Raw genomic sequence first — 72089 nt, 5'->3', positions numbered from 1 at the left:
GGTACTAAAGCTATGCATAAATTTTCTTAACAATATCTACATCTTATAGAACAACAAGGGATATTAACTTCCCTTGTATTTCTATTTGTCAGAGGTAAACAATAGCAGCTCGAGCCAGTCACCAATACTGTCGCAATATATCCCATATTATTAAATCCATTCTTATTAGTAGTTTTACTGGCCTATTATTTCAAAGCTCAAGGTTGGAGCTGTTTAAACACCTGATGCTAACAGGATAAAAACCAGACAGAGTTATAGAAATATATTCAAATCCCTTATGGTTTGCAATAGCTTTTCTTTAGCTGTTGTTCAATGTGCACAGTGGGGTGGTGGTGGATGTTTAATAATATATAGATAGATCAATATTCTCTTCTGCCCAGTTTAAGGGGGGGGGTCATTACCAAATGGCATTATTTGTTATTTTTTTAAAAGAAAACTTTTGCGCTTTGGGCATCCCTAATTTTCCAGCTGATTATTCATGGCTACTTGAAACCCATTTAGTTCAGCACAGATGCACAAACATACACTTGCCTGGGGATCAGCTCCATTTAACTCAATGGGGTTGCTGCTGAGTAGACATGAATAGGTTCACTCTGTTAAGTTGCATTCTTCACATACTTTGCATGGGAGTAAGGCCTCTTCAACTCAGTGGAATTTACTTCTGAGTAAACAGGTTTAAGGTTGGGCCACTGGAAGCAATATGGTGACAGCTGGCAGTGTTTGCAAACTGGAGAGAGAGGCCTGTGCTAGAGCTGGCAGAAGGCAAGACAAACTTCAAGAGGCACAGCAGTCAGTCTGACAGACTGCTGTGCAGTCTGCTGTCCATCATAGCCTCTGCTGCCTCTAGCACAGAACTCTGAATTCAGCTACCAGTGTCTGCAAGTGGAAGAAATGGATATTGGTTAGTGGCCTAACTACTCTTTATGTTAATGACATGGCTAGTAATCACACTATGGTTTTAATAAATTAAGTGCCAGGCATGGGGGGTGGGGGCGGATGTTGACTATCTTCAGGAAAACATTTGAAGGAGTCTCCCCTTCTCAGTCCAGACTTTACAAAGCAATTTGTATTGAAATAAGACCTTCCTTTGGAACCAATTGAGTTTTCTGGCTGCTAATTGCCACAGGATTGTGGGGATTCTTTTCTTCTTTCTTTTAACTAATATCACATCTGAGGAAGAAATGCTCAAATCCCCCTTTTGCATGCACCCAGTTCCTGAGTCCCCTCCCTCCTCTGAGGCTGCTATGTTGTGTATGTATGTGTGTTTAGTATCACTATCGTAACCTGCCCTTCAGAACGTACATCACATAAAACATAACTAAATATAACGATAGCAATATAAAATGCCATATTGACAAGATGCAACATCCACAACATACTGAGAAGGTGGGGTTTTTTTGTTTTGTTTTTAAATTGATTGGTTCAAAAGCCTCAGCCCTTCCAAAGGTCTAGGTAATAGGTATGCCTTCAAGTGCTGCTGAAAGCGGAACAATGTTGGTGCTCAGAGGTAAGATCTTTTCAGAGGCTACCTAGAAGGCCCACAAAGTGCCATTCCACCCCCATGCTCCCAAGTGGCATAATCACCACCAGGCTTTAATTCATAGGCAGGTGAATTTGGAAGGAGACATTCCTTCAGATATATGGGTTCCTATTTGTTTAGGGCTTTACATGTCAACATAAACTCTTTGAATTGGACTCCGAAGTGGACTGGCCACTAGTGCTGGCCACTTTTTATAGGCAGTACCCACCAGCCACTGCAATTTGCAGCCACTGCAACTTTTAGACTGTCTTCTGGGACCTTCCTGTGTAGAGCACATTGTAGCTTGGAGTTTACCAAACCATGAATTAGGGCTTGTCCACACTTCCACTTGGACACTTGCTTTCTAGGTACAGGTCCAAGCAGTTTTGCCTTTACCCCATCATTTCCCCCTAGAAAACCCGCTCTTCAGTACAAAATCAGAACAAACAGCAATCCACAGAAAACCTATTTGCTGTTAGTTCCGATTCAGCACTCAACTGCGGGGTTTTCTGAGGGGAAGCAGAGTGTGGATCTGCCCTTACTGTGGCCAGGCTTCCCTATCCAAGAATGACTGTAGCTGGCAACAATGTATTTGCACTCTGCCTTGTAATCTAGTGCTCATTTGGCATCATTATGTAAGCCCTTAAAAGGTCTTTGGGCATCTCAGGTGAGGTGAACATGATGTATTTGGCAACAGACTAGGCTTTTTCCTCAGGCTGGCAACCTGGTTGCTGGAGCCCACATGAGTCCTGACAGTCTAGCCCTCTCTGTACTAAAGTCCAGTACTGGCATCATTCTGTGACTCTCTGCTTATCCTCCAGTTAAGGACTACAGATATGATAGCATCCTTCTCCAAGCTGGTGTATAAGCTATAGGTCAGGCCCATGGAAACAAACCTTACATAACCTTTCTGATACCTAGGCTAGAGCAGCTGTCCCTGTGACATTCCACCACAAAAGTGATGCAGAAAAGGAAGGTGGCAAGTGAAGACAGAAAATGTTGCACCTCTTACTGATAGCAAACTTTACCTGAGAGCAAACACCACTGAACAGAATGGGAGCAACTTCTGAGTAGATGTGCATAGAGTTTTGCTGTAAGCCTAAGAAGTACTTAATATGTTTGCTGTGGACACCCAAGTTTAAGTTTTCCCAAATAAATATTGGAAAAGTTTCTGAAAGTCATTCACATTGATAGAAACACAGATTAGTAAACAACAACAAAATGATCAGCTCTTGTAGTATATAACTTATAGGTGACCATACCCACAATCACACACTGAGAAAGTTTGTGTTTGGCTTTTTTATGGGGCAGGGCAGAGTTTTAACAGCTAAACAGAGAAAAAAGTATATTAATAAAGACCACAATTACATAAATTATTAGAACTTGATGAAACTGAATATTTGCAGCTAGTAATGATATAGCTATCTTAAAATAGAAGTAATTCAAATTTGCAGATTAAATGGTTAAGAAACAAACACTAAAGAACACAAACAAGCTGAGCAGATGGGGAGGATGTGAAGCCAATCATATTTAAGTAGCTGAGACCAATTAGAAAGGTATCAGTGAAAGTGTAAAACTGCAGCCCTAAAATGAAAAGCAAAAATTCAAATACAATGTCATGGTTGACAGCATCTAAGGCCTATAGAATGTCAAGAAGTAGCGAGAGTGTAATGTTACATCCTTAATAAGCAATTTATTAGCAATTCAGGCCAGGAGTATTCTGGTTTGGAAACCAGATTGAAATCTATGTGGAATGGAAAACAGTTGGACATTCCCATTAATTTCTGCAGATACCACATGCTCAGGTAGCTTCTGCACAAATAATAATTGGCAACAGACTACAAATGATGCATCATTACATCCTTAGGTTTTAGAAAAGTAAAAAAAAAAAGTAAAAAAGTGACATTGTGCACTTAAAGTCAAACGATACCCGGAGGATAGGGAATATTCAAATCAATTCATATACTGACTACACCACAGTAACTTAAAAGTGAACATCAGTATGTAGTCCAATCATACATAATACGGAATAATTTTGTAAAATAAAAAGGGAGAAGAAACCTGATAAACTAAGCACAACTGTTACTGTTATTTGTAGCTATCCAAGGGCAATTGCAAAGAGGCAAGAATGTCTGATGCAGGTAATACCTAAGCAACGCAGGACTCAACATTTAATGAAATTATTCCTGTTACGGCAGGAACTGGGAGCCTTTTTAAACCTGTGGATTGCATTCCCACATAGGGAATCTTGTGGGGGGTCACATGCCAGTAGTGAGTAAGGTGAGGGGCAAAAGTGGATGGAGCAATGGAGGCAACTCTTACCTTACATTCCAGCCACGTAGCCATTAGAAATTTTGTGTTGCCCAACTCTAGCTTGGAGTCAGACACTGGCTCCTTCAGAGTGAAATGGCAGTCTGCTGACAGCATGGCTGGGGGACCTGCGTCTCTCCAGATTTTGCTGGACTACAACTCCCATCATCAATGACCATTGGCCATACTGGCTGATAGAAATTGTAATCGGACAGCTTCTTGAGGGCCCCATGTAGACTGTCCCTGATCTAGCATATAATAAGGAGGAATAAGTTGAAACCCGTGTCCCTGGCATAGTAAGGGAGATGTTAAGGGATTTTATTTTATTTTTAACCAAATGGAAGAACATTTGATTCACAATCTCCCCTCTGTAGCCTGAACTGGAACAGTCAATAAAGACTATCTCTTGTGATGCTTGGATGGCCAGATCCATTTTTGTTCCATGTTTTATGGAGCCCTTAAACCATAGGAAACACAGCAAGAGACATCATAGTCAAAGAGAGTCCTGCCTCATCATATATCTGAGAAATCTGTTGAGGCAATTCTGTTTTACAACACAGCAAGATGAAGCCTTAGCCATCCAATGTATCAAGTAAGATGAGAGCAAATGATGCTCCCATTTGTTTTCCCATTGCCATTTTCATGTCTCTTCACAGATTGACCTCCTAGTTTAAGGCCCATCATTTGAATGTATTCCTGCATCCCTTTGACTCAGCTCTCTGCTTGACATTCAAGTACCTGAAATTCCCCATTAGCTTTCTTCTGGCAAAGAACTCATGTGCTCCATTGAGCTATATCTGTTGTTGTTTCTGCTGCTGCACACACCGGTTCTCAAGACTCTTCTCAAGACCAAGAAAACAAGGCTATACCGATACAAGCATCCTCAATTTCAGTGGCTGAAATTGCTTCGAGGGCATAGAAGAGATCTAATCCCCATAGCAATACTGCACACAGGTCTGCCTATTCTATGTGGGCACCTTCCTTTTTTTCTAATGTAAGTGAATGGCTGCAATTCACTAGGAAAAAGTAAAGGACTGTACTTGAGGACACAGTTACATTGAAGGAAGAAACTTCATTCTAATAGTGGGTGATCCAGCCCTCATTAAAAAAGATCCTGAAAGATGCACTGCAGGGTACCAGTTGTCCTTCGAAGGAGGAATACCATGCATTTCCAAAGAGCCTTTGCAACTCCTCACTCCATTCATACACTGCCCCCCCCAATAATAATGCATGTTTTCTTGGCAATTAATAAAATTTATACAAAGCTGCAGGGTAATAAACTGACATTCCAGCCATTCTAGTCCTTAAAAAAAAGCTTCACAAAGTTATAAAAATTGTTAGCTCAAGATGACCTTGTACTCAAAAAGCCTTTCAGAATATTAAGCACAGAGACCCAAATGGTTTGAGAAATAATGAGCTAGACATTGCTCTTACATTACTTTAAAGGTGATTAGTGCAAGTGGGTATGTTTCAAACTAATGGATCAGGCTAGGCCTGTAATACCAGCAATGATGGACTGCTTAGCATTGCGCTCAGGTATGTAAATAGCAGTTAAATCATTCAGGAGTAGTTGGCTGGTATCCAGAAATTGCCAAAGACTTATCCTGAGACCTTGATTAGAATTCTGTCTGCATTGCGGATGCTACTTTTGGATAAACCAGACATGCTTGCTGAATATTGCCCAATGTTGGGTATCTCAAGAATGAAAAATTCATTGTTTAAAATGATAATGGATGAACTGCTAGTTTTATTTAGATCATGAGATTAGATAAGAACTGTCAAGGGCCCCTCGGTTCCATCAGGATCTGGCATGGTTTGGCAGCTCCACAGGACGAGGAATGATACAAGGAGGGAGGGAGAAGGAGAAGGAGCAAAGTGGGATTGGAAGGTTAGAATCCAGAGATGTAGGGTGAATGTGACTCTAGGTGACTCTAGGTGGCTCATTCATTGCCCCTCCCACAGTGGCTCATTCATTGCCCCTCCACAGGGAGGGTGGAGGACTTTGAACACCCAGAGATAATACCTGAAGAGGAGGTGGCAGCAGAGCTGGAGTAAGAAGAGGAGGATGCAGTCTTGCCACCAAGAACCAGGTGCTACCTTTGTATGTGGAAGCAGGTGTGTGTTTTCATGGCAGACCCATAGAGCAAGAGAGTCTTGTGAGTGAATTCACTCCATCTCATCTTTAGAAACATGGCAGGTGGGATGTGTCAATGATTGGAACATCTTGGTAGCTTCCATTCAGTTATGGACCTCTCGCCTTACACATGTATTTTGGAATCTTTCCTTCTGGACCTTAGGCTTGCTAATAGCCTGTGCCACTAGTAGCCTGAATAACGATCTCTTCCCTGCTCACCACTATCATTGTGTTTGGGGATGGGAGCCTGACAAGAACAGGCCTTACATTCACCAACTTGTCTGCACCAACAGCAGACTTGCCCCCCCTCCCTGTGCCACTGCCACTGCAGCCGCTGTGGCTACCAACACAGCCTCTGACACCACCACAGTCTTCTCCTCCTTTGCCAATGCTGGTGTGTTACATATTTATTTCAGTTGACTTTGGCATAAGGAACCCAATCTAATTATCTCTGACCCTGAAGGGATCCCATGAATTCCTTTTTACCTTTCTATAAGAGAGTCAATACAACTTAACACAAGTCCTAAAACAGTTCTGCAGGAATCAGCGGCCTGTCCGTTGTTCCAGATGCCAAACAAAATGATTCTTGCAGCCAGCCAGCCAATTAGTCTGGCACTCACAACACTTGCTGCTACCATGCCGCTCATCAAACAGCCATTCAAGCATAGCAACCTCAGCTTCAGATTAATGCCACCAGTCCCTGGAGAGACTTCAGTAGAAATGAAACTCCTGAAGTTGGTGTGCATGATCAGGGACCTACTTTGGACTATCCACTTCAGAAGATACCTAGATTTTTTTCAAGCGGCTTTTATGAATTGTGGGGGCAAACATGCTCTCCCATGATCTGAAATTCATGTAAGAGCTATGAATATGTTCCATCACGTATTTGATCATGTGGCCAGTGAAAACAATAGATCTCATCAGGATAATGATGAGATGCTCAACTTTAGATCTGTTCTTAGATGAGAAAATCCATAAAACAATGACAATGAAAAATGAAAACTTCTCTCTTTATAAAGAGAAAGAGCTAGACCGTGGAAGAGATATGAGACAATGCTAGGATAAACTCAGAAGAAAAATAACAGAAACTTAGTAGAAGAAAAAGAAAAATGTCATAAAAAAGAAGGCAATCAGAAGACCACTGGGTTGATTTATACATTTTCTTCCTTATGACTGAGATACTCAACTCATTGACCTACATGCCAATGTTAAGTTATCAGTGTGTTCCAGAGGAATATAGCAAACCAAACAAGCTCAGAATGCCAAACAGGTGTGTTAAACCAAAGGCCTTTGTTCACTCAGCCAGTAAATATACTTACTGGCATATATGTTCAGGAAAATATTAAACAACTTGTCCCCAAAGGTGGGGGGGGGGGAGCTATTTTGCTTCTAACATTTGTTTTGCTGTTCACCCAATAAAGAAATAAATTGCACTTTTTGGTACTGAACATGTTCTAAAAGAACACATTTTATACATCAACATTAATTATGCCCAAAGTAGATTTATTATTGTGTTTTACATAAAGGTACTCCCCAAAGAGCTGTTTGCTTATGCAGTATAAAAGGCTTCTTAATAGTCTGGGAGCTATCATAATTGGAGTCACTGTGGGAGTCCTTGAAAATAAGTGTCTACAACAAAACATTCCTTGTTAAATGTTTAGCAAATATGGTACTGAAATTCTTCCTAAGATTATGATAATTTGGACAGTGTCCTTGTTAGAGTTTCATTACTTCTTGTTCTAACGGATGTAGCAAACACATGGCACTCCAAAAATGTTTTATTTGCATTTCAATAACATCTTTGTATTTTCTCTGTTACTTAATTTTTTTCCAGGTGGGAAGCTATTCTACTAACTTGATGACAGGAGATTAAAGATATTTTTTATCTAATGTGCCATGTAGCTTCTGGTCAAAGACACAGATATCAGATGAGATAAAGCAAGTGGCTGGTTCCAAGAACTGTTATCCAAAACTTTAAATCCCTTCTTTGGCACATTTGTCATATTTCCAAAGCCATGCATGTAACAGATGTGGAAGGAGATTTGATGGAAATTATGGAGATTTGTCCTCTTGTCTTTTCTGTTTTTTTCCTGGTTTGATCTGTGCTATTTTCCTCTCCTCTTGAATTCTGGTTTAACTAGGAGAATTTTATAAAACAAGTTAGGGAGTTGGAAAATGCATTCTTTTTAAAAATTCATTTCAATTTTACCCTCTGTCTCACTGATGTGCATGGCTTCATTGATAAACCATGCCCCAAAAAAAGAGAAAATAGTAAAACAAAAAACAAAAAACAGTTTAACTGCAGGGTCAGCAAGGTCACATGACTGTGGAGCTAAATATTTAGACTGGCCCCTTACTGTCACCGTGTAGATATTAGCATTTGCAGTGGGACATTTCATTCCCCCCCCCCTGCATTTAAACTGTGAAACCCCAGCTACGCAATGTTCTGGAACCAAGACTGATATATTTTTGGAAATGGATCTTGAGGTCCTAGTGGCAGCTGTGAATTCCATGCTAGAAAACATTGGGAAAGGGGTAAAAATGAGAGCCTCTGTTCACCAATCCAAAGATTCGTACCCCAAAATTAATTATCTGAAACTCAGTGAGGTTGGGAAGCAAGAAGACAAAACCTGCCAGAAATTATTTTTGGGAGGTAGGGCAAAATTGAAGTAACTCTTGGGGGTTAGGGCTTTCGGGGGGAATGCTAGTGGGAAAGCTCTTTATTCCCATTTTTCATCTTTGTTTTGCCACCATTGCAAACAGTAGTGGTGCCACTATGCAGCATCCCTCCCCACCAAACAGGGTGCCATTAGAACACTGCTAAAACATGATGCCAGGGGCATTGTTTGGTGGGGGAAGTGGTACATTAGAGAATCACTGTCTCTGCTTCTGGCAGCAGCAAGAGAAGCTTAGAGAGGGGGGAAGGAAGGAAAGAAGGAAGGAAGGAAGGAAGGAAGGAAGGAAGGAAGGAAGGAAGGAAGGAAGGAAGGAAATAATGGAAAGGTGCTCTTATCATAGCTCCCTGTTAAGTCATTGCCCCCAAAAGTCAGTAAGGATTTTGCCTTACTGGAAACATTGCCTATATGCGGCCCCCACCTACAGAGACTTCATATATGACTTTGAAAGTGGTGTGGCTGTCTTCACTAAGTCATTAGTGCTTTACGTAGATCTAGTGGTGCCAAGGGATGCAAGTCAACAGATAGCTGCACTAGTCACAAGCACAGCAGAGAGGATGAATCAGTTCCCCCCCACTTCAGCTTCAACTTTGAAGCACTCTCAGATTTACTAAGCCAGCACGATAAGATACTTCAGAAGGGCATAAAAGAATATGTGCTTTCATTGTCTTTTTCTATGACACAATCAAGCCATCTTTGTCTTCAGTCTTACATTGCATGCAAGTGACTTGAGCATTGAACACCCTATTCCCAAGAATGAGTGTGTGTATGTGTGTGTTTTATCTTTTATGCTAACATTTACCCCCTGCAAAGATAGGTGATACAGCCAGTGGCTATATGCATGGCAGGAAGTTACATCTCCTTCTGGGAAAGTGCCAGTGGTTTTATTCTCTTTCTTTAACCCGATCCTTACAAGCATTCCCAATAATTTTACCACCTGCGAAAACAGGCTTCAATTAATTCTACCCTAAGCTTAAAATATAGATGCAATATGCACTTTTGCCCTGAATTGAAAGTAAAACAATAAAAGGTTCTGGCTTCAAGCCAAAACACCAATCCATTATTTACAACCAAGATCCATGATACAGCCGCATATATATACACAGCACAAAGAATTTACATCAGGCATACCTTAGACTACTGTAACCACCTAACGAAGTTAAACAAATCAACTAGGCCTCTTCTACAGAACAAACCTGGAAGAAAAAAATGGCAGAACACAACTTGTTGTCACTTAGTGTTATATCAAAGGGGAACCCTTTTCAGTCGAAGGCCCAGAGGCAAAAGCAACAGACATGACTCTTAGTTTTGCACAGTAGGCTATATTACAGTCATGCAGATGTGAGAGGGGTCTACACTCATGCACCTCTGAATCAAAATAAAGAGTAGACATTATAGTTTGAGGCCACGTTTCAGCCTGGCAAATGTATTCAATGGGGTTTCAGAGCAGAGTAGGTGAGGGGTTTGGCCTGGTGACAGGACATGGCTTGAACACAGCCCCAAGGGCAGGCTATGAAAGCCTAGAGGGTCACATTCACCCCGCAAGCCTGAGATTCCCCACCCCTGCATTCTATAATACACATGTGACATGAACGTACTGTGTTTCCCCAACCACATTACATAATTTTCTGGTGCAGTGGAGGGAATAGGAGGTGAATGACGTGGTGATGTTATGCCATGCGCAATGTATTTCATTTTTTATTTATTATGTACAATTATTTATATCTCTCTTTTCTGGATCCTGCTGGGGCAGCACACCATTAGCATTCAATTATATATCCACATGTATTATTACACAAATTGTGTATTGTATTGCAAATTACCAAGAAGAGTGGAGGAAGAAATTTGGAGTAGGAGCTGCACTGCCTTTCTTGTGGCATCTGGTTCTGCCATATGATAAGCTGAACAATTAGAAGTATTTAGTACTGAGGGAACTTGTGTCGGTGCTTCAAGGACTGTCACATCATAGAAGAACTCTTTTTTGCATTTGCTCTTCTTCAAAAACTCTACTGTAGATTCATTCCTTTTTTATCATTTCAAGTTCTCATTTCTAGTCCTGATATGCCACATGAGTTCAGTCGTGAACTTGTCACAGGTGCAGGAGTAAATGTGCTTGTTCTGGGCTGTAAGCCAGTGTAAATTTCATGTTGGGTGGGAAGAAAAACCCACATTTAGTTGAGTTTTTGTTTGCTCGTTCATTTGATTAAATGGCGAGCATCCCAAGTTCCTTAGACAATTCCTGTCACAGGAATAAATTCCAGAGGAGCTCGAGTGAAGCCACCAAAAACACAGTTTCATGTGACATATCCCCTGGAACTACAACTAGGGTAGATGATGTTGATGGATTTTGTTTGTGCAAAGGGGGTTTGAGCTCCTGGGAGGTCTATGTAAGACACCATAGATCTTAAACTGGGTGTTTGCCAACAATGCTCTGCTCCTTATTCTATCTGCACCAAGGCCACTGGTCAAAATCAGGCCCATCATAAAAACTCTCTGGACTGAGGACTAAGTTGTTGAATGTTCACCCATCCATTGGACAGTTCAGTCGATTGTCTGAGTTCTAAAGATCCTTTTCATGCCTTGTCCCACTCCTTATGGATTGCTCTCCTGACCTTAACCCATTGCCTCTTTTCTTGAATTTGCCCTGGCTACTGCCACTTAAAATTGTTTTAACCTTCCATGAGCTCTGATTTTGTAGAGACTTTGGAGCTAACTATGTGTTAAATGCCAATCGCCCTGATGCACTCTATTAAAAAGAAAAGCAGTTTGGGAGGCTGTGATTTTGAGTAGAGAAGTGCTTAACCTTTTGTCTGATTTTTCCACTAAAAACTGCCTTATCTCCTACCCCACATGGTCTCTTTTTCAAGCATGAAACTGAAACGTGACATCTAGGCAATTGAGAAAGGTCCTCTCAGGAGGGAGAAGGAAGGAGTAACATCTTAGAAGCTATCTGTATCTTTTCATAGCATTGCAGTTGATACCTTGTCTCTTTCGCTTTCTGCTGAAATAGAGTCTTATTCCATGAGACAAGTACACAAAATCCCTATGACCTTGTGGGATTTACTTCTTCTAAAGGAATGTGTTACAAACTACTCATTTTTGTTTGGCATCATTTTATGGAAGTATTTGGATTTCCCCCTTTTCTACAATGTAACAAGAAATCAAATACATGAAACCAATTCCACTGTGTGTCCACCCCCTATTACACTCGTTCCTTGGAAGTCGATTGGAATCCATTCCAGAAGTCCATTCAACTTCCAAAGCATTCAAAAACCAAAGCATGGCTTCCGATTGGCTGCAGGAAGCTCTATATATTTTCTATAATAGAAAATGACAAGATAAGGGGAAGAAATTCACATGGATCTTTCATCTCGTAAACTCATCTGTTTCAGATAGCAAATATGGACTAGCTGTTGGAGAACTGACTAATACAGTGGGAGGGTTTCTTCCCTATGGAAATGACTCACTTAGCATAATTTCTATCAAAATGGAATGGGTCAGAATCATGAAATCCACAATTATGGAATTGTTCAGTCCATCCCTAGTCACTGAGCAAGACAGATCACAGATAGCAAGGTTGGATCAAAGCTAAGGACAAACAGGGAAAGAAAAGGCATATGGGCAGATTGAGGAAACTGAAGAATAATTCAAAAGCTGGGAGTACTTGCTTAGCCTGCCAGCAGCCTATACCTGATTCTTCTTGTAACAGCTACTTGGAGGTTGAAGCCAAGGAAAGAAACTCTAGTCATCTCATTGCGGCTAACATTCCAAGATAGGCAAGAAGCAGTTGCAGGTAGGGCTCAATAATGGAATCTGTGTTGGAAGGAATACAGATGGAATTGATATAGTTGTAGCAGTTATCACAAACAGATAGGATGAGGAGGAGTTAGAGGAGAGAGGAATCAGTCTATCTACAAAGCCAAAATGGTTTCCCAGGTGGAAGAATTGCCTTACTGTGAAGTTAATTTCCTCCCAGTTGTCTGAATTATTATTTGTCAGGGGTTCAGGAGCAGAGGCGAGGGCAAGGGAGGAAACAGAGAGCGAGGGGGAGGAGTCCGAAGGAAAGATGAGCGATGACGACGACCCGAGATCTCCGAGTCTTTCCAGTGAATCGGAAGATTCACAGAAAGGAGCGCCAGTGGCCAGAGCGAGGGGGGAGATCAAGGGGACACCCCAGGAAAAAGGGACAAGAGGGGGTTCAGAGAGCAGCAGTTGGAAATCGGGGCCAACGTCCCCAACAGAGCGCAGTGGGGAGGAAGGGCGCCAGGTATCGGGATCCGGCGGCTCGCCGCAGGGGGGAGGGCATGAGTCAGGAGTGGCCACACCCCCATCGGGGAGCGAAGGAACGGTCAAGCGGAAAGTGGGAGGTTGGGCGCGCGCGCCAAGTTCAAATGCACAGGAAGGCGGCAGAGTAAGCAGCCCGGAAAGGGAGCCAGGTCCTAAAGCCCGCCGCAAGGAGACAGAAGGGTCCGGGGGGTCAGCGTCAGAAGAATCCAGGAAGGAAGAGACCACAGGGGGCAGAGGGACCCAGAGAAGGAGGGGAAGGCGGAAAAGGTGGAGTAAGGCGAGGTTATTAAGTTGGTGTACAGGAGGCGGGGACTCAGACGGAGCTTCGCCGGTCTAGCTGATAAGACGTAGGGCTGCCTGCGGCAGTTTGAAATTGGAAACTGTAACTCAATAAAGACTTTTATAAAGTGAACGCTGGCTAGCGTGATCCTCTGTGAGCTAGGATCTGGGAGCAGCCCTGACATTATTAATATATTTTTAAAGCGTTTTTTGCATTAAACTTATATGCGGCTTTAACCCATACCATCCTAGTATGAATGAAAGTATGTACAAAAAGGCCTTATTTAAATTACACTTTTAAAATGCACACTTCCTGAACATAAAAAATGTATTTTCAATTTTTTTTTGTCTATACGTCTGAGAAATGCATATCTTTGCTATCTATTTGTATACATTTTTAATTAAAATGCCATTTTTTGTTGTATCTTTTTGCACACCAAAACTTCATTGCAAAATCCAGAGACCTGCATAATCGGACTGGAAATTTAGTTTAAAACAGGCTTCCTCAACCTCAGCCCTCCAGATGTTTTGAGACTACAGTTCCCATTATCCCTGACCACTGGTCCTGCTAGCTAGGGATCATGGGAGTTGTAGGCCAAAAACATCTGGATGGCCGAGGTTGAGGAAGCCTGGGTTAAACCTTCAAACAGGTTCAGGAGCATCTGAATGGATCAGCCCACTGCAAAGGCAAACCTTACAAATCTCTATACCTGATGGGCAGAAACTTTGATACGTTAACCCCTGATATTACTGGTCTTGGTTTGAGTTCTGCAAAGTGCAGTCCCCTCATACAGCTCCATTTCTCATATAAGTGACAATATGTACGTAATTCAAAATAATTTCCTATGCCATGTTGGTAGGGATGAAAAATGGGGTTTAACAATAAAATCTTTAGTGTCTCCTCTCTACCATTTTTGATGCCAAGTTGTGTGGGTAATACACTAAGCTCTTTTGCTCCTATGTGTTAAACAAACCTTCTCACTTGGAACCACAACAGGATTTTTTCCCCTTTGTGATGGAAAATTTCACCTTCTCCCATAGCAACAGCATGCATACAATACATATTACACTTGATCCTTGATTGTACAAAATGGTCCATTTTTTTTTTTTTTTACCATGGTTCTTTTTTTAAAAAAAACCAAAACAAACTCTCTTTAAATATTCTCATTTCACACATCAAGTAAGTGAAATTAATAGACCTCCTTTGTCTGTTAAACCTCGTCTTTGGCCTGGATTCTAATATCTCAGGATATTCACAGACTGAAGTCTTCTTATCTTTCTGATCCTTCCAGTATTCAAAACAATATTTCACACCCAAATAACATCTCAGTTAGAGAACTCCTGGCCTTCGGGCACTAGAAATCTCAACATTTTTGTAACATGTACAGTTGACACCAAAGAAGCTTTCAGGTTGGCTCAGTCTGTTTCTGTTATTCAGATGCATGTCGTTTGCATTTGGCTTGCTAAATTTCCCCCTTAGTTAATATTTAATTGTTAGTAGTACATGTTCTCACACTACCTCCCCGATTCTGCTGTCAGGCTCCCAACTTAGTGAAGCCTTTGATGTTGATATATTTTGGTTCTCATTTCACGTTAGAGAATTCTGCTTGCTCCCTTGAGGTCATTCTCAGGGAAATGTTCCACTCAGTCAGCATGGAAGATAATCAGAGTTCTAGTAATTCACATTTCAAACATTTTGTTTAGATAATGTCCTGAGGCATCTGCCACTACTTAATCTTCTGATGTGCGCTCTCTCTCTCTCTCTGTCTCTCTCTTACACAACACACACACACACACACACACACACACTATGGTTTCGTATGGTAATATCTGTCCCCTTAACTGGATATTTTTAATTTGAAGGCACTGGAAAGCCTTGGCCCAATGGAGCTAAGATTAAAAGGACCTAAATCTTTTATTACCATGTTAAAGAACATTTGTGGCCTTGTACAAATTGTGATCCACTGCATACGGTGGTCCAAAAAGATTCTTATAAGCTTATTGTTTTTTTCTGCCTTTCTGGGACTGCCAAAGCAGGGGTCTTGTCAGTCAACAAACAGGCCACAATACATAGTTGGCTGTGTTTGTCTTGGCAAGTCCAGCTTGGCTGAACTGATTCACTGAGATGAGAGGGCTTGTCAGAGAGACCAAATGTACATGGCCATTCTTCCAATTATTTTTTTGACAAGTATAGACTTTCTTTTGTTAGAAGAATCAGGATAAACTCATGTATATTCATACTGCTCATCTGTACACATGTGACTAATCAGTCCTCATGATGGGAAGTTGGAAGCCTACACAGTTGAAGACAGTCTGAACAAACCTGTGGAACAATTTCAATATACATAGTGGCCATTTCATTGTACTCTGATTCAAGCCAAGGTGACAAAAGCAGATGTTCTTTTTCTATTCTTCTCTACCTAGACATGCATAGGGAAGAAAACCTGCTGGGATGATCAAGGGACTGTTGTTGTTGTTGTTGCTGCTGCTGCTGTTGTTACATGCCTTTCACTAGCAGATCCCAGGATGAGTCATAATGATTTAAAATTCAGAATAGAAAACAGTTAAAACAAATTACAGTTGTAGGAATAGGGTGGGCCCTATTTTTGTGACTTCTGAATTGTCCCAGGCATTTTCAGTGATTACTTTCCGCCCCTTCAGAACAAAGATGCAAATACAGCATATTTAATTTCAAAGGCACTTTTAAGAGCTCCTGTGCCTTTAATTTGAATCTTCGTGTTGGCAGGTTCAGCTCACTTGTAAATCAAAGCAGTGTACACAGGATAATTCTTATGCCCTCTTTTGTCAAGGCACATATATGCATTTGTATTGCTGAGGATCTGCATTTTTATATACTTATTACTTTTTAAATCTCACTCTTCCTCCAAAAGAACAAAGTGCAGGTCTCTCTACCCTATTTTATTGTCACAACTTTCCCTGGCCCAAGGTCATCTAATGAGCGTCATGGCTCAAAAGGGATCTGAGCTTCAATTTCTCCACTTACTCTAACTGTTATATCATGCCTGCTCTCTGATGCATATGCACTTGCGACAGAATAGTCTTCACTGACTGGTATTTGGTACAACAGCCCATATTTGGGCATATAGTTCCTTCTCCCATATTTACTAAAAGGGCACATTGACTGACATGTTTCAATTTAAGATGATGACTTTATGCAGGATTATTTTTTTATATGGGACGCGGGTGGCGCTGTGGGTTAAGAACAGAGCCTAGGATTTGCCCATCAGAAGGTCGGCGGTTCGAATCCCCGCAATGGGGTGAGCTCCCGTTGCTCAGTCCCTGCTCCTGCCAACCTAGCAGTTTGAAAGCACATCAAAGTGCAAGTAGATAAATAGGTACCGCTCCGGTGGGATGGTAAACAGCGTTTCCTTGCACTGCTCTGGTTTGCCAGAAGTGGCTTAGTCATGCTGGCCACATGACCCGGAAGCTGTACGCCAGCTCCTTCGGCCAATAAAGCGAGATGAGCAACCCCAGAGATGGCCATGACTGGACCTAATGGTCAGGGGTCCCTTTACCTTTACCTATTTTTTTTTATATAGTAGGCTGAAGAGAGGCATGAAGTGCCGTATTTTTCACTCTATAAGACGCACCAGACCACAAGACGCACCTAGTTTTTGGAGGAGGAAAACAAGAAAAAGAATATTCTGAATCTCAGAAGCCAGAACAGCAAGAGGGATCGCTATGCAGTGAAAGCAGCAATCCCTCTTGCTGTTCTGGCTTCTGGGATAGCTGTGTAGCCTGCATTCGCTCCATAAGACGCACACACATTTTCCCTTACCTTTTAGGAGGGAAAAAGTGAGTCTTATAGAGCAAAAAATACGGTACCTTCCTCTGAAAGGCTCAGTGGTATAGTGAAGCAGGGATGGTGGAAAATACAGCTCTGGTACTCACCCCCCGCCCATATACACCAGGAGCTCAGACATCGTATGTTAGAGCAGTATTTGCCAGTCATTGAAAACTGGAAGGTTTGGAGCTTCTTGTATGTAGGATTGCTCCCTTGTGATTGCTCCAAATGAGAATCAGCACATGTTGTGCATGATAATAAAATCTCTAGGTGGAGAACCTCTTGTTATTTGTCCAGCCATATGTCTGGCTTAGTACATGATCCTTGTGCTAGGACAGTCACTGATTAAGGTCACCTAGTGGACATGATGTTTGATCAGGGCTGTGAATCCAGGTCTATGCACCCCAAGTCCAACATGCTATCACACTACCCTCTGCCAGTTCACTATAATTGCCAGATGATGTTCATAGATTGGATATTATGCTACCTATCACAGCTCTTGGGGGGCTATTGAGATTGACACACAGCTGCCTCCATTTCTCATTTCTCTTTAGGGGTGTGCCTATGGAATCTCTTTGGGTGATTATGAGATTAGATCTGCTTCAACATTCATGACTACACCACTGGAAAGGCTGGAATATTTGCACAAAAGAAAACTTTTAGTTTGTTGCTTTCCCACTTTCCATATCTTTTCATTCCTCATCCAATATTTGGTGCTCTGCTGTAGTTCATAATGGAGCTATCAGTAACATCAACAGAATCAAGAACGTATCCTAGGATTTTGCTAGCCATAAGGTTTTGTCTCTCCCCCCCCCCTTTTCTTTTTAATCAGCAGCAATTCTTCATAAGAACACCTAATCTGCACCTCCCCCAATAGCAGCTCCTTATTGGTAGAGAGCTCTAGTGCCTACGAAGGGTTTGTCTCTGTGTCGTAGTCCCAGAAGACTCCTCATTTTTTTTTATTCTGTAAATTATCATAATTGTACGTCTTACAGTTGTAATATTTTCATGCTAATGTTGTAATTTTCCCTTTCCCTCTTTGGCTGGTTAACTGAATTGGCTTTAAGGTCTTTTGAAGCCTTCCCTTTTAAGTATGCCTGGGAAACATTTCCCCCTCTAGGTGCCAAATGCAGGTGTCAGTTAAAGCACTTTTCATGACAAATCTTGATACACTTGTCACACCTGGTAGGTGCTCTAAGTGGAAACCTAAAGTTTAAAGGCCACTCAGTGGTAAGAATAAAAGATTAAGACTTTCTTCATTTATACATCTAAGGTAAGCTGTTTCCCCATAAAATCCACAATTAATACAAATGTAGCTCTCGATTTTATTGACTCTTTGGCTATAGCTTAAGGGAATTTATTTAGTGGATTTGTCAAAATCATGTTCTACGATGTAGCTTCTTGCATGGAACGTGAGGTAAATTAATGGTGCTGAATTAATATCAGCAAGAGAAATGAAGAGATTTTTTTCTTTTTCTTTTTTGTCCAAAGAGCATTGGAAATAACTATCTGAAGGGATGGGGGAGATGTGATTCAAATTAAGCCATGTTGAATCTCTCAGCATCATGCCTTACTTAATTGGATTATACTTCTGAAGGCAACTGGATTGACCTCTAGGATTAAATCTGACCTCAGGTCAAAGAAACCTGTACCAAGTTTGATAGTCTCAACATAATTATAAATGCATGTTTGTTTATATTGTCAGTACAATCTGGAACAGGGATATGCAGCTGGCAGCAAGTTAAGCAAAGGTCTGGGATTCAGTTCACTATTTTGGATGGAAATTGGCACAGCTGTTGGGAGAACCTGATACAGCTCGTGGTAAATGGAGAACTCCTGTCTTCAATAGCCAATGTTGTATATTTCATAAAAAATATTTTATGATGGCCTATACTTGTAATGCTTAATAAAGGTTTGGCAAAGAAGAAGTATATTTCACATCTCTTGCTCATTACACTATTTCCCACAGCAAACCTTGTTAAGAGAGATTGTGGCAATGGGGCCATCAAGAGGCAATTCATTTTTCAAAAGAAAGAAAGAAAGAAAGAAAGAAAGAAAGAAAGAAAGAAAGAAAGAAAGACATCAAAATACACTCTGATTTAACTGTTTATTATTTGTCTGTGTCAATACATCACAAAATGATTTCTCTATGCATCATTCAAAATCGATTAAAATAAACAAAACAATACAGTAAAAATAATCCACAATGAATCTTAAAAAATCTAACCCAGGCAGTGTAAATACAGTACAAAGTATAAACACAATACAAATCAAATAAGCTACATAGCAATAGGAGATACAGGAGCTAAAGCCACTAACCTTACCACAGGAACGAAAATAAGATATTTAAAAGTATGGGAGAACAAAAAAGTATTAGCCTAGCAGCAAAAGGACAATAATTCTGGGTACCAGGATATCTTCCTTAGAAAGATCATTCCACAAATAAGAGGCCACCACCACCAAAGGTCTCTCTCTCATATGGCACCCTCTAGACTTTAGGTTAAGGGGACTCAGAGAAGGACTTCCCTTAGATGACATTAAAATATGGGTTGATACATACTTGTTGGTGTCTATGCAATACTGTATTGAAGGCCACTCTGTACTCCCATGGAGAGGAAGGGTTGGGGATAAGTGTGAGAAAATAAACTATGGGAGGCTTTCCATCAAGTTCCAAGGTCACCAATTTAAATATTTATTTGACTTACATCGATAAATTTTTTCAAACAGTTCACAATTAATATACAATTAATACAAGAAATAACTTCCCCATTAGCTCCCCAAATGAATATGCCAGAGATTAAAAGAGCAGTTATCCCATTTAAAACAAACAGAGAGTTTTTCTTTTCTTCACAATGAATGACAGAACACATTTTTTTTATTTGTCTTTTCTATATTTTATTATTTAAATACACACAATGGCCCTTTCCCCATTGTGTGGGGAAATAAATTTTGTATTCATCAACATTTCAGTAGCAAGTTGGCAGTTTTGGTATTCAATAGCCTGGACTGTTTAAACACAACAGCATGTGAATTCCCAATCGTATGCATTCATTTCTGAGCCCTATGTCCAGTCAAAGAGATTCTAGACCAACTTTCTCCAGCCTAGTGCTAAGGGTTCATCCACGCTTTGGCCTGTCCTGTACCTAGAAAGCAGAGGTCCTAAGAACTAAAAGGCATTGTGATCCAAAACATCTGGAGGGCACGAGGTTGAGAAGGGACATCTTAGATCATTCCTCTCACCAGAATTGCCAGTTATGTGACATAAATTCACTATGAAAACCTAAAAAGTGGCATACGAGCTGAATTCATTTATCAGGTCTTGGTCATCTAGTAGTTTAGTCAGTATTCTGAAGTTCAGAAGAGGCTATAGGACCAAAGTGTGCTTTCTTTTCCTGGGCTCAGTAGAATTAAGGCATCATTCATCAGATGGTGCCAGATTACTCTTGGTGCAATAGTTCTTTTGCTATCCAGCTGACTGCTCTGCTGTCCAATTGACTATATGAACTTTGGCAGCAGATAACCTGCTTTGCTATGTTGGCAGCCAAGCATTTACTTTTATATGTCTGGGAGCAATTTTGGCCCCTAGCTACCTTTGTCTGCTGGTGGCCTTATACAATGCATTAGCTTAAACTGCGTTTCTGCAAACCTGTGTCCCTGTGGACATCAGCTTTTAGATAATTAAGGCCAATAATTTGGGCATATATTTGGCCAGCCTAGGCTCCTCTTATTTTGTTCTTAGAGGACTTACAATGTTCTGCTCTTGGAATGCCGAAGTGTTACGAGTTTTAAGGTGGCTCTGTGGCTTTTGCTAGGCAACTTGTTTGCTTCTAGTTGAATCGGTTTAGCTGCCCTTGTTTTGCTTTTAGTTTGGTTACAGCTCATTTTACTGGTTATATTTTGAAGACTTATTCATTGCACATATTTGGAGGTAAGCCTCACTGAACTTGGTACTATTTTTTTTTTTAAAAAAAAGATATTACGGATGTGATGATGGCCAACAAATTAGGTACAGGATATGGCAGTTTTATGGTTCGGCCAGACTGGGCACCACACAGCAGAAGGTGCCACAACAATGTGGAGGAATGGAGGGCAAGAGGTAGGGGCAGTTTCTGAATTTTCTCATTATACAGGGCCCCTTTGAAATTTGAGAGCCCAAAGTCTGCTTCTGCTATTAGTAAGGATGGTTATACTACCTCCAGGATCAGAAATGTCACATTGCTGAATTCCAGTTGATAGCGGTGAATTATTGGGAGAGCACTGCTGAGTTTATGTCCTGCTTGTAGGTTTCCCATAAGCATCTGGTTGGTTATGGTGAGAATAGGATGCTGGACTAGATAGGTTTTTGGTCTGATTCAGCAGGGCTCTTCTTATGTTCTTTAGAAAAATGATCATGAACTGCCCCAGAGAAAAGCAAATGAGAACCTGAATATTGGCTGATTTGTTTTTATTTAACTAACTGGAAAAAAATGCCGCATTATGACATTTTCCAACCTACCTTATATATCTTACCTAGTTTTTCTTCCTGTAACCTTTGTGTGTGAAAGAAAATCAAAACCATTCAAGTAAATCAGTATTTACATTCAAAATTAAAAAGTGACAAAGCCAATAAGGGAGAAAAGAGAAGCTAAACTTATAGGAAGCCTGAAAATTTGTGTTTATCTATATATGCACAGCCAAGGCAAAGCATACACACACACACACACAAACCACAGTCCTACCCATGTATCCATTGTCTCCACATGTATGAAGGAAGATTGTGTAAAGTTGGGGCAGAGCAATTCCATACTCATATTGTACCAAGATTGAATATATGTTGCCACTACCAATATAGGTTCAACCTAGGAGAAGAGGGAGAAAACATGCAACTTAAAAGAAAAATGGTACTAAAAATAAATGCATCCCCCCAAACCCCTAGAAGCACCACCAAGGGCAACCAATCAGGGACTTATTGTCGTGATGTCCACAAGTTGCTTGCTGCAGCCAATCAATTCACAACAGCAGGGACAGATCCTAGCATGATTCCTGAATCACCACACACAGACTATGCAAGACAATGCCATAGTAACCCACTCCACCAACCTCTGCCAGCAATGATCCAGCTACAGTCAATGCCCAGGGATTCTGGTAAGCAAGAGCTTGAATCCACTGACATCCATCATAACCTTGGCTTTCTGAACACAACACACATGACATGACAGGGGTGGTGGTTTGGTTCAAATCTCTGTCCATCTGCAAAGCTCATTGGCTTAGGCACCTCAATATATCTCAGTGTATCTCACATCTCAAAGTTGTGAGAATAAAATGATATACGGACGTACTATAACATGTCACTGAGCTGGGCGGCAAAGATAAAAGTGAAGCCTTAAGGCCTATTGTGCCCAACTGAATGTGCATGGAACTGGAGCTTAAATAAATGTTGAAACTCATAACAAATGGAGTGAGGTGTAAGGAAATAAAGGTTATTCAAATGAATGATATAAGTTTAGCTTCAGAAAAAGTCTCATTTGAAAAAGATCCCCCTTCCAAAAAAACAACAACACACTTTCATTTATCCAAATGAAAGTGTGAAGTGATGAACACTGAGGCAAAAATTCCTAACTTTATGTAATGCATACAGGGTCTGAACTGGTACTGAGTGATGTTGGAGTCATGGTAAATATCTAGATGAAGCTGACCCAGTACATTGCAGCTGTTAAAAAGCGAATTCCATGTTAGGATACATAAGAAAAGAGACTGGAAATGAAACTACTACCAATATAACAATGCTGTTATCCAAACATATGGTGCTCTTGAAATACTGTTTACGATTCTGGTTACCCCACATCAGAAAGGATATTGTAGAGCTGAGACAGGTTTTTAAATTACCAAAAGGCTGGAGAAACACCCCTATGAGGGAAGGTTACAACATTTGGGGCACTTTAGTTATAGAAAAAACGGCAAGCAAAGGGGATCATGATAGAGGTGTGTAGAATTATGTACGATTTGAAGGGAGTGATTAGAGAGGAGCTTTTCTTCTTTATGATACTAGAACACAGAGCCATACAATGAAGCTGATATTGGAGGACAGACAAAAAGAATTACTTCTTCACATAGTGCATAATTAAACTATGGAATGTGCTCTCACAAGAAGTAGTGATGGCCACCAAGTTGCATGACTTTAGAAGTGATTTAGACAAACCCATGGAGAAGGAGAAGACTTAGCAATGCCTACTAGCCTGATGGCTGTGATTATTTCAGTGGTACAAGTTACATGCCTCTGAATACCAGGGTCTGGGGAGCACAAGTGGGGACAATGTCCTTAGGTCCTGCTTGCAGGCTTCCCATAGGCATCTGACTGGCCATTGTGAGAACAGGATGCTGGACTAAATGGCTGTCTGGTCTGATCCAGCAGCCTATTCTTATGCACCCACTTCCTCTAAATCACCAAGGAAGTCTGCAATCTGAGGAAGTGTGTACTTGTGCTACAGTTCTAAGAATTTCTTTGGAAGGGCCAGTAAATCATAGTTATTACATGCTCATTTTCAGGTTTGTGAATGTAAACTCTTGCAGGACAGGGTGTTTTGAAAACCTCAGTTTTTTTGCCTCTCGCTATAAATTGTTCCAAATTGTGTGTGTGCATGATCTCTAACAGCATTATTTTCTTCTTATTGTTTGCATACTGCACCTCACTGACACTTTCTATGTTTGTAGCATAATCGTCTTCCCAATGTTGAGAGGATAAAAGGAGAGAGGTACAGTCATATGTGGATGCTTGAACTAGTTTATTTTAACTCATCTCTTGGGGGATATGATTTTTATTTTGAATGAAGGCACGGTTCACTGTCTCTCTCCCCCCCCCCCGGAATATTCTTGTTTTATGATTTAGCCATTCTTGCTGACAGACCCCATGTAACCCCCCAGTTTAAATTTTCTCTTTGCAATCCTGTCCATTAATTTGTTTAAATACTTACTTATTTACAGTTCCCATCCTGCCAGAATTAAGTCTTTCCTCTGGCAAAGCCCTCACTGCCTACCACCTGCTCTCTTAACTGGCCACAGCTGCTAAGCAGCTGCCTTTACAGATCATATTTTGTCTCTATAGTAACCATACAAAGGCACCCATTGGCTGACAGGGAAGCATGCATCGGCACGACACCTTCTCTCCTTCCTGCCATTTTCATTGCTGTTGATGGACTCACTTCACCTCAGATAAATCTGTTGAATATTGCTTGGTTTGACTTTTCACATAGCTGCATGGCAATATGGATATATATCTATATCTATATCCATATATAGGTGGAATCTCTGGGTCAGCTTTTCCCAAATGCTTTGGATTCCAGCTCCCATCAGCACCAGCAAATATAGTCCTGTTCCCATCAGCCCCTGGATTGTATAGCTGTGCTGGTTGGACCTAATGGGGGGTTGGACTCCAGAACATTTGGGGTGCAGCAGTTTGGGGAAGACTGACTTAGGTCTAGGAAGAGAGTGTATCATAGTTAGAGGTAGGTAGCCTCTTGAAGCCCTGAATTAACACCCTATCATGCTACATGCAGGCAGGTCAATAGCACTTATATGGAAAGTTAACCACCATCTGCCTTCTTGTTTAAATGTGAGCTAAACCAAATGTTAATTCCAGTATTCCTGTCAGAATGAAGATAAACTACAGCTGAACAAATTCTTTAAAAACATTCACCTTAGCAAATGTTCACATAGTTGCAACAACCTTGTCACCCTTTTATTCCTCTGGTGGCTGCTACTGCTTCTTATCAGCACCACTTCCCCCTTCTTTATAAGCTGGTCAGTGTTTGGCATAGTTTACCAATGCTGACATTTCATGTAATGAAATTGCTTGTGGCAAACCACATAGTTTCTAAGCATCCGTGATGTCAAATGTGGAATTGTGACATCAGTGAAACATAGGTCTCCACAGCCATTTTGATTAAATTGCAGTAGGGGCAACGGAGGCCAAGGACTATGAAGTCAAAGAAGGAAAAATGCCATGGAGGAGGGTAGCATTTAAAAAAGAGGTCTTTGACCCCCCCCCCAAAAAAAACCCTGCTAAACAGATGTTCTAACAAACATGAACACAAAATGATACAGAGCATAATATTAAACATTACCAGAGTCTAAAGTGCTAGAATTATTCCTCAGGTAACATAAGGACAGACTTATACTAAGTGTGATGGGGCACGAAAGATGAGTGGTGGAAACAGATTGGTGTGTATAATCAGTAAAATATTGGTTTTGATGCTGTATGTACTAAATCCATATTTCCAGTATAAGGATTTCACAAATCTGCACAGTCCCCTTAAGGTATCCATAATGAACATACGTTGGGAAGACCAGGGCCTCACATGCAATTCATAATCATTTCTATCACTTCAGGAAGAAACCTCAGACCTCCTTGCATTAAGCAATGAATTCTGAAATGATATTCTAAATGTGTTCAGATGAATGGCTCATATGACTCTCCATGACTGGAAACCCTGCTTTATCTGTGTTCCCAATTCTGGGGAAGAGTCCTAAGAAGGTTCAGCTGAATGTGCTTAGAATCCCAATTCATGCTCAATGTACCAAAGTCAGAAACGGAACCAAGCATATGATGGGGCAATTCTTGTGTGTTTCCCTTGCTGTCCTCCCCAACTTATTCATGTACTCAGGGACTAGAATGACTTCCACAGCCATAAAATGTAATGATAGCAGAAAGAAATTTTAGTAGCAATTCCACAGAAAAACCCATGTTGGCCTGAGCTCCTTTAGTTCACTATATACATAGAACCGTAGTATTTGCCTCACTATATATTTTATTCAGTGGTTTAGTCATGCTGGTCACATGACCCAGAAAGCTGTTTGTGGACAAAGGCTGGCTTCCTCGGCCTGAAACGAGATGGGTGCCGCACCCCATAGTCATAGTCACCTTTGATTGGACTTAACCATCCAGGGGTCCTTTACCTTTCTTACCTTTTACCTGTGGCTGTTGTCAGAGACAATAAAGGGCCTTGCTTAGCTTCCTGCCCACTGATCCTTCCATGGCAGTTGTTGCTGGCATCCATCTTTCTTGAAAGACAATGGAGTGCATCTCCAGGGATTAAGTCAAACCACTGTTAAGAGCCCCCAAGTGACTTCCCAGGGGTGCAAGGCTGCGGCAGTGTGTATAGAGGTCCAACTGCCCAGAAGACAAGACCCCCCTCTCAGCCTTGCTTGTGTAGTCCAGAGGAAAGCAGTGCAATATGTGTGGCACCAGCTTGGTTGCAGGAGTTGCTGGACAGTTACTGAAAATAGCTAAATTTTATCCAGTATAAGAAATGGAGCTTACATGACATTACACTGAATACACACATGCACATTTAAAATATGAAAATCTATTAAATGTATAAATGGAACAAAGAAAGAAAAGAAACCTGCAATTTTCAGATGTTTCAGAAATGAGATGAGTAAAGGTGGATTTTTGTAACAATATCAGGAAAAAAGTCAAATGAGACATCCTGTCATGAAGATACAAAATAAATAGAATTAGTTCTCCTGATTGATTTTAAGTTATCAAAAAATGTCCAGCTTTAGACAGATGGCATTTAGCTATAAAAGAGATTAATATTTTGTAATATCCTACTGGGACCAAAAGAAAGAGGGTTTTTTTCCATTTTGTTTTTCTAGAAACTTCAAAACATGGTATTGAAAATGTTTCTTTTGTTGGGAGTCAAAATGTATTATTCTCATTTTGCCAAATAGGATAGAAACATAACTATCAAGGGATGTTCTGTACTGACAAGCTTTGAGGTGGAAGATTAGTTTTGAATGAGTAAAACTTCAAGTAATTTGCCAGTTCTTTCAATCAAAAGTGGGACAGATGTTTTATAAATAGTGTGCTCCATGGCATAATAAGTTATTTTAAAGGTTTGCAATAAGGTCAAATCAAAACCCATTCCAGTGGCAACTGGCAGGTGGCAACAATTAAAGTATAAATTAAATCTCAAAGTTGCTTTCCCCCCCTCTCCAAGACAAAGACGACTCTGATTTAAATTTAGTTGATGAATGGACTAACTCACAATGGCTGCTTGGTTACAAAAAGAAGCAAGTACAAGTTCTCATCAAAAGCAAATGCAACATGTATTTCCATCCCTTTATTCTGTGCTTGGTGAATGACAAACTGTACTTCAATGACTTGTCAACAGGTATTGGTATAGAAAGAAGCAAAGCATAGTTATGATGATAATGGGCAAGGTCCAAAGAACCAAAATGCCAGCTGTGTGAATTCAAGGGGCCTTGGGCATTCCTAGATAACAACATCTCCTCCACCACCGTCACCCATGACACACCATTTTTCTTGCCTGGGGAGGGTACTGGGAGGATTCATAAGTAATTTGTAAAAAAGCATGTGCTAGCAGAAACTGCTTGCAGGATCGTGACTTTTTTTGCTGAATCTGGCCATAGTAATATTTTGAATAGCAATTATAACAGAAGCCATCATGAGCCAGTGAATGTTGGACCTTATATTAAATTCCTGGACAATCACATACCATCTGGATGGCACTGAGCATGCCATAACAACCCAGCTTCTAATGACCTATCTCACAGAGTTGATGGCAGGGTAAAAATATCTGGTGCAGACATGTCCATGTGGTTTCTGATGCATTTATATAGCTCCACACAAGCAAAAGCTGTTCACTTCCGTATCGCTTGATGTTCTCATGCACACAGCTGAGAGCTGCATGGGGACCACTTCCAAACACTGAAGAGAATGGGAAGTCTCTGCTTATGTAAGCCTCATTGGAACTCTGGAGAACTTTGGATCACAGCAATCTACATATTTAGAGTCCTGTATGGACACTGACCAACCCAAACATGCATTTTTAAGTCGTGTTGGTTTCAAAGGGAGAGTTAAGCATATGCTTGACTGACTCCCTTTGAAATCAGTATGACTAAAAAGTGGTCAACTGGATTGTTCACAGTGTACAGCATCATTAAAAGGGATGAATATTCAATACGGGCGAAAAGCTGCAATACTTCAGGATTGTGAGACCCCTCAGGCTATGCTGAATGCTACCATAGTTCATGCTGCTTTTCCACTCCAGCTGAGTGCTATAGCTAAACTGTAAGGCCCCAGTTCAGTAAACACAAATACTCTAATTCACTCTTAAAACTCTACAGCACAAACAGCAGGGGAGGATAAAAACAATAAAAGTTGGGAGGGGGCAAGAGCACACAATGCAAGAAAACAAAATACAGAGCAGAGCAAAAGAAGAAGACGAATACAAGCACAAAATGAAGGCTCAAAAGGAAAATAGAAAAGTGATTGACAAGGCAGTACAGAAGGCAGAGAATAAAAGAACAGAATAAGGAGTAGGGAAAGTTGTAAATAAAGAATTTGAAAAAGCAAACAATCCCAAAATCCAAGATAGAAAAACATTTTGTAAAATGCATGAAATAAAGAGTCATTAGAACAGAGAAACGCTGTGTTTGGATGTAACATAAAACCATGGCTGGGTGCTACATGAATGAGTTTGGGGTTTGTGTCTGTGGGGAGAGTTTGTTATTATGTCCCAACTGGTAAGTTTCAACAGTGAAATTTCTGAATAAGTCAGCTTCAAAAGCATAGTTTACCATCCTGGCTTGTTTTGACAAACCCCAGTTAAATCTAACCACAGTTCCAAGTCTGAGCACTTGAAAATGAAAATGGACATTTCCAATTTTCTCATGGCCATGATGGCAGCTTAGCATTATATCTGAACCAGAACATTGTGTGGTATAACATACAGTGGTACCTCAGGTTAAGAACTTAATTCATTCTAGAGGTCCATTCTTAACCTGAAACTGTTCTTAACCTGAGGTATCACTTTAGCTAATGGGGCCTCCCACTGCTGCTGCGCTGCCACTCAATTTCTGTTCTCATCCTGAAGCAAAGTTCTTAACCCTTGGTACTATTTCTGGGTTAGCGGATTCTGTAACCTGAAGCGTCTGTAACCCGAGGTACCACAGTATTGGACTGTATAATCTAATCCTATCTATGGATTATTTGAAATAATATTCACCCATTTCAAATGGGACTTACTCACAAGTAACAGTCACAGAAATTTGGCTATTAGATTAGGAGACTGTGTAATCCCTGGTGGGTCCTGAAGATCAATAGTGACCTTGAGCAAACCATTTTCTCCCAGGTTACGGTAGTGTATGTTTATATATGCATCCAGAGATTCTTGTAGTGGAGTAGGATATGATGAGATTTTATTGCTTTTTGTTTTATTTAATTCTAAATTAATAATATTCTGTTCATTTCTATTCTATTCTATTCTATTTTATTCTATTCTAAATAATATCTTATTTTATTCTAAATCAATAACATATAGGGAGCTTATGGAGGGAACATCACAGACAGGGATGTATCAGGTAGTTTTACCAGCACAGGAGTTGGTAGAAAGCAGTAGTTTGTAGTTACTTATGTTCTTTTCTATTCCTGGCATCTCTAGATACTAGTGGGAATGTCCCCTGCCTGAAACCCTGGAGAACTGCTGTCAGTCAGGGTAGAAAAATATTGAACCAATGATCTGACACAGTATAAAGCTACTTCCCATGTTCCTATGGAGTAAATTATGAGATTGGGCCTTAAATCTTATGATTATTATTTCGTTTTTGCTATGCAGTGCATTTCTAATTTGATTTTTACTCCTGAATTTGAGCTAAGTGACTGCAGTCAGCCAATTATGAAGCAATTGCATTCTCAACTTCGTATTAAAATAATATCAGTTTATTCAACCTCGTTGAAAGCAAACATTAATGATTGTCAAAATGGCTGCAGAAAAATAGTGTGAATGCTTTAGGTAATTAGAAACAGACCTGGAACTTGAAGACTAAGCAGCAACAAAAGTGATTTCTTTTCCAAAAGCTGTCATATATATCATGCTTCAGAATCTCAGCTTTCACTTCCAGGAGTCCCTAGCTGTTAGACCTGTGAAAGAAGCCTTGGGAATGTGAATGCAAGTCAAGTGTAGCTGAAATTGTAAGCTATGGATTTTGAGAAGAATCTGATTTTTCACAAAGGGCATGAGAAGCACATTCATATATAAGGGAATAACATGGATAGTTCCAAGGGCGTGAATTTAGCAGTTGATTGCCAGCTTATTTGCATGCAGGCATGCCCCATATAAATGTATAGGATCTACAAGTATATGCAAATACTTGTAATATGCAAATACTTGTAATTGCATGCGGCTCCAATGCTATTATAATTGGCCCTGGTTCCCAAATAAAATGAAGTTGCAGACACAGAGCTTGGAATTTAAATTGGGGTCATTGTTTCATTGATAAGGACCAAGTAGTTAATTCCAAAGTCACATCAGGCAGCTGTTTTTTGTTTTGTTTTTTGAAATAGCTTGCAATGACCATTGAGGAGTGCTCAATCAAGGGGAAGGGGTGGGTAAAAAAGTTCTGATAATTTGACTATAGAAGCAAGGAATATAGGCTGAAATATTTAGTCTCACGGTTGCTTGTTTCTCCAGCACAAGAGGTATGCCGAGATTACATCAACTCCATTCTTTTCACATCACCTCACACTGACTTAATCTTTGCCAGTTCTACTCCTTCTCTTTTCTTTGCTGTTTCAGTGGACTAGCTATTTGACTCAGTTCTCTTTTCTCTCACCCACTCTGCAACTATATATATATATTTCTAATGTAACAGTCTCTAAACAAAGACTCTAAACATACAGCTGGTAAGGGGAACCTTCCATTCTCCAAATGTTGTAGAACTACAATACCCATCATCCTTGGTCATTAGCTATGCTTGCTTGGACTGATGGCAGTTGTAGTTCAGCAACATCTGGAGGGATGTAGTTCCCCTACAAATGTTATAAGGTGACATTTTCTATAATCTCCCTGGGAACACTGAGCAGCTCATTCTACACCAGTGAGCTGCATGCTTTTGTATGCTCTTGCTTTTCCCAGGAGCCAATGAAATGAGAACCATGGGGGCTAATACTAGGATCTGGAGTCACCAAATGAAGCTGATTCAGAACTGGAAAAATGGAAGCATTTCTTCTTCAGTGTGCAATTAATTTGGGGCCCCTAATTTAGATGGTTTTCAATCATTAGACATTAGTGGAGGATACATCCATAAATAGCTACTGTACATGATAGCTAAACAGAACCTCCATGTACCCAGGCAGCATAACCCTAAATGGAAGATGCCAGAGAAACAGAAGAGAGAAGAGCCTTCATATTCCTGCCCTCCTTGTGAGTACACAGAAGGATTTGGTTAGCAATTGATAGGAAGAAAGTGGGATTTTCACTGCTCAGCCCCAGGAGAAAATCCTGCCCAAACCCCACCCCCTCCACAGGCATCCAATCCACTTCTGACCCAACGCAGCATCATTGGTTGCCAGACAGGGAAGTCCAGGAAATGGAATCATGAATGCTCTCCCTGCTTGTAATAGATTTGTAGACTTTGGTTTGGCTTTAGAGCTTCTTCTGAGGTCTCCATTGTTGTGTCGTGTGTGAAAAGCCCCCACCCCCTTGGGCCAGCTCTGTTGGACTGTGTAAGGTCGCAAGTTTGGACAGCAGTTGGTAGGAGAAATGGCAAGGTAATATGAAGGTTGACTGCTGCAGACTATGGAGCATAGATGCCATAGTAGATGAATTTCTTCAGCCAAGGCGAGAAACATGAAATTGTAACTTTTTCACAAATACAAATTTATAAGTAATGAAATACTGTTTAAACACATTAAATCAGAGGACTTCCGGGTTGGCGCGATTCGGAAATGGCGGATTCCCTCCGAGCTGTGGAGGGAATCGGCTCAACCGAGGACGGGTCTTTGCCGCGCCGGCGACGCGGGGGCCCTTAAAAACCGCAGGCGCGGAAGCCTGCGGACTGAAGACTCGGCGGGTGCCTTAAGCGCCCCCCGATCCACGAAGAGCCTTTTTAAAGGCTGCAGAGAGGATACGGAGGGCGGCGTGGCACTGAGAGTCGATCGCTACCTCGGTGGAGTGAAGCCGCGAGCCATGACCAGAGAGCGCTGACTTCCTTCCTTGAAATTTGGACTGAAAAGAAAGAACCCGTGAGTAAGACGGAATTGGATCTTAAAAACATTGCCCTGAATTGGAGACGACCGGGGGGTGTGCTAAAAGGAAGTCCGCACCCCCCCCCTTGCAGACGATCTAAGCAACGACAAAGTGCTAAGCTGGAGAGCCTACCCTTGGAGGGGTGAGTTAAAAAGGACACTAACTTCCAAGATTTAGTTAAAAGAAATTTTGAGCTGGAGAGTGGAGACTGGGAAGCCTTCTTTTTGCTTTAAACAACCCCCCCTCCTGGGCCCGGGAGCGTCCTGTCTCTGTGCCTGTGTAAGAGCTGCGGAGTTTGACAGCTGTCAAAGCTGTCAAGCGGGCAGTTTAGAGTGGAAAAATTGCTATTTAAGATCCCTTTGGACTAAGATGAGCTACAATTGAACCAAGATTGTTGGAAACAAAGTAATAAAATAAGTTAAAGGATTGTTGGAGAAAAGACTAATAAGTAACCAGATTCCCCCTAGGGGGACTCTGTGAAACTACAATGGCTACAATGGCTGTGGATGGAAAGTTACTAGTGGAAATTGAAAGGATGTTTCAATTGGTGGGAATCCTACAAGAGCAGAGCTTAGCTATGAATAAACAACTTATGACCTTGACTTCTGGAACAGGCAGCTCTGCTGTATGTATTGAGGACCTGAATGAGAAAGAATCCACAGCTGAATGGGAACTGATATCTGAAGAGGTGGAAGAGACTAAACAAGAAAAAGAGAAAGCAAAGCTGGGAAGTAATAACCAAAAGCCGACATCTGTGGAACACAAGCAAGGAGATTTTTGGATTACACCTACCACAAGTCTGCGAAAGATGAAGAAGATGAAGGAGGAGGCCCCAGGAGTTTATGGAACACAGGAACTTAAAACAAAGAAATATGATTGGGGCCTCCATTCTGACTTTGACTTTGAGGATGCAGGATTTGTGGAAACCTTTCAGCAGTGGCTTTCAAATGTCCTTGTGGGAAGAGAATATGGTTTGATGGCGAAAGAGCTTTTCCCAGACTTGATGACCGACATAAAGGACTACCAACAAGATCGGCGGAGAGGGACTGAAAGAGACTTGAAAGCCTCGGACGTGAGGAACCCAGGCTAAAAACTGCTATTCTAGATATGTATTGGGAAGGGACAAAAACCGGGGATGGGAGGGAGGGAAGAAGAGAATCTTAAAAACACTCAAGACCTTTAGGTTTAGTTAATATGACTTTTAATTAAGACAAAATGAGAAGTCGACGGAAGAGAATTTGAGTCCAACTTAGGAAAAATCTATATTTCTTTATAAAAAAGGTAATAAGATGGTTAAGAGGAGAAACACCAAATTGCTGACACAATCTTGGGAATTGGGATGCACGAGGGGGGGTGGGGGGAAGTCTGGGAATAGGGTTAGGGAACTAGGATTTTTGGAATTTATACATGTTCTTGTCTTGTGTCTTTTTTGTGTGTGTTTTGTCTTTATAAAAGTGGAAAAACCAATTAAAAAAAATTATAAAAAAAAATAAACACATTAAATCAGATGCTATTTAAAAAAACCTGCATCTCCATATTATACCACAGTAGATCAGTTTTGTGTTTTTGTTTTTTAAAATAATAAAAATGAATATCTATTTATCTATCTATCTATCTATCTAGTTACGCAAGCCGTAAACAATACAATGGGTTAGTAACCATGTAAGTTTTATTCAGGGTTAGCAATCCAAGGTTAAGTTAATACATTGAATCCATGTATTATTGTGAATTACAGAATCATAGAATCATAGAACTGGAGAGTTGGAAGGGACCCAGAGAGTCATCTAGTCCCCTGCATGCTTCTTACTTCATTTTACCTCCTATTTGCATGTCAGTAGAATGAAGAGGAAGGCAATTTTCAGCATTTCCTTTGCCTCCTACATTCCTCCCTCTGGAGCAGATCTAAAGCAGAGGAAGAATCAACTATAGAAGCCTCCTGCTGAATGCCTTCTCTAAGCAGATTGATACCCAGTGGATTCCACCCATTGCTTAATAGACTTGCCATGAAAGAGGTATCAGGAGGTATTAAACAGAAATCAGAATGGTGCTTTACTATGAACTTCTAACAGCAGTTGTTTCACTTTGCTGCTATTAAGCACTCTGCCTATTAAGAGCTACCACCCTCTTGAACTTTGTCCAATAAAGCTAAAAAGTGGGAGCCCTTAAAATCATGCCTTTAAATCAGGTGGGGGGGGACCTTTGGCCTTCCAGGTGTTGTTGAAACACAGCTCTCACCATTCCTGGTCACTGGGCATGCTTGGTGGGGCTGATGAGAGTTAAATTGCAGCAATATCTGGAGGGCCAAAGGTTCCCCATCCCTAAACTAAATTCACTATACTAACATGATAGTAGGATTGCATCTGACAAGTGCCAGACTTAGATGGAATCCAATCACTTACTGGGCACATTATGGTGCTGTGGCTCATTCCCACAGTTGTTCAAGGAATATATGTACTCAGGAGCCTTTCTCCTTTCCCTCTCCACTAAAAAACCCAATCCATTTTGCTTCACTCTGAAAAATATATAGAAAATATTTGTGTGTGTGTGTGTGCATGCAGACACTCAGGACAATAAAATGAATATAATTTTAACATCTATATTTCTGGTGCTCTTGAGCTGTGAAAGTGACACTCTTTCCCTAGAGTTTCACAAAGGAGAGAATTGTGTAAAAATAAGACTGAAACTCTGGGGCCTTGAGAAATACTGTCTCCATAAAATTCTTCTGGCCAGGGATAAGCGCTGGAAGTGACATATACTCTAGCAGAGCAGAACAGTTTTTCCCCCCTCCTCGTGCCCTTGGCACTGATTGCTTGAATCTACAGTTTGAAGTTTAGGAGGTAATGACTCTCTAGAAAATTGGTACCAACCAGCAGTATATGTGTGGAGCTGGGCAGAGAAGAGTCCTAGGAGATCTGTCTCTCAATAAAAGATAGCAAGATGCTTCTGTTCATAAGCCATTCTTTTTGCTCATTGTTTTCCTTCCACTTAATGCAGGCACTGAATGTATAAGATGTATCCTTTGACATTCACTCAGCTATGGAGCATTTTGCTTTCCCCAATGAGTGAGAAATGCAACATATTATTTTAAAAGAAAGGGGGGGATCTATTGAAAGCATCAAATTACTTTAGAAAGCATTTAAGATGAATGCAGACTTACTGTATTCAGCCACACATTGATTTTTTATGATACTTGCCTCCCAAGCTTCATCCAAGCTTGGGAGAGGAGTATATAGGGTAGGAGGATTATCCCACTTCATCCACACAACCAACACAGAATGTGGTATCCCCAGTCCACATCCAATATATTTTGTGCCAATAAACATACTATGAAGATGACAGCAGAAGTTCATATTTGGGCAACCTACTAATATGTAAGCGAGAGCTTTCCAAACTTCTCATGTTGGTGACACACTTGTTAGACATGCATCATTTTGCGACACAGTAATTCGGTTTTACTAGCAAACCGGAGGTTAAAACTAACCCCTTTCCAGCCCCGGGAGCATTCATGTGACACACCTACACACTGCAGCTGACACACTAATGTGTCACGACATGCAATTTGAAAAGCTCTGGTGTAAGCCAATGCCAGGAAAGATGAGGAGCTTTAGTTCCTGCTGGTGATTATAGCATTATAGATCTAGAGCATTCATTGGCAGAGAAGCAAGCTTCACCAGGGCCTGTATTGTACCTATCCCCACATTTGCTGCCACAGTCTCCTGCCCCTATACTAAAACACAAGTGCTTGGGGTAGGATAAGTGGAAAGCATAGGTAGTGGGTACTTTCTGAGTGCCTGTAAGCCTGTTGCACACACTCAAAGCTTTGTACTGGGGAGGTGAAATGTTCATTCATCCCTAGTTGGTTACATTGTTTCTTTTTTCTTTTTTCAATACGGTTTCAATTGAACTGATGTTTCTTAGAGCTCAGTATTATCCAAAAATAACAAGACAGGAATATATGGAAATTTTGACAAGCATTTTTTTAATAAATAAATAAATGGAAGGGTTTGATCCAGATAAAAACCACTTATCAAAGACAAAGTTCAAAAGAAATAAATTGCTTTCCTGTTGTTTTTTGAAATGACACACAAAAAGGTGTTGTATGCAATCCCTGGATGTTACTTTCATTTTGGCTACCTTGCACTTGGGAGTTTACGACTCCTGACATATCACAGGTACAAATGTAATGTTTTCTTTAGGCTCAGTAGTCATACTGTGTCCAGCTCAATTATTCATATTTGTGCTGAAACTTGCTAGACAAGTGACTGAAACTGTAGGAATTGCCCATGCAAACCAACATGTGAAACAGTTTGTTTTGCCTCTGGGGCACATAATTTATTGATTTTATCTAACATCCCCCACACCCCAGAAATTATCTCTTGAGACACATGTCTCATTTTCTTGAGGTCTCTCAGAAGGCAAGTATACCAAACAGGGTCACTTAAATAAATTGCCTGCAAGTAGGTCAAAAGGGGTTTTATCTACAATGCAAGTGGCTTGGGTTTCTAAAGATGCAGGAGGAGAGACAGGTCAAGCGAGATGAGCTTCCCCCCTAGTTGTACTTGCAGCAGAATATCTGAAGAACTTGCACAATCTGTTTGCATTACCAGCTGTTGTCCATTCTCATCACCCATGACTCTTTTTGAACCACTATACAGTGGTACCTCGGGTTACAGACACTTCATGTTACAGACACTTCAGGTTACAGACTCTGCTAACCCAGAAATAGTACCTCGGGTTAAGAACTTTGCTTCAGAAATCGCGTGGTAGCGGCGCAGCGGCAACGGGAGGCCCCATTAGCTAAAGTGGTGCTTCAGTTTAAGAACAGTTTCAGGTTAAGAACAGACCTCCAGAGGGACTTCCGGGTTAGCGCCTCCGGCAATGGTGGATTTCCTCTGATCGGGAGGAATCCGCTCTGTGGAAATCAGGGTCTGGACCGCCATGGCGAGGCGGAGACCCACTAAAAACCACAGGCGGGAGAAGCCTGTGGACATGGGATTCGGCTGGCACCTTTTGCACCTCCCCTACTCGCGGTGAAACCCGGTTTCGGGGATCCGGAGCGACGTGGGGTGAGCGGCGCGGTGCTTCGAATCGACTGCTTCTTTCACGGAGTGAAGCCGCATTGCTGTTGCCCAAAAGCGCTGACTTTTCCCTGTGGACAATTGGACTTTAAACAACTACCCGTGAGTAGAACGGAAAATTGGATCTTTAAACATCTTAATTTGGCACCGAAACGGGAAGGTTTCAAACAGGAAGTCCGCCTTCCTCTTTTGTAAATAGATTGAAGCAAAGACGTTGTAAGCTAAAGTCTGGAAAGCCTTTTGTAAAGGATTAAATCTCCATCGGTTAAAATTACGAAACCCCCCTTGGAAGCAGGAGAAGGGGGGGATTTTAGATCGCCTAAGCCTGCAGGAGAGAGAGTGACGAAAGATAAATTACCACCGTTTTGAACCTGGGAACGGTCTGCCAGTAAGATCAACGTTTTGGGAAAGTTCATTGACTGTGAATAAAACGTATGTTGACAGATAGTTAAATAAGAGAAATATATTGTTTCCATTGTCTCCTGTTGCACTTAAGAAGGAGCAAAAGTAACTGGAAATCGAAACTAACTCTGTTGCTGGATCTGTGTTTAAAAGGACGGATACAAATAGAAATTGTTTCCCCTAGAGGGAGCTTTTGAAACTGTTGCAGGAGTGGAGCTGGGGAATTTTCCAGCTGCAGAGATTAAAGACCGTGAGAATCAGAGATTGACCTTGGACAAGAATGTTGACAGAAGAAGCCTTAGTGATTGCATTTTGCAAGACAAGTGCTTTATTGGAACAGCTTCATGAGAAGACGGATGTGATGATTATTAAAATTGACAATTTGGGACAAAAAATGACTGATTTGGGACAAAAAGTGAATACCTATACAGAAACTACTCAGGAATCGATTCAGGAACCTGTTTTGACATGGCAAGCTGTGGAGAAGACGAAGGAGAAAGTTGTTGTTGAACCTCAAGTAATACAAGTGGAGAGAGCCCCGGCCTTTCACCCGCTTGGATTGGAGAAGGAAAGTTGGATAGATCCCCTTATGCAGGGATGTTCTGGCTTTTGGGATCTGGATTTGGGTCAGGGGGAGATTGGAGTTGTGGGGGCCTTTAGCTTTGGAGGGATTTTGAAACACGCTTTGAAATATCTTTTGGACTTTAGTTCTGACTATGGAGAATGGGCTGACCTGTCGAGAAGGAATAAAGACATTGTTAGGTTGGAGTTTCCCCGAGAGCTACTCCTCAGTGCCAAAGGAAGGAAATTAAGAACAAGATCAGCAGAAGATAAAGTAAAGTGCATGTATAAATATGAAGAAGATCTGCAGAAGGGACATGGAAAAGAGTTAAGAGCCTCGGACAGAAGATCACCAGGTTGATGGACCATATGGAATTGATAGAAAGGACTGACAGAATCCGAGACCAGGGAGAAGAGACGGTGGAAGAAGATTGGGAAAAAGTTTAAAAATTTATTTAGAGAAATATTGTAAAATTAGTGAGTGTTAGAAAAATGTTGGAATGAAATTATACGGCTTTAGTAGAAATGTTATAAGGAGTTAAGTATAAATAGGTTTTAGGGTTTTAATGGTAAGATAAGGTTAAAATAAAATAAGACAATTAAATGACAGGAAACAGTGAAAGATGGAAAGGATTTGCTGAAATAATTAATAACTAGAATACAAAAAAAGGAGGTGTGAGGAAGTCGATGAAACAAGTCAATGAAAGATAAAGATATGGGAATATTGGATGTGTTTTTAATTGTTTTTGCTTTTGTTTTTGTTTTGATGTATTGTGTCTTTTGTTTTTCTTTTATATGTACTGTAATGTATTGATTTGTATTGTTTTCTTTTTCTTTTTCTTTTTTACTTCTTTTTGTAATTCCTAAACTTTTAATAAATATTATTATTATTTTTTTTTAAAAAAAGAACAGACCTCCAGAACGAATTAAGTTCTTAACCTGAGGTACCACTGTATTGGAAGCATGGTCCTCAGCATCATATTACAATAGATTCTGAATAGGGGCATGCCATGTATCATTCAGAGTCATAAGCACACTGTTACATGAAATCTAAGTTATCCTCCCTCAGGCAGAAACTGTAGGTACATGCAATATGATCTTCACAGTTGCCTAGGTAGGAAAGCGACAGTGGGTGTAGATAGTTGTTCAACCAGTTGCATGTTTGTGGTTTGGCAGTACTGTTGATGAAACAGTAATATATATGTTGTAGCTAAAATGAGTTCACTGAGGAACATACATAACTGCTGATGATGTGCATACGCATGGACAATGTGCACAGACTGATAGCATAGCCATGAGGTTTCACAGGTATCCCTGCCAATTGGCATAGACCGTAAGTGGTGATAGAGAATATGCACAATGGTATAATGTCAATTGGCAACTACTCAAAGTACTTATTCTCTACTTGGCAACTATGGGATGAATCCAAAAGAACACGAAGCACTAGCAGTTTGCTCATGGCTTTGTAGTATGGAACTTTTTGCACTTCAGCCATTAAAGGTGGTTTTGTGAATGCGTAGAGAATTTAAACTGCAAAGTTATTGAGAATATTAGGTAACAATGTACAGTGGTTATGCAAGAACTTTTGCCTCTGGCCTTGCTCACTTGGCCCTTGGAAGCTTGGCCAGATACAAATCCGGCCCACAGTCTGAAAGAGGATCTCCACTTTTGGCTTCTGCTAACTGCAGAGAATATCAATGAATTTCTAGCAATGCTGTCCCACTAAATCAAAACAGCTTTTTACATAAGCAGAAGTGGCTTCCGCTTACAGAAGTGTACCTTTTGATCCAAGCCTGCACACACTGTCTGACAATATCCCCATCCCCTCATACTACAGTTTGCTGTGTTATTCAATATGGTAAGTTCAGGATGAAGGGGCAACAGCTCCATGTGGACTCTCTGGGTGGAAGAAGTAAACACCTGTAAGCTTATCATATTTAAAATGTACCGGAGCTACAGCTACGATGAACATAGTCGTGACCAAGTTTTCAAAGAAAAGAAAAGTTGGGCAAAGAAGATTAGAGATTAACAGCCAGCGTGGTTATAAAATTGAGATATTACAAACACTTGCAGATTTCTCTTTCCAGTTCAGATGTTTAGGGTAGCGGAAATGCTTCTAATGCTCAGTTAAATAGAATTCTGCGTTTGAAGAATTCTTTGTATAGTACTTGGATTTAAATCACAGGGCATTTCAGACCTGCTACTATGTTCAAAGGAGCTACTGTGAAAGGATTTAAGAAAGATATTGCTACTGAGAAGTAAATATAGCAAGCATTCTTGTGACTGAATTTGAAATGAAAGAGACTTTTCCAGCTTAAGCAGGAATCTCATCAGCTGAAACACAAAAAGATACTTATTGGCTGTAATATGGCTTGTTTTGTAGATGGTATAATTTATATGCTGGATGTGCAATTAAGGTTTCTCTAGTAAAAGCACATTCAAGTTCAAATAAAATAGTTAACTAGTGCAAAACGTTATTTATAGCTACCATCCCATTGATTAAAAATCTAAAAACCAAATTTTACTTCAGTGCCTGACGTTCATGACTTGCATTACCATTGTTCAGTGAGTGCACCCCATCCATAAGGATGAAAGAACAATTGGGAATTTCTAAACAAAAAACAAAACCAAAAAACCTGATGCCATCTTAAAACAAAGAGACAATGATACATTCCTACATTGCTTCATCTATGCAACAGATGGACAAATGTATCAAATCAGTTAAATGCAAATGAGTGCTTTGGAGAATTAGGCAAGGACCAAATAAAGGATAGAATGATTCTCTCTCTCTCTCATACGCACACAGAGAAATTGGGGAGGGGGGGTAATCCATCATAGGGGATGTACAGTTTTCTAGTGAGGTATCTTTGAGCCTATATTGTTATCATTAACAAGGGACAGAAACACGAGAGAGAGCACCAGCTGGCCTCCCTTGTGGGTCCCACACTATAGTATTGGCTCAAAGGTCTGACTTTTCATTTCTAATCTTTGTATAGCGTATTGTTGTTTTATTGCTATGGCCGATGGCTGACACAAATAAAGATTCATTCATTCATTCATTCTCTGGAAATGTTACAGTGACCAGCCATATGCCCATGGAAAGCCTCTGAGCAGCACCTGAGTGCAATAGCACTAACACTGCTTTGATTCCCAGCAGATGGTATGCAGAGGCACACTGTCCCCAACACTGGAGGGAAAGCATAGCTTATCCTCCATGATCTAAATGGCCTTGAGATGTCATTACTTTGAAATTTGTGTGGTTGTGTATTTTGCAGATTTTTGAAATTGTGCACAAGGTACAAATTGTACCTTATTATTGCATGGTCTGTGCTCGACTCCTTTTACGACAATAACTTATAGTGCAAAAAATAGTGCAATAACTTATTTCAAGCCACAGTTCAAAAAGAACAGAAACCCTTGGCCAATTCGCACATTTTCCTGTCAGTGACCAGCCCTAGAAAACCCTGGACATGCATTCGTGTAGTGGACCAGCCTTTGACCAACAGGAACTCTTCATGTTGGCTGGGGTTGATGAAAGTTGTAGTTCAGAACATCTAGAGGGCACCAACTGGTGAAGGCCGATGTAGGTCAGCATTAACATGTGAAACAAACAATTGTGCATATGGCTGCTGGAAATTCCTGCCTTTGCAGCAGACAGGAAAAAGAGGAATCAAAAAGCTGTAATCATGTTAATTGCTGCTGTCCATTTCCATGATTTCCTGGTTTGCATTGTCCATGGCAAAGAATGGCCAAGGAAGACTGACACTGATTGGAGACAATATTATGGCATCGGCCCTGAGCTTGTTGATCAAGTGCATTCCTTTTTGGGCACCAAAAGCTTAATGTAATCCACTCAGACAGAATAGCTAATCATGGAATATGTCTTGCAACCTGTTTTTAAAGCTACAAAATAATATTCAGCATTGCTCAGATATAGAACTTTACTGCTGTGCTTCTGCAGAGCTCCTTTTGACCTGTAAATGCTCAATTACCAGATGCATTTTTTAAAAGGCGAATTGCAGGGAAAATAGTACCCAGAATCATAGAGTTGGAAGGGAACCTGAGGATCATTTAGTTCAACACCCTGAAATTCAGGAATATGAAGCAGGATCAAACCTGCAAACTTGGCATTATCAGCACCATGCTGTAACCAACTGAGCTATCCAGACTATGTCGCTAAGAAACAGGATACTGTGATTAATTAACAAGTGAAGAGGTTACCTTCCAGTAGCCAGCCAGACCTGTGGAGATCTGAAGGAAACCAGCACAAATATTTTCAGCAATTACAGTTGTGGGCAGAAATGTTACTAAGGAGCAGCCTACAACTAGCTGTGGTAGGAGAGAAACTAACAGAAACAGGAAGGAAGGAAAAACAGGAATATCCAAATAAATTAATCTTCATGAGATGCTGTCGCTGTCCAAGGTAAGATTGAAAAATAAACAACTGCAAGAGAAAAAGTGAGATTCATATTGGTAATTTCTGAGGTGCTAATATCCGTAAGAAGGGTGGGAGAAGCTGGAAGAATCAATCAGAATAAGTCTCAGCACATATGCAGGAGGAGGAATCGTTCAGTTTGAAGCAAGCAAGTAAGCAGACAGAGGAAAGATCATCAGGAGGGGAGATGGATTGCAGGGGAGAGGGGCAAACTGCATGTGATGGACATTTCTGAGATACTTCCTTTCATTGTAAAACTTAATAAAATGGAATTGTAGGAAGCAGAACTTGAGATCAGACCAGGGACTGCTTGAACCTTTTCTTTTCTGCCATTTGCTCCAAACCTATTCACAGTCTACAAGATTTCCTTTTTACAACACTGAGGGGAAAGAAGGTGGCATAAATAGATACGTAGGTACTTCTCATTCCAACAGAATTTGCTATGGGCTGTATTCAGCCCATTGCCTGTATAGGTCAGGGCCCTGGACTCTGCTACAATTGTGTGCTGGAAGCATCCAAACAATGTTATACAATATTATTATATACATCTGGAGACACAGGTGGCGCTATGGTCTAAACCACAGAGCCTCTTGCGCTTGCTGGTCAGCAGTTTGAATTCGCATGAAAGAGTGAGCTCCCATTGCTCTGTCCCATCTTCTGCCAACCTAGTAGTTTGATAGCACACCAGTGCAAGTAGATAAATAGATACCACTGCAGCAGGAAGTGTGCTCTGACACTTGTCACAATGTTCCATTGCACCAGAAGTGGTTTAGTCATGCTGGTCTCATGACCCAGAAAGCTGTCTGTGGACAAACGCTGGCTTCCTCAGCTTCCTCAGCCTGAAGCGAGATGAACGCCGCACCCCATAGTCGCCTTTGACTCAACTCAACCATCCAAAGGTCATTTACATTTACCTTTTACCTTTACATCTGGAGAGATAGAGTCATTGCTTGTACTTCCATTAAAATCTGGGACCCTAGGCTACCATTTCTGCCAACCCAAGAATCCCATATTTTGTGCTGTAGTTCACCTGAATTTAACTGACAAAATATGAACAATGATTTGGTTGAGAAACTATACCTGTACACCCTAATAAACCTACTGATCTTGAAGTCTGTGAGCATTGGCAGCTCTGGAAAGAGGAGAGAAAACCTGTTTTGGGCTACTGACCAACTTTCTGCCAGAGATCACTGCTTAAGGGGCACTACGACAGAGTGAGAGTCTGTTGGCACAGAATGGGGACCGCTTTGTGTGAGAGACAGAAGGGGTGTGAGTTGGCTGCCTGAATGAGAAGTGGGGATGGGGAATGCTGCTAAAGCTGTTTGGTTGCTTCAGTCTCTTAGATGTCCTGTTTTTCTTACCCAGGTATTTGGTTCAACTGGAAATTCTGATTGTCATCTCTAATGGAGTTTAGTTTTGCTTCTTTTATGATTAAGTTGTGAAGTTGTTTGTGTTATTTATTGGACTTGGACTTTTTATGGATTCTGTAATTTTTGTATATTCTTGTTCTTTTTCTGTGTAATTTTAAATATTATTTCATAACATTGTCCCTCAGTGAAGAGCTGGTTATTAATACTTAGAAACAAGCAAGTAAGCAAACAAACAAAACATTGTTCAAGATCCATATTAAAATACTAGGATTTCACCAAGCATCTTTCTGGGTTTTAAATCAAATGGCACCATCAGTAACTAATGTGAAGAAGAAAAAAATCATGTGTGGCAGTGCTGTGACATTAAGGCAACCAGTCTGTCAAACAGACACATTTATTAAGACGAGCTCGGTTATCTGTTGCAGCACAGCCACAGTGATCTACTGGGTAGCAGTAGTTGTCAGTTGGTGACAGTGAGATCATAAAGTAACTTGATCAAATGTTGCTAAGTCTAAGATCACATTTACAAAAGAATAATATATGCAAAGCTTTTGTTCCTAAATATATTTTGTATTTCTTCCTAAGCTGGTGACACATTCCTGGAATCAAACTTTACATTTTGTTACAAGAATAGTATATTGGTTGAACATATTCTTGCATGAATATACAAAATAATTGCTAGTGCTGTGTGCTGGATTCAGCTGAGTCCGGAACCAGAAAAATTGACATATTCAGAGGGACTTAGATGCGGGCTCAGTTGAGTTGGGTGCGGACAGCCACAGTTGCTACAGGTCAGGATTGTATGGCCCAGAGTGATCCTTCACTGTCTGGTAGTGGGATGTCAGACAGGAAAGAGAAGCAGACACCTGGCAGTGAAACTGCTACAAGAGCTACCCTCACTGCTCGGTGTGTTATCCAGAACAAGGTAGGAGCCTCTTTCCTGACTCTCCTGTGTGGTGCAGGATGTCCATCTGCAAGTGCCTTCGCTGCAGAAAAGCTGCTTTCAAACAAGCACTATGCATGAGACTGGAACGGCACCTCCAAGTTAATTTGGGAAGGGATACCACGGAGGGCAGACTGGGGTCTGTGCACAGCCCTGATAAATATTTGGCACTAACGGGCAAAACGTGATGAGTCAAACTACACTCTAGTCCCCTCTTTGTGTTACTTATGTGAAAGGGAGGCCATACACCCCCCCCCCATGGAACTGGACACATTGCCCAGCCCTTCCTAGATATATTTGCATTAGTGTGGCAAAGGATTGACACATGATCATTCCAGTGTCCCATCTGCACTGAGCCAGCAGCTGCTCACTGTGAATTGGTGCTGTGGTGCAACTTTTTCTCATCTTGAAGGGGTAAAATTTGCTTGCTTTAAGTGGGTGAAAAGTTTCCTAGCAACCCAGATAGTGATGGAGGCGTTGTGGGATGGTTTTTGCTGTTCATAAGCTAGCTTTTGAAATTAAGAAAGAAATAAAACTTTGTTAGAGAATACCTTCATTTAAAAGGTCAGAGCTCAGGAAATGCCAGCCATTGCTTGCCTGCCCTCTCCATCTCTATTTTTCCTCCCAAACAGCAATAGACAAACGGTTTAATTGAATACCTGGGCAATTTAATGAGAACACTTATATGCCGACAAGCTGGTTAATAAGAGTGGGCAGTCAGAATTGAATATGTTTAGAGAACAAATGGTAGTTTTTAACCCTGCCTGTTCAATTCCAAATTCCAAGCTACTCCCCTCAGGGTTTTCCAATCAACTGGGAAAGAATCCAATAACATATGTGAAATCGTTCCCTTCCACTTAACACTGTTTACCCATCCCATCACCTGCTTATTGAATACGGCTAATATATATCCTATCTGGATTTTGCAGTCAGTCACTTTTTCTGAGTTACTGATCTGCCCCCTCCCCATTCTTCCGCAGCACTGATTTTTTTTACATTTTTTTTTTTTGGTTCTTTGTCATTGAGAAGGTCAACTTCTTTCCTGCAGCACAGCTCATGTTCAGTTATGTACAGCTTTAAGCATTTCTGTCTTGTACTTTCACCCCCTGGAGGAATATTGCATAAGTTTTCATGAGTGCTTTCTGACCAAAAAAAAAAAAAAGCACCCGGACTCAAAAATACTGATATAAGAGGTTTGGGGGATCTTGGTGAGTAATACTCATAACCTCTGAAGTCAGAGTTGCACGGCTTAACTTCGGCTCTTGGGTGTAACTGGAAAGAGACTTACGGCTTTAGTGGCATTTCTAGTACATAATATTAGAGAACAAAGAAAAGAATGTCACAAGAAAAGTTCCGAACAACAGCATGAGATGTTTTATTTCCCTCAAAAAGTACCCCCCCACACCTTCATAGCAACTAGAGCCCTACCTAAGTTCTCCATCAGATGCTTTTTTGCTTTGTTGACGTATTTGGAACCACAACTGAATCCTATAATTGAAGATAAGAGCTTGCAGTGTGCTTTTCTTCAATTTGTAAATCCTTAAATCGTCTTGCAAAAATGAAATAATGCATGGGAGAATGAAATAATAGATGTGTGCACAAATCTTGTTTTAATTATCATCTTTGGGTGGAATTCAGTGTTGAGTGAGTGGCCTTCAACTTGTGCAACACGATTTCACCTTCCTATCCACACACCCCAGTCCTTGCATGCCCCCCAAATCTGCTCTCAAAATCCCTAAAGTTTCTGGGGCAGATTTTCTGAGCATGCAGGAGGGGGGGGGGGAATTAAAGTTTCATTGTGCCTAGTTCACCATTGGGTGTTTTTGTTTTTTTTTAAAAAAAGATATGTTCTATTTGGCAGTGAAGCATATATGAGCCAACTAGTGAAGCACGCAGTCACTGGATTTGTGACCATTTTCTCAGTTCAATAGGTTTAAAGGTTGAGAGAAGTGTGGATATAGTAAAATATTGGATGTTGCCCAATGGAACAGCCTCCCAGGAGGGAACCTTTAAAAAAAAAACAAAAAAACCCACAATTTTATTAATCTAGATTTCCAAGATAGCCTACAACTATAAAACAAATATAAAGTAGATTAAAAACATCAGAAACAAAAGCAGTTATCATAGCAACAGTAAAAATACAAAAAGCAGTTGACTGGAATCATGAAGATTCCTGGGCAGGGTTATGATCAAATTTTTGAAAATGCTTGTTTACATGCACTAGTTGTCAGATATAATATTCTCCCACATATAACAACTGAAGGTTGTGTATATTCTGTGATGGTACCCCAGTTGTGGGATGCTCTTGCTAGAGATGTTTGCTTTGTCAGTATCTCTGCTAAGTGAAAACAATTCTTGTTGTTTCTGCTTTTAATGAGCAGTGATGACTACTATATTGCTGCAATTGAATTTGATTTCTACGAGGTTTTTTAGTGCTGTTTTACTCTGATTTTATGCTGCTCTCTTATGGTTTTGTATTAGTGTATTGTGTTGTTTATGATGTTTTCTATTCAGTTACATTTTATTTTGGAACATGCCTTGTGAATTTGCTTGTAACTCTGAAATTTACAGGGTATATAGATATTTTAAATAAATAAGAAAAATGCAATATTCTCATTTAGTTCTTAACTGTTTTATATATTCCTTTTAATGGCACAGTTGTCCTCCCAAGGCAGCACAGTAATAATAGACCATAAAAATATAGGACTGTAGCCATATTATAGGCCTACTTAAGAGTAGACCCATGGAAGTTAATAAACATGACTAAATTAGCTTTATTTAATGGATCTCCTTTGAACAGAAGTGAGTTGGCTACAACCCATTAAACCATCCAGTTAAAAACCACATTATACCCCTTAAATATACAATTTATTATTAAAGCAATTAATACATATAGAAACAGCAGTTATTTTAAAAAGCCATTAATTAGCAGGAGGCTAAAATAAAAATGTTATTTTTTTCCTTTAATATTTAATATTAATGATGGGGCCATGGGCATTTTGATCAGTGATCAAAACATGTCAGGTATAAAATATTGATAATCAAAAATCAAAAATTTCCAAATATAAAATATCAGCTGTCAAATAATAATATTGGAAGTTGAATACTGCTGGAATAGAGTGATAGAGATGCTGAACTGCAAATTCATTTCAGTTGTTATACATTTGGTATCTTAAAATTGTGCCATCTTGGAAAATGCTGAATTGCAACACTGAAAATTAGACACAGCTTTCATTCTCAAAATTATATACAGCAACATATATGGATTTCTGTAAGATTTTTTTTTAATCAGTTTGGATACAGCTAATCACATGAACAAGAGCATGAAGTTAAGACCTAATTGCTGCATTTGAAAGACATTAGCCTATAGTGAATTTCTATTATTCCAGTTTTTGGTGCTTATCTTTCTGTACAGCAAAGCACAACTTCTTAAATAGAGAGCTAAGGATCTTAGTGAACAGTTGAAAAGGTGATGTTGTTATTAGCCATATTTTGCACAGTTGAGTCACAACGAAGCAAAACCTTTTCAATGGTATCACGCAGCCCTAATATGCATTGCATTAACACAAGCAGCAGCTATAAAAATGGCAACAAAGATTATTTTTGATGACTAAGCACTTCCTCAAAAATCCCAATTGAGAAGAGGGTTTCAGAATAACTTAAAATGATTTTAGGGGCTTTAACATGCATAGAAAGCATTACAGTTAATAATGTCACAGATTAAGTAAAAGTAGCATAATGTGAGTAAATTATACTCTATTGTAGCTAAGAAATCATTAGAAATGGACCAGAATATATAAAGAAGTTTAACATGTAGAATTCTATCAGCAAACACAGAAGCTCTTCTGAAGACAGAGGATGGATATATTGAAAATGATTTTTTGGGGAGATGGCAATATCCAAAACAAAGAAGGCATACTCTGTGGTTTGTCCCAAGATTCCATTTCCTCCAAAGCATGCTCACTTGTCTCACAAGCTTTGATAACCTTTAGCCAGGACTGGCCCAGCCATTAGGTGTGATGAGACCACCGCTTCAGGTGGCAGAAACCCCTGTGGGTGCCCCATTGCCTCCAACAGTGGCAGAGAAGTGGTACTGATGCAGATTTTGGGCCAGATCTCACTAAAATCTCACGAGATCTTGCAAAACACACAAGATCTCACATGATTTAGGTGAGATCTTACCTGAAACTAGTGCCAGTTCCAGTGCTGCTTCTCTGCCAGTGGTGGAGGCATCAGAGCAGGTGGCGTAGGTGGTGGCGGCGGCGGGTATGGTGGTACTGGCAAGGTGGCAATGGAAGTGCGGCACCACCTGTTTTGCCTCAAGGCGCAAAATGGGATGTGCCACCCCTGACTTTAAGAATTACATCTGAATGTAACCACACTGTGCTCTTGTACAGGTCTAGCAATCAGCACAGGTTGATTTTGTTACCCGTTCATGCTATTCAGCCTACCGTTGGTCTCTGTGCTGAAGCAATCATTTTTTCCTAGTGAGTAGGATAATTTCATGAAATGCCTCCACATAACATTGTCAGTTACTGTACTTTATTTCCTTAATCCATCTCTCATAAACAATACTTGATTTTATTTTAAAGGACAAAAGCAGGGAAGGCTGAGAGAGCTGGATTTTCTGGTTTTTCTCTCTTTTTATGAGGATGACTTTCTCGCATTGAGGAAGTACTTACACATTTTTATCGAACTGCATGCAAAGCGCCCTGCTGTTCCCCAGAAACATTGCTCACTCCTTAGCTAATGGCATCATGTACTGTAGTGAGCAAACCCTATTAAATTTACTTTGGAATTGCTAGCAACTTCAGTAGCATTTAAGATTGTCTTCTCATCAAAGAATCTCCTCACTTTTTGGTAATTATTGCACTGTTTCCAAATGCATGATTAAAAATCTTAATTGCTATCCAGAAGGAAAGCAGCTTCTGTGGGCTCCTGGCCAGAGAACACGCTGCAGTTTTCCTCAGCTTTGCATCTATTCTTGAATTTGGAAGAGACACCTCCCTCTCCATAGCAGACACGGAATAGTGAGGACATTTGTGCAGTCGGTAAAATGCCACAAGAACAACACAGTTATCTGTTTTTCTTCCCCTTCCAAGGTTTATTTCCACACCGTACACAGTATGTGTCATATATGGGTGTGCTTTTTTACAATTTTGAGGTTGTGGTTTGTGGTTTTGGTGGACTTCCCCCAACCTATGTGTGAGGTCTTTAGCACGGACCCTTTTATTCTTCTCTGTCTCTTCACTCAAGACTTTAAATTGGCACAAGAAATTAGAACCTCCTCTGATCCAGGCAGCCCATCTAGGAGAAGGAAAACTCTGATCCTAGACCTTTGCTGCCTTGTGCAATCTCTACAGGAGAAGAAAAGCCTAGGGAGTAAACCCTACACAAATCTGAAGTGGAATCCCTAAGATGGTTAGATGGTGCCATGTAGGCCTTCATCTGACAACTCATGCAGCCAAGCTGGTGCCAAACGTATTGCTCTGCTTTCCTTTGGACCACAGCAGTGAGGCCGAGAGGAGGCTCTTGTCATCCAGGTAGCCCAGGACCTCCATACACACTGCCTAGGCTTGCACCCCAAGAAGGTCACTTCAGTGCTGCTAACACAGTGGTTTGACTTCACCCCCGATGTGCACTCCATTGTGTCCTGAGCATAGGCGCCGACTCCATGGGGCTTGAGGGGGCTCGAGCCCCCTCAAAAAAATTTTGGGGGGGGCTCAGCCCCCCCAATAATCTCGGGCGGGCGCCCTTCCAGCAGAGCGCCGCCGCCGTCCCCCGCCTCCTCCCCACCTGCTCCTTCGCCAGCCAGCCAGCCGCGCACCCTAATCGGAGAGCCCCGGTCGTCCCCCGCGAGATTAGGGAATCCCCGGGGGCGGGGGCTCCTGCCTCGCTGCTTCGCAGCACCACCGCCACTGCCAAGGCACTGCCGGAAATCCCACGAGAACAGGGGAATCCCGACTGGCCACACCTCCCAGCCAGCCAATCGGCTGGCTGCGGGGGCGTGGCTTGCCCTATTTTGGGCCGGAGCCACTTTATTTGCATATTCATGAGCTTATTTATTATTCATGAGCTTTCCCGGGCCCCCCCAATATTTTTTCTAAGTCCGCGTCCCTGGTCCTGAGATGGACGGATGCCAAAAACAAGAACGTCAGTTAAGAAACACCTGTGACCATTCTACAATTTGGATCTCCTCATGCATGAATTTTGTCTCCAAAAACTTTTCAGCAAGCACAGTGCACATTTTTCAAAGCCATGGCATTAGATTTTGCAGTATTATTTCCCCCACCTGTGCTATATAACATGTTAGAAAATACACCAAGAGTATGGTCCTATTCTTTGGTAAGTCTCACTGAATACAGTGAGACTTACTTGTGAGGAAACATACATATTAGAGGGTAATAAACTACACAACAGCACTCTCCCCTGCCACAGTTTGCAACAAGTGGCAGAATGTGACCCACTGGTCAGCATGACCCACAAACAGAGAAAGAGAGCAAGTTTTGCCCTATACTACTAGAACCACATGAAGCAACCAGAACTCTCTGTTCATCATCTGAGGTACTTTTCTGTGTGCCCCCTCCAAAGGAGTTACAGAGAATGGCAACAAGAGAACGGGACTTCTCCCCATGGAAGTATGGCTGGCACCTTCATTATCTGTTTTTAAATGCCAGGTAAAAACATTTCTTTTTACCCATGCTTTCGGCCCTTAGTTAAGATGGTTTTAAGTATATGTGGCCTCTTCTTTGCCAGTTTGTAGTGGAGTGGGTTGTATTAGAAGAGCCTTTTAGACATGTTTAGGTGGGATTTTTTAGGCTTTTATCCCGTTCTGGTTTTTTATATTTTATTTTAATGTTGTGCTAAGTTGCTTTGGGTTACTTTTTGTAAAATTGAAAATGACTAAAATGAAATAATAATAATAATAATAATAATAATAATAATAATAATAATAATAATAATGGAACAAAATATAAGTAGGTCTATTAAAAATGTTGAGTGGTGCCACACGCTTGACCTGGCAACTGTTTGCTGGGGTAGTTGAAGAGCTTCAATGGCCATTTTGTCTGCCTGCCTGCCTGCCACTTCTTCTTCCCATTCATATTAGCAAATGCAAACTTAAAGGATTGGTATTGCATGCTGAATGGCATGAAGACGAGAAAGATGTGAAACACTCTGCCTCATCACCCATAGCACTTTTCTCAGCTCCCTAGTGCAAAAAGAGCTAGTCAGCTGGGTCTGATGCTGAACCCTCCCTGTTCAAGTGTGTCTGTATGTCCAATTGTTCCCTCTTCTCTGTACCTTTCATCCCATATTCCAGCATTCTCCCAAAACCATCCCAAGCTTATCTGAGTCCCACCTCTGATTTACTAAGGTCAATAACAAGCTTACTTTTTAGGCAAAGCAAGGAGCTCTTTAGATTTTGCTCTCACCACTTGGGATCTTTCTCCCCCCACCCCCATGAGTAAATCATGCCTCAGATAAGAGTTAAAGAACAAAACTAATTGTTTTGCTCACAGGGTTGGGAGCCCTCTCAGTGCTGATGTCATGGGAAAGACCTGTATTACTGTACCACTGCCCCCTTTTGTTACTAAACATTACTTGAACCGAAAAGGAGTTCCCCCACAACTAATGAAAGATTTAAAACCCATTTCCCTCATCCATTGGTGAATTCCTGCTGACTTCCTGTTGCTCTTCATCTTAAGCTATTTCTTTCCTTAAATGAAGAATATATCTATTTACAGCTGGCATGGAAAACTGGAAATCCAAATAAAACTGTTTTTCAAGAGAGCAATTAGCAATGAAGGTGAAAAGGCTCTTATTAACAGCCTCTTTCATTGGCAAATAGGGCATTTGGTAAAATACTTGCTGCTAATGATTCTGTTCACCCCAAAAGGTCAGAAAATGCATTCAAAAACTTCATTAGTGCAAACAGAAATGAACGTGGTCCCCTATATTATGACAACTGTAAGTAACAAACTTGAGTCTGATTTAAAAATAAAATGATAATTTGTCAGCCAAATTGGGTTTATCAGGGTCTAAATCAAAAGTAATTGCTCAGAATAGCAACACTACAGAGGAAGGAGTAAATTACAGCATCAGTTTGTTACTTTTGAATGACGTAAAGTCATATCATGTAGGTCAGAAGTAGGCAATCTGATATTATCTGTGTTGCCTTGTGTTGGAAGGGAATGTTGTTTCGAGCTTGCTCAGTGAAACTGTAGAGTGCTCTTGTCCATTGTGTTGCTTTTTGCATTGGAAATGTGTTGCTGCAGTGTTAAACACTGTGCTCTCCTGTTCTGATTGTTTCACAGATGAATATGCAAAATGCAGTGTAGGTAGAACACAGTTCGATGTTCAATTTACAAAGGAAAGTCTTTTGGAACAGTATGCACTTAACTCTCAGAAACATCCAGTCTATTATACCCTCAGGGTCTGCCCTTTGTTCATTGGGTCCTCCCTTAAAGAGGGCACGTGTTGCGCTGAGACCTGGCAACCAAACCCTGTGTTGTGGGTGGGTACGTTTGGATAGCCACAACATCCAATTGGCAGGTCCCTTGATGCAGGGTTTAATCAGACCAATGGGACGCAAGCTAAATGGATCAAGGGACCTATATACACTTGCACGTGACCCAGAGCTTCTTCTTTCAGTGCATGAATTGGAACACCCGCCCACTTCTCCATAGATTTAGGGCTTGCACGCTTGACCTTGCTATGCCATTGTGTGTCGTCAGTCATTGGGACAGGAGCAGGGCAGGAATTTTCCCCACTTGACTGATTGGCTGCTGCCATTTGGGCTTTGCCTGCACTGGTTCAGGTGATAGGGATGGGGGAACGCTCTTGCCATCCCTATGTGAAGGGTATTCCATTAAAGGAATCCAGGGACTCAATGCTTTGGTCAACCCTGTGAGGGGGGTTGTCTCGTGCCGGAGCCCAGGGGGACATCTGGGCGGTGGACATAGCCTGTTCCCGGCTTTCCGCCTATCCAGGTGTTCTAGGCTGACCTATGCTGGTGCCCTGGGTCTGCGCTATCCACAATGGTGCAGGAAGCTAGTCAAACCAGAGCCTATGCAACCACTCACTTGCTGTAATCAATAAAGTTATGGCCTAAATTCTTCCAAAAAACCAAACCAAAATTTTGAGTCTTGTCTGAATTTATTTAAGGGGAAGGTTTAAAGGTCTGAACACGCAATCGGAAAGTATTGCTAAAAAGAGCAGTTCCTTTTTACTTAAAAAAAACAAACCAGTTGCAAATACTTTTCTATTCATGTTTTTATTTTTATCATATAGAAAAAAAGTTTTTCACTCAGTTATTGCTGGTTTTAAAAATAAAAATGAACCCTACCTCCCCAACCCCTGTACCTCTTTATACTTAAAATGGCTGACAGTCTGTGTAGGGCAACCCTATGCATGATTGCTCGGGGGGGGGGTCCCACTGTGAGGCTTAGGAACATAGGAACTTTCTTATACTGTCAAACCATTGGCCTCTAGTTCAGTATTGTCCACAGAGGCTGGCAGTGGCTTTCCAAGATGTCAGAGAGGAATTTCTTCCAACCCAACTTGGGAATGCCAGGGACTGCACCTGGAGCTTTCTTCATGTAAGTTAGATGATCTACCACTGAGCTTAGACTCTTTCTCTGAAGTGTGTTTAGAACTATAAGCTAAAAGTAGCCCATTCTATGTGTGTATTTAGAGTGTGATATATTCATTTACAAGAGTTTGAATCTCAGAAGCAACCTAAAGTTTATCAAGTAACAAGAAAAGACACCGGGCAAGTTCATACATGCACTTTTGACACTCATTAACTGTAGTATCAAGTGATATGTTGCATGTGGGGATGAGATGTCAAAAATTTATCACCACAGACAAACATTTCATATCATCTAGGGATAACTGAAACTCAGTATTTTGCAGTGCAGAATACGTATGTTAAATGTTGAATAATCAAATCACAATTGAGTGAAGGGAAACATGCTTATTTAGTTATTCTATTTAGTTATTCTACATATGCAAATCTGCCTTTTAATGTATATTTACAGAGTTCACAGAGCCAGTCACAGTTTTTTATTACCTCAAAACTGCAATCTTATTCTCAAAAGAATATATGAACCCTCCTTGATCAGGCCAAAGGCCTATTCAGTCCAGTAATCTGTTCCCACAGGCGCCATCCAAATGCCCGAAGCAAAACCTGAGTGCAACCGCATTCTCCTCATCTGTGATTTCCAGCAGCTGGTATTGAGAGACATATTAAGAGGTGGAACATAGTCATCATGGCTAGTAGCAATTGATAGCCTTATCCTTCATGAATTTGTCTAATCCTCTTTTAACTTGACAGTAACTTTCAGTGATCCAGTAAGGCTAACTTCTCAGTAGACATATACAGGATTGCAATCTATACAGCTGCTATCTATACATACATTCTGGGATGAGGGTAGCACTGTGGTCTAAACCACTGAGCCTCTTGGGTTTGCCAATCAGAAGGTTGGCAGTTTGAATCCCAGCAATGGGGTGAGCTCCCATTGCTCTGTCCCAGCTCCTGCCAACCTAGCACTTTGATGGCACACCAGTGCAAGTAGATAAATAGGTACCAGTGCGGCAAGAAGGTAAATGGCATTTCTGTGCGCTCTGGTTTCCGTCACGGTGTCCTGTTGTGCCAGAAGCGGTTTAGTCATGCTGGCCACATGGGCCGGAAAGCTGTCTGTGGACAAACACCAGCTCCCTCAGCCTGAAAGCGAAATGAACTGTCCAGGGGTCCTTTACCTTTACTTTTATATTCTGGGTAAGCCTGACAGAACATGGAGGGACTGTGCCTAAGATGGTGCTTAAAATATGACTTGTGCGAAGTTCTAACCAAATCAAATGTAATGCAGCTAAGTATAGTTGCCAATCCTTTCAATCTATGTGCACCAAGTAGGACCTTGACAGAGTCTGGCGATCAGGATAGGATTTTGATAGATTAATAAAAGCCTGCCTTTTCCTCTGATAAAATTTCAGGATGGAAATTTCCTTGTCCACTATAACATTTAATGTCTCAGAACTGCACTCTGCCAGGACAGAAACTCTAAACCCTGAAATAAATTGCTATCATTATAAACACTATTCAGCAACCTTATTTCCTAGCACATGGCTTATGGTTTAATTTGCCAAATATGATTCTTGTTTTAGCTTTCTAAACACCTGCAGATTCAGATCTAATGAAATAGTAGATCCATCGAAGATGCAAAAGAAATAAATGTTATGCCATTGATTGCTTTATGAAAACAACTTTGTGAGGGGGTGGGTGGAAATGGGGGTTCTCTATGATAATACGAATCCAGGGAAATAAATATTACCGTGTTTTTCCGTCTATAAGACGCCCCTGTCTATAAGAGACCCCCTATTTTGGGGGCCTCAAAATTTAGAAAATAGGGGGGATTGAGCTTTGGGGAAGGGTTATTTGGGGGGAATGCCAAAAAATGCTCACCCGGCAGAACATTGGGGCAGCTGTCTATTGGCTGTCGCAATGGCAAGCAGGAGGGCTAATGGCTGCGATCAGGCAGCTGCGATGTGAGCAGTTGGGTGTGTTCCGGCGGGCGAGTGATTTTTGGGATTCCCCCCCTCCACAACAATCAAGCAGCCAATGCCGAAAATTGCTCACCCACCGGAACAAAACGTAAGCCTGAGTTTTTAAGCGGTGATTGGCTGCTTGATTGTTGGGGGGAGATGCTGAAAATTGCTCACCCGTCGGAACGAACTGTGAGCCCGAGATTGTAAGCAGCAATTGTAAGTGATGTGAGCGGTTGTGTGCTGCGCTCTGGCGGGTGAGTGGTTTTCGGCATCCCCCCCCCCCAACAATCAAGCGGCCAATCGCCACTTACAATCTCAGGCTTGCGCCACCTCCCTCAGCACTACCTGTGTATAAGCTGAGCCTAAATTTTAAACCTCATTTTTGGGTCAAAAAAAGCTCATCTTATACATGGAAAAATACGGTAACTTCTTGAAAATAAAAGTCACATATCATGAAATAAACGTCTTACCCTACTATACCCCAACAGCATTTGCTGCACCCTGCTGGGTTTTGACCCCAGGCATGAAAGGATGCTGACAAAAATGGTGGGAACATTTCATACAACATGACATCAAAGTTTTTAAACGCTAGGTTCATATATAATCCAAGAGAGAGATTTTGATTTGGAAAGGCGACCTATAAATATTTTAAATAAAATAAATAAATATTAAATAAAACCACATTGAAAACTAGCAATATCTAATTTATATTTTGTTTCCCTCGAATAGTTCCAGTTTAAGCTTTCCAGGAAGCCTTGCATTATGACCTTCATCTCCGAGAGAAAAGCACTTCATTGTTTAGTTAAAGGAAAACCATACTTCCTCCTTCCCTTATTAATGCTGTGTAAAGGTAGTGAAGACAAGCCACAACATTCTGTCCACTGGAAATAGTATTTTATACCTGTTCTTGTGCAATAATTGGAGACTCTACAGAGAGATTCATTGTATTGCCACCATGTAATTGCCACTGTATGCCAATTAAACAGCCACCCCCTCCCTTGTAATGGTCAGAAAGCCTTTTAAAAACATTAGGCCTGGCTTGCTTTCCCATTTTACTTCAACCAGAAAATACTAATGTAGCTGTCAGAATAAGACCTACAAAAGCAAATAGCAATGCCAAAAAGCTACGGGGGACAGCAGCAACAGGCCCTTCAGTACTTTTTTCTAAAAAACACACACACCAAAGTCTTACATTTTCATTTTTATTTTATTTCAGCGGTAGAATAGGTTATTAGTACGTATACAAGTGTTAAAGAAAACAAGTGATTATATCTCAGTGCAGTCTACTGAGAATTATAGTATTAGTGCCAGGTTCTTGCTCCTGTAGAATTAAATGAAAATCTTATATCCACAAATTCAATTGCCTTGATTGCGGAACAGAAAGTATTTCAGGTCATGTTTTGCATTTGTGCCTTTCTTTGTAGCAAATAGGAGGTATTCATGGCCATAGAATTTAAATACATGTTTTAATATTTATTTCTCTAAGAACAGGCATTTCTAAATGGGATTTTTTTCTTAATCTGCATTTTAAAATGTATTTTGATACCTTTGTTTTTTAGTGAGAAGAAGAGGAGGAGGAGGAGGAGTTTGGATTTGATATCCCACTTTATCTCTACCCTAAGGAGTCTCAAATTGGCTAACTATCTCCTTTCCCTCCCTCCCCCACAACAAACACTCTGTGAGGTGAGTGTGGCTGAGAGACTTCAAAGAAGTGTGACTAGCCCAAGGTCACCCAGCAGCTGCATGTGGAGGAGTGGAGATGCGAACCTGGTTCACCAGATTACAAGACTACCGCTCTTAACCACTACACCACCCTGCATCAGGACATGAAAGACAGCAGATAACTTACAGTAAAGTTCTAACCATGCCTGTTCAGAGGTGTCCTTAACCCTCTTGTTTGCTGCACCAGATGGGCACTTCTGGGTGAGACCATCTCCACCCAGCTCACCCATCCTTGCCTCAGTAATACAGACCAGATCAGCCTCATTTTACATTAAGCTGCTATAAGTTACCAACTTGCACCACACACACACACTGCCAGGGACCTGGAAGAGGATTCCTCTTCTTCAACGGCATGTCGGGCCAGCCCCCAATGCATTGCTACCAGAGAACTATTTTATAAATCTACTGTAACTTCTTTAAGAAAAGCATTCACTGCTTTATGTGTCTGATGTGTGTCCTCTGATTTATTTATTTTAGATGAGAGGGTGAAAAACATTCCAACCCACAAGAAACTTTGTATTTGTAAGCCTGGTGAGGTTGAGGCTGTATCCCACTACTTACTAAGTTGCCCTTTATAATTCCTTGTGTCCTTCGGTCCAAGCAGACCCTTCCTGGAACATATATGCAAACTGCTTGCAAGCAAAAGGTGTATTCACTACTACCCAGTCCTTTTTTCTAAAAGAAATGTTTAGGGGCACTCTCATTTTGACTCAAGAAAATCACCATTTTATAGTTCAAATCAGGAAAAATAAGTACAGTAAATGGACAAAAGTACAAAGATTCACAAAATGTTTAGGGGTATGCGTACCCCTGTGTCCTCCCCAGGAAAAAAGCACTGCTACTACCCAAGTAGCAAAGTTTGCTCTGGCAGCCATGAAAATATGAGCCAGGCTCCAAAAAACTTAGTGGGGTGGATGGGATGGGATTTTGTTCTACTGCATTTTTAATATCTATATAGTTTACTGTAGATGTGTTATTTAAATGGAGTGGAGTATCATATCACTTTTTTCTTTCTTTTTGTATACCACTTTGCTGCTAAATAATATTGCTGGTTGGTGGTATTTATATTGTAGTAGCCTTTGGCTTTAAGAAATAAAGTTTATTCATTCATTATTCAAGGGAATCTACTTGAATTCAGTAGGATTTACTTTCAAGTAAATGTGTATAGGATTTCAGGTTGAAACTCTAAGGAAATAATCTGCCAGATGAGGCACACTCAAGATTTGGCTCTTTTTGTGCTCAGATTTTAGAAGGTAGTTTTTTATTTTGATTTACTCAGAACGATGTGTTCTGTTTTTCCTTTTTTCTTTATCCGTCTTCCCTCATTTGCAGTTTCTTTTGCTGTTTTTCTTCTCCAGAAGCAATCTGTGCATTGTTCCACAATAATTCATACTCCTTCTGACAAGCTATTAATATTTTTTTCTTAATATTTCTAAACTCATTTCCTATTATTCTTTCCCAACAACCTGAATTATTCCTCATTGAAAATCAAATTAATTTAGGGTAGCAATGCACATGACCTGCATTTTTGTGAGTAATTTCTGGCTTGGATTATCTATTGGAGGCAGATATTTTCTTCCAACCCACAGGCATTTTTGACCAGGTAATTTTACCTGTTACTCCAAAGGTGTTACCATTTGAGCATATGTTGATTCAGTGGACTGGTTTGCCTAGTGATAAATGCAGTCTTGTGATAAGCTAGTGTGCTATTATAATCAAACATTGCTTGCATTTTAATTACCATGATTTCTCATGCAAAGTATAATGAAGGATAATGCACGTACCTTTAGAGCTCATTCTGAGTTTCAAAACAAGTTACAATGCAATCACCTGTTAACCTTTTCATCCCATGGGTTTTTCTACAAAAAAGCTAATATCCCTGACAGCCCCTTGTTTATTTTCAGATCCATGCGCCGCTTGCCACTTACGACCTTGCAAGCAGATTCACACCTTGCAAAGTCCCTGACCTTGTAGTCATTAAAATCCAATCACACACTGGGCAGGTTTCCATATTCATTAGGACAGCAAGAAGATAGATTTGAACATGCCTCTGAAGTGACCAATACATTCATCAGCCAATTTCCATCTTCTTCAACAATTCCAGCTTGCTTAGGGATATTACGAGATTAATTGACACTGAAAATCTTTTGCACCCAAACACTAGCAATGTTAAGCAGATGCAATATGTTCCTAATTAAAAGGGCTGTGATCAAACATAAGTTGTCAATTATACTTTGTCCTGCAAATACCTGCACAAAGTTATAAGAACAATCACTTTGGCTTATCCCTTTGATGTAGCAGCCAGGAGTGTCTTGAAATAAGAAAAGACTTGCCATAATAATTTATAACTGTCTAATACTTCCAATAGAAAATCAATGTAAAGCTCTGACATTTGAGGAAGGTGTTTGGTGTTCATTCTCATTGTCTTTGCCTTCTATAGATCATGCCACAATTGGTGGCATTTTGGCAGCAGTCATTCGTAACCGTAGAAATCGGTGCTAGAGTGCTGTGTCCTTGCCCACCCCACAAGTGATGATAGGTAAAGACACTAGCATTGTCTTTCTACTTCCACTTAAACGTTTAAATCTGACCCATTGTTTGATATTAATGGATGGTTATTATTCTGTTGTTGTTTTTTAAAAAATCTATTTTTATTGTGCCCTACCTGGGATTTGTTGTCTAGGAAAGGCAGGCTAGAAATTGCTTAAAACAAATGTAATTAACCTGGTGCAAGTATGCCCCCAGGTTGCCTTCAGAAGCATTTAATTATTTAGAATGCATTTATTATGAGCATCATTCAAATTCCCAGGGGGACTTTTCTTTTCTGAGAGGGGGGAATCAACAAAACATTTAAAGTAATTGTGCTTTTTTAAAAGGCCAGGCAGTAGCCATTATTAACATAGCATATAATCCATCAACAAAAGGAAATCAAGTCTAAACGTCTTGGGGAATTATAAAGGTCTTTGCCTTGTGCCAATAATGCAATGTAGGCGCCAGGTGATCTTTGCTGGGGAAAGAATTCCACAGCTGAGATGCTGTCCCTGAGTAGAACCCCTCTCTGATAGCTGCCTCCTCACCTCAGATGGCAGAAGAGCCCATCGAAGGCCCTCTACTTTAGACAGGCAGCTGTTCTAATCAGTATGTGGGTGGCAGGAAGGGGAGAAGATCTTCTAACTGCCCCCCAACCTGAAACCCCTCTGTAGCTCGGGGCGACTGGAGCCTTTTTGGTGCCTGAGGCAAAACATCTCACCACCACCCACCCACATGCCACCAGGGATGGGGAGGACTCTGCAAAGGCTTCTGGAATGCTTCCCTCTTGCTAGAGAGCTTTGCCAGTGGTCACTTTCTGCCACTAGGGATAAGGAAGACCAGCAGCAAACCCATGGGGAAGAACACTGTGCCACTCTGCCACCGCCACTGCCTCCCTTACCTGGGTTGCTTCTCCAGCAGCAATGGAAGCTGTGAGGCAGGCAGGATGCCCATGGGTGGCTTCTGTTGCCTGAGGTGGCTTCTCCACCCTACCTAAGACGTATGTGGGCTGGCTCTGTATGTAGCTATGAGGTGCAAGTTCGAGTTTGTGCCACTATAATTACAAGTTCCTATAGAGACTGAAATGTAGGGAACACCGTCTTCTGTTTGATTATTTTCCACATGGAGGCTGGTACTTCACAAAGGTAGAGCTACACAAAGCACTGTTTGCTATGGTAACGTTTAATGATAGATAAAAGTCACCGTACTTTTTCAAAATAAACTATAATTACATAAATTGTTTCTACAGCTTTTTTCTGCTCCCCCCCCCTCAGTTTTTACGTAGCCAAAGTCACCCACATCTGAGCCACAAAGAGAAATGGCCTGATTTTTTCATGCTCCATGTGTTCTGTAAACAGATGCCAAGATGGCAGTTTGGTAGTGAGCAGATGCAGGCTATTATTACACAAAAACCCAGGGCAAACTTTGCCATTGTTCTACTGCCCAGTCACTATCTATGTGTTTACAGAAGATAAACAAAAAATAGTCCTGGAATGCAGCTAGACATCAACAGTGTTTATCATTGAACAACCCTTCTGTTAACTAAAATAATAATAGTCTTCATTTTCTCAACAGTCTTTCTTTCTTTCTTTCTTTCTTTCTTTCTTTCTTTCTTTCTTTCTTTCTTTCACAATAACCAATGTACTTCTTCGGTCATCCATTTCTTCTTTATTTAAGATGGAAAATATCAAATTATTCACATAAACCTGTACCAAAACTTTAATATTTGATTGACTGTAAATAAATCCATTTGCATGGCTATGTAGCAGAGATTATATTGATCCTATATCTAGCATCTAAAAGTCTTTGGGTTCATAATCCACATATAACCTGACACACCCATGTCATAATACATGGGCAGCAGACTTTAGCCGTGTAGCAGAGAAAATTTACAGAGGAACAAAGGCAATAATCTGAAAGACAAGGAACATAATAAGCAGAGGGAAAGAGGGGATCCTTAGGGCACGGCATCATCATAACCATGTGGCTATGTGGAACTGAGATGTCATTGTGCTTGCTATATGGTCCTGGCTGATAGAGACCACACCACTCAGATCTACTCAGAAGTCATTTTAAGTAGAAATAATTATGAATTTTATTTGTTATATTAATATATAGTATTAGTATGATAAAATACAATTCTTCAAAGCAGCTGAAAGATAGGCACAGAGAATGTGGGGGGGACGGGGACCATAAGTTACAAAACTGAAATACAAGAAGCAATAAAATACAATTAAAATCAATATACCGTATTTTTTGCACCATAACACTCACTTTTTTCCTCCTAAAAAGTAAGGGGAAATGTCTGTGCATGTTATGGAGGGAATGCCTACGGGTGGCATGCCTACGGATTTTCCTCCTCTAAAAACTATGTGCGTGTTATGGTCGGGTGCGTGTTATAGAGCGAAAAATACGGTACATGGTGCAGACCAACTGTATAAAGCTTGTGGACCACTTGATTTATTTCATTATTGTCTACACTGGAAACAGACAGGATTCTTTCCCAGGCCTACCTGGAGATGCCAGGAACTAAACCTGAGATTCGCTGCATGAAAAATGCAGTGATTTAGCACTGAGCTGCAGCCCTTTGCCAGTGAGAAAGGCTATGCCAAGTTAAATGGTTATGTCTACATATTCAAAAATGGAGAAGCATAATGAGCAAAGCTTATAGAACTCTGTGGGCTTTGATAGGTCATATAGATGTGCAATCACTTCCTTCATATGGAGTGTGAGGTGGAGTCACCTGAACTGGAAAGTAGAGATAGCTAACCAGGGATGTATAATTAAAGCTATGAAGAGTTTCTGAAAGACTTGTCTTGTTATGGGATACGGATCATAGGATTCAATGATTTGGAACAGAGGTGTGGGATATAGCTACTAATGACAAATTAACATGTGCCATTAAGGTAAGACGTGGAATATGCAGGAGAAATGATTCTGAGGAGACTTGAAAGGTGCTTGTAGAATTTGTACTGTTAAAACAGAAAGGGATCAAACCATCGCAATAGGTGTTGAAATTTTGGGAGGCTGGATAGTTACAATGGAATGGTCTCGAGGGTAGGGTGCACATTTTTATTCTCATTAATTTATGATTATTACTTTGTCAAAATAAGAATAAAAAACATTTTAAAAAACCATATCTCCCTTCACATTTAAAAGGTCCTCCTGAAGTCAAAGATGCTGGATTTAAGCCACTCAACAGATAATAAGCTTGTGTGCATCATTTCCCTGATAATGTTCTTGCCATTGAGAAAGTCTCTCATTAATCATTAAATGTGTGTATATTTATTTTTGTACTCATAGAGGTGGGGGGTTCATCTTTAATTGCTCAGGTACCAAGTAATGACAGCTCTTTTTGTCCCCTTGCTGTGGGCTAATTAGCTATTGGAATAAGATATAGGAATGATTGATTTGTGAGATTCTTTTTTTTAAAAAAAAATATCATTGTGAGCAGGCATTCTAAATTCTTCAGACTTAACAACATACTATTTATGTTTTATTCTTCCTTGGGAGCACTAGCAAAATGCTAGGTGAGGATATTCCTTTCTTACAAAAGGAAGAGGTGCTAAAAGCAACAGTTGGCAACATAATGCAGTAAAATCTGTTAATAGAGTACAATTCTTTGGGGGAAATGCTACATTTAATTCCTAGGATCTTTATCGCAGATACTGTCTATTTGCAAGTTTTATTGACAACCATCTGATACATTTATTACTTGTGGCATATTAATAGTGTTATGAGCATAGCTCCCTAGGTTTGTATATACTAAGAAACTCATATTGGAATGATGTGACTGAAAGGATTTTCTTCTGAGATAACCCTTATAGTAATTCTTCAATATATTGTTTCGAGATTTTAACTTGAAAGCATCAGACATCACATGCTTGTGTCAAAATGTTGAAGAGTTATCAGTGTTCTGTTTTTCTCTGAAAATATGAGGTGGGCTCCAAGAATAAACACTAGGAACAAGTCAACAATATCATGAAAGCACATCCAAAGCACATTTTTCACCCTCAAAGAATTCTGGGCACTGTATTTACCCCTCACAGAGTTATAATTCCCAGCAGCACTTAACAAACAGCAGCACCTATAATTATTTGATGGTGTAAAATATATAGTGTTTATGTGACCTAAGATTACAATAAATGTAAAGTAACAATGCAGTGTTAGAATTAAAGGTAAAAGGTAAAGGTAAAGGACCCCTGGATGGTTAAGTCCAGTCAAAGGTGACTATGGGTGTGGCACTCATCTCGCTTTTCAGGCCAAGGGAGCCAGCGTTTGTCCACAGACAGCTTTCCGGGTCATTTGGTCAGCATGACTAAACCGCTTCTGGCGCAACAGGAAACCAGAGCACACGGAAATGTCACACAAACAGGTATAGAGTTCTGTAGTAAAGTTAATAAAAATAGGAAGTTTACATGAGAGGCAAGAGCATAGAATGAAACCTAGGATTGCATAGAGACATAGGAGGCCTGACAGAGGAAGGAAGCGATTGAACATATTTTATTCATTTATTTATTTAGAAGCAATTGAACATATCACAGTCAGCTTTTGCTTTGAAAGATGCATGAGTAACCAGCAACAAAATGCAGCCATTTATCCTCATCTTTTAGGAGGAGTACTCCTGTTCAGGGAGTCAGCCAAACAGTCAAGCCCTCCTCAAGGATGCCACAATCTGTAAGGGCCTGAAGCAGAACACTATATTCCAACTAGAGATGGACAAATCTATCATTTTCAGTTTCTCTAAAGTTCTCATTTTTCCAATCTTAAGTTCCATTTCCCACATTTTTGGCATCCGTTTGCGTTCAAAAAACTCCTCCTGAAAATTGATTAGCAAGCAATTTTTCCTAATATAAAACATGTCTGAATGTTGTTTTCACCAGTGTACACCTATTTCTGCAGACATTCTCCTAGCAGACATTCTTTTTGTACATATTATTTTGGCTGGAGATCTGCATCACAAAATTCAGAGAGGTGCAGATCTTGACGAACAGCTGGATTTTTGTCAATGCATTGTTTTGAGACGTGCAAATTAGGTAGGCTCATGTTAAAATGAAGATCCCCCAAAACAGCACATGGGGGTCGGAGGGGGGGGGGTCATTCCATGTGGCAAGTTGAAATGCTTGTGCAGACAGAACAATAGGAAAAACACAATGTTAAGTTAGACCTTATATGTTTCAAACCTTTTAAAGAGGTAGCATATCAAATATTTTTCATTTGTGATTATTGGATCAATTACACAATCTGCTTAATGATGTACATAACCAATGGATCAAAACTAATTGATCTGAGTATAACCTACAAAGAGCTACATTTGTGGAGCAGATTATTCTTTCCTGGAGTCATAGTGCCTCCTTCCTTTTAAACAAAAAAAAAAGAGTAGCTTTTCAACATTCCTGTCCAAATCTGAATGGACATTTCAGTGCTTCACAGAGCTTACGCTAGGATTTATTAAACCAGCAACAATCAGTCTAGGATTGTGTTTTTGTGTTTTCAATTCCCCGATACTGAAGTGCTTGTCCTCTGTCTTGTTCCTGTCAGAGCTGATTGCTTATCTATTGTGAGACTTTAAAATTATATGCTTGCTAATGAGTCCAAATGTGGTAAACCTGTTTTTAAAGAAAGGATGAACAACTCACAAATATGCCGAATGGGCAAGCTGCAGCCCAGAGCCTTACTGTATGCTGTTTATGTGAGAAAATGAAGCAACAGATTATAATTTGTTCATATTTTCATGCATTTTTTTTGTAAAAACAATGAATATTACAAAGACTCAACAGCTTCTTCTCTATTGCTAACACTTGGGATGCTTAACCTTTCCCTGCCAGCCCATTCTCTTCTGAAATTAACCCAGCTGCCTCAGTACCACAGGATTTCAAACAAGGGAAAATAACCACAGGTGTAGGAGATTACTGGCTGGAAAAAAAAGCTCTGGATAATGTATGAAGGAGAAGATGGCAGAAAGAGGAAGGGTTAAGTACTCCCTTTCTGTCTCCTCTAGTATAGGCTGACCTTCTCCAAAGGACACTTTGTAGTAGAGCAACCAGGGCTTTCTTCAGATATGGCTGTTGGGTCATGTGTCTCAAGTTTACAGTGAAATCCTTTGGTGGGAATTATTTTGGTGATGGGTCCAAAGGAATGTCAACAGACAATATTTGGATTTTTAAAAGGTTGTAGCCTTTCAGACTTTTCCCATTGGTTGGGTGAGCGTTGCTCTCAGGAGGGAGGAAGGAGACAATAGACACCAAGGGTTGGTTCAGAGAAAGAGTTTTTTTTTCCTGCTTTCTGGATAGCAGAAAGGCACTGCGTGATCAGTCACAGCAAGCACACTTAAAGAGCAGTTACATACAGCTTATATCCTCTTCAGGTCCCCTTTCCCCCTCCCAGGAATCCAGCCTCATGAGTTTGTACACGTAAGTTTACATCCTTGAGCATGAACAGAAATTCCTGTTTCTGTACTCTTATCTTGGGGTAAAAAGGTCACCCAACTATAGGAGTACTCCTGGCACCATCCCCGGGTGCAGGGGCTGACAGGCCTGTCTTGCAAGGTCTGTGCATCAGTGTGATCAGGATAGTTACAACCTATAAGATAAGACCCAGATCTGCCACCCTGTCTCCACTTGGAACTGACAAGGCCATCCATTAAGCCTTCATGGACTGATACAGAAGAAGGCTTTGTTTTCGTTTTGGGTTCCCAACAAACAAATCATCAAGAAAGGCATGATATCCTCCAACATAACAGAGTTAACATTGCAAACGTGTCCAGTTTCATTGATAACAATATGGCATAGGACGTGGTTCCACTGAGAATGAACGTGATGATTCATCACTACTCAAATTTTGTTGCTTTATTTCTGAAATGGAGAACTGAGTTTGGCCATTTTGTTGTTATGAGTTTGTGGGTGCCAGACCTTTTAACCTATGGACCCAGCAGATTTTAAATTTAAACCATGTAAAATATAAGCCTGGCTGGCTTCCTGATGAAGTAGTCACCTGTGGAGATTGGCCATTAAAAGAGGGGGGAAGGGAAGGGTGATGACTCATTAAGAAAACTTTTAAGAAAGAAAATACTCTGTGCCAGATGAAAAATGGGAGGAACTCAGACTGTAGCTCTGAGCAGAAGACAGTAAGAGACTTTCTGAAGCAGACTGGAGAGTTTAGGATGTGGTGTTGCAGGCTGTAAAATGCAGCAAGATGCAGAGGGGCAGAGCCAGATATCAGAAAAAAATTGAATTCAAGGCTGCAGATATCGGAGAAGCACAAACATCTTGAGGTGTGAATGCTGTGCACCTTTCCATGGTAGGCTCAGGTTGCATATAGGTGTAAATAAGCCATATGTCATAAAGACACCATAGTGTCTGTTGTGTCTCATTTCCAAAAGGAAACATCGACCCTAGGCAAGTGTGCCTGGAACCCCTGGACTGTAACACCACTCAGAGATTCTGACACCAATACTGGTGTTAGAAGCTGGATCTGTGTTTCCTGGAGAAAAGACTCCTGAGCAAGATGTGCCCGAGTCAAGGAACAGCAACATTTCTGAAGCAGGTCAAGATGCTTTAGCAGCAGAAGCAGCAGGAACAAATGAACCAACTAGAGCAAATGATCCAATGCCTGAGCCAGTGGTTTGATAAAACAGACCACCTGCTGACAGAGTGCGAGAGAAACCTTCATGGAGAGGAAAGTTTGACTCTAGGCCAATTGAGAGCCCTCTTTGATGAGACGCTACAAGGGGTTAAGAGTGACCCAGGTGCCCTGCCGGAGATCCAGAACATGGATGGTCACTCCAAAGCATTGCAGTCAGTAGCTGAAGGCAAGGAGGCAAGTGGCTCTGAAAAGGGCTAGCTGGTTGGAAATGTGGAGCTACTGCTAACTGATTTCTCCACTGCCTGGGTGCCTGCTGTGGAAAAGGAAGAGTGTTGTGGAGAAGGACTGGCTGGCTGGAAATGAACCTCTTCTGATAGATTTATTGGCTCCCTGGGAGCCTGCCAGGAAAGGGGTGCAGCAGGAAGAATTGGAGATGTGTGAGAACAAGCATGAAAAGCTCAATGGGTTGGGAGTGTGTGTGTGTGCTAGGAGAACAGCGGCAGGCAGCGCCAGAGAGAAAGGGGATACTTCCCCATGTGCCTGAGGAAAAGGCAGTGTTTTCCTGTACCAGAGGAGCATCCAGAGGAGCAGTGGCCTCCTGCTGAATTGGGTCAGATACCTCATATAAATTTTGCCCTTGGATGCCCTAATATGCTCTTGTGGGGGGGGGGGGACTTGTCCCTATACTGGGTGCAGCCCTTAAGCAGGCTCCAGCAGCCATAGACCCTCCAAGTGTCCCTATTTTCCAGGGGTAGTCCAGGATTTACAGAAGCCACCCTGGTTTCTGATCAGATCCCGGAATGCCCCGCTTTTCCTTAGGATGTCGCCATCGTCACTGGAGAAATATTGGAGGGTATGGTAGGATGTCCCTATTTTCATGTGAGAAATGTTGGAGGGTATAGAGATTTGTGATTCCCAAGGAGATAAGTAGCTAGACAACTTTTAGAAGACATCTGAAGAAAGTCCTGAATAGGAAAGGTTTTTTAAAAAAATAAGTTAAATGCTTTATTATGTTTTTATATATGTTGGAAGCTGCCCTGAGTGGCTGGGGCATCCCAGTCAGATGGTGGGGAATAATAATAATAATAATAATAATAATAATAATAATAATAATAATAATAATAATAATAATAATAATAATTAATTTATATTCTGCCATATACTTGGAGATCTCAGGGTAGCTCACAGAACAAAACCAGAACACAACACCACAAAATACATAATCACAATAAAAGCAACAACCCAATAACCCCCTTTAAAAAAGCATTTTAAAAGGGCATAGGATGTCAATCAAATCCACCAAAGGCTTGGTTAAAAAGGAACATTTTTGCCTGGTTCCTAAAGGTGTATAATGAAGGTGCCAAGTGAACTTCCTTGGGGAGAGCATTTCACAGACAGAGAGCCACTGCAGAGAAGGCCCGTTCTCGTGTTGCCACCCTCTGGACCTCTCAAGGAGGAGGCACATGAAGGAGGGCCTCAGAAGATGACCTCAGGGTCTGGGTAGGTTCATATGGAAAGAGGAGGTCCTTGAGGTATTGGAGTCCTGAGCCATTTAATGTTTTATAGGTCAAAACCAGCACTTTGAATTGGGCCCGGAAACTAATTGGCAGCCAGTGCAGTTGGACCAGGATCGGTGTAATATGCTCAAACCTATTATGGAATAGGATGTCCCTACTTTCGTCAGAAAATGTTGCTCAGGGTCACTCAGGGAACCCTGAGCTTTGGCAGCAAGAGCAACTGGGAGGCTATCTGCCTTTGTGTGTGTTCATGAGGCATTCCAGAGATGCTGGAAGCAAGCAGAGAGGGGAATTCCTAGCCACCAGCTGAACAACAATCCTAACAAAATGGTGGGTGCAGGATAGTGCTAAAGCAGCACCATTCAGATCAGGTTGTTCATACAGGTGCCCACCCTCCAAATTAGAGTTAGAGGGTTTTCACTCCACTCAGAAGCAATAGTTAACCCTGAAAACATTCAGGACAAAATGAAAAAGAAAAAGAAATAAGGGGGGGGAGGAACAGTCTGAGCACTTAAACGAAATCGCTCAGAGAATGTTTGAATAGCCTATGAAACATAAAGTCATAACGTTATAACATAATATTTCTAGGGAAGAATGTGAGAATAGGATAGTTACTGATTTCCCTATATTAAGAATGCTTATGTTTGCAATGTCAATATGAAACAATACATTTTCATTCAGACGTTGACATGGTTCTTATTTTAATGGAAAAGGAGATCCCTCCAGCTATATGAAAGGGTTTGCTGACTGCTCGTGATAGATTTACTACTACTGTATTATTGAATACATGGACTATATATTTTAAAGGTGTAATCGTGATATCATTGTTGTAAAAAAGAATGGATTTCGATTGAATCTTCTTAGATATTTTATTATCATCAATGAGATGTGAAAGTGCGTTTTAATGCGCCAGCATATTATTTATGACAACGGAAAGTTTCTACAGCTGCACTGCTTCCTATAAGAAGCAATATCTTATACAGTAATACTTTGGAAAGAGTTAAAGTAGGACATGTCACATAAATCATGTGGGGTTTTTTTAATCTTTAAAAAATAAACTCACAGGCCATGCAGCTGGGAAATTCAAAGAAAGAATTCAGTTCAATACCTTGGTTCAGACGATAATTCAAGGCTTCATAAACCATGATCAGAGCTTGGCTCACTATTCTAGGTTGTTAAAGCGTGTTCTCCCTAGCAGAGAGCACGTGTTGCGGTTGGGAACAGGCCACCCTCCAGTGACTAGGCAAATTTAGTTGAATCCCGACCATTTAAATGGTTAAACTGGGTTGCTGGGGGGTTTTGATTGTTGCCAATTCGGAGGAGGGGTCAGAGTCTATATATACAGGGGCCAGACGTTGGCACGGCCTCTTGGCCGTTTTGCATCGGATCACATGGAGCACTTGGACAATCTTCTCATTGTCTGGTTACATTTCTTTATTTCTTTATTTCCCCCTTCTTTTTAATCCTCTCTAGTCCCTTAAATAATTTAATTACCCCCCTTTCCTGTTCAATTTCCCACCCCACCCCTTACCCTGCCCCGTAGGAAGATTCTCCCTGTATCTGTGGCTTGCCTTTCCCAATAGTGAGAGAGCCCCCGTTAGGGGCTTTCTTTCGCAAAAAGGTTTCCCCCATTTCTCTTGTTGAAATTGTGGGGCTAGTCAGGGCTGTTCCCAGCTTAGCTGGTATCACTTTCGTTTATAGTATCCCCAAAGGTTGGCTTTATGGCTCCCTGTGCCTCCAAGGACTATGAGCACTCTGTATATGCTCTTGAACTATGCTGTTTCTGAACAAGTTTATTTTCTTTAAGTTTGTTTTGCCCTGATAGTGGCGACTGCCATTTTAGAGATGCGCCATTGTGGCTTGGTGGCTAAAGTGTAGGACTAGGACCTGGGAGACAGGGTTCATATACCCCTCTTAGCCATTGTTATAACAAAACAAAACAAACTGCTCCTTATGGGCTATTCTGTTGCTGGGTAGTTCAGCCCATTTATGATAAAAGAACTTTGGGTTTCTTGAAGGGGTGCTTCCCTCTAAAAGGGCAAGCAGGGGTACCTGGACAAGCTGTGGGCTACCTCAACTCTGCTATTTCACTGGAAACATTTATGCCTGGCCTAGCAGGTGACCCTAGGGCTTTGCCCTAGAATTTGATGGCCTGGAAGTGTTTCCGGCCTCAATAGTGTCCCCATGTGGTCCATGAAGCATTGGTTTCACTGGGTCAGCGGATAGTGCCGGTAATGCCTAGGTTGCAGGATTGGTCCCTGTATGGGACAGCTGCATGCTCCCCTATTGCTCTACCTGGACACTTAAGTCCTTTTGGTGGTTACCTCACTGCGAGGGATGTAACGGGCGCCATGTTTGCAATA

The sequence above is a fragment of the Podarcis bocagei genome, assembly GCF_964188305.1.
Source record: "Podarcis bocagei genome assembly, chromosome: 6".
NCBI lineage: Eukaryota > Metazoa > Chordata > Lepidosauria > Squamata > Lacertidae > Podarcis > Podarcis bocagei.
This window is presented reverse-complemented; position numbering follows the sequence as displayed.